This window comes from Lactuca sativa, chromosome 9 (genome assembly GCF_002870075.4).
Source record: "Lactuca sativa cultivar Salinas chromosome 9, Lsat_Salinas_v11, whole genome shotgun sequence".
NCBI lineage: Eukaryota > Viridiplantae > Streptophyta > Magnoliopsida > Asterales > Asteraceae > Lactuca > Lactuca sativa.
In genome coordinates, this window is record NC_056631.2 from 97,447,063 (window position 1) to 97,519,151 (window position 72,089).

Sequence of the window (72,089 nt, forward strand, 5' to 3'; positions counted from 1 at the left end):
AAAAAAACCCTAACATGGGCTTATTTATACCATATTAAAAAAAAGGACAGATCGCTATGCAGTCGCCATGAACCCTATAGCGACACATGGACGCCTCACCTCACCAAACGCCATAGTGAGCGCCATGGTCGCTATTGATAACGCTGCCCCTACCCCACACCACCCCACCCCCGCACTCTCTCTTATAATGCTCGTCGTTAAGAAACCACAACCACGGGTCAACGATGTTGCCATCGATTCTTCGTCACCACCAAACCTCCATCATCACCGCAACTAAGACAACCTCCACAAGGGTCCCACCCACCACAACCCACCACCGTCTCTTCCACTTACCCTCCACCACCATCTCTTCTGGTTACCTTCTACCACCATTGTCCAACACCACCACAATCCCCCATCACCAGCAATACTAAGTTGTTTAATAAATGAACACAAACAAATTATTGAACCCAATTACCCATATTTGAAGCTATACAACTCATTTTCAAATAATAGTGAAATTTAACGATTCCAAACATCAATGAAGACGATCGAATTGAAACATAACCACTCAAAAATCTTCATATATATTCATTTGTGATTCCATATATTCATTGGTGGAGAAATGATAAATTTTTACGCATAATCAACATGAATATGCCTTTTCTATTTAATTGAAATTAAAGGCATAAAAATTTATCATTCCTCCACAAATGAATACATGGAATCACAAATGAACATACTTTGTTCTCGCGTTCTCAACCTTTTTTGTGTTCTCATTTGATCCTACTCATATATATATATATATATATATATATATATATATATATTAAAGAAGGTCAACCTTATGAATAGTAAACCTGATGTTTTTTTGTCATATTTGATCCACATGTTTACATATTTTCATTTTCTACCCTGGTTATATATATATATATATATATATATATATATATATATATATATATATATATATTAAAAGTCTGTTCCTCTATTAATCCTTTTGGACCACTTTTTTTTGTCAATGTCTGATTACTTTCTTCAACAATGTTGTGTTACGTGGTGTCTTTTCAATCCACCACTTCAATTGTCCAATGGTTTTGCTCCAAGTAACACTGAGGTTACTTTAATCTACCGATCCACCGCCTCAAAACTCCGTACCACCTTCAATCAAAAACCACCACTTCTTTTTTCTTCTACATCCCTTCAACGCCATTCCTACTCTTTTCCTTCCACTGTCTCTCTATAGCTACCATCGTTCTAGTTTCTTCCGCTCGATTTCTTCGTCTGGGTGTACAGATTCATCTCGATCATTCTTCCGATCCTTTCTCATTGCCACTACGACCACCGCCCGGTGGTCTCTCCCCGCCATGATATGCTTCACTCAAGTCTGGGATTTTGCGTTAATTAAAAATCCACCACATGTGCTTCAGTCACTCGACACCTCCAGCATTTACCTGAGATGGAGCGATCGTCTGTCACACTAGCCACCACCGCCGCCCTAGGTGGAAACCATCTCAACATAAAATGGTGTATAAAGGAAGCCCCCAAGCAGCGACAGAGAGTGAAGATCGTTGCCAGTGTTTCATCTGCGGTGTCATCTTCCCATCGATCCACAACTATCGCTAGGTGAATCTCAGCTACCAACCGCATACAAAACCTTAGGGTTCTTTTTGTGATAAACATTCCTCCACATATTCTACTTCTCTTCATATTCTTTTTATCTGTATCTTTAGGTACTATCTTTCTCTCCTCCAGTTTTGGTATTACAGGTTGATGATTTTAACCTTTTTGAGTTTTCTTAGCTGTGAATATTTTTTAGAAAGGTCATTACTCCCCTTGGAGATCGGTGTGAAGGTAAGATTCTTGACACTGTTAGTGGTTATGTACTTATTTTATATTATTTATGCATATATATTAGGGCTTCAAATGGTGGTTACTTTGCGGAGACTGTTATATCTAACTTGAAATTTCAACTGTTTATGTATCTTATATGGTGGCGGAACCAGAAATTTTGACCAGGGGTAGCACAATTTTTTTCCTAATAAAATATAAGAAGTTATATAAAATTAAACACACAAAATTAACTGGTGATGAAGACGCGCATATAAAGAGATGAATTATAAAAAAATCATACCTTGTAAATTTTATCTTTAGGCCATGATGTCTAGACTTTCCTCCCAACCAGAGGATCAGAAAGTATCACCAAACCCTATTTAAAAGCTTCACCCCTGTAATTAAAACTTGTATGATGTTGAAGCAAACTGCATAAACGCCATTAAAAGACTACATAATAATATGCTATTTATAAAACTAAATGAGGTTATTTGTACATGATGAGTAAATATATATCATATCTTCCATATTAAATCATCAGAGTTATATCTAGACATAACCTTTCTGCATCATCATATGTCTGTTGGATTAGTGTCTAAGTCCATAACTATTTTGGTATGTACTTGATCCGATGGTGCATGGTCCTTTTGGGCTGCCTTCACCAAAGCAACTTGATAGGATGAATTATGGAGAGAAAAGATTAATTATGATTTATTAATATATTATGAGAATAATATATTAAAGGAAAAATCATATTGTTTAATTAATATTAGTCAAGAATTAATAAGAATTAAGTTTGTGGCTAAAAGAGATTAATTAAACTTAAGGGGCTGGAATTGTAATTATAAGATAATTGCAATTGGGCTATGGATTACCTTATAATATAAGGTTGGACGAATTCTATGGGGAAACCCATTAGAAATCGTCCAAGGCTTATTAAAAAGGGGTTAATGGGTTTCTTAGGGCCTAAGCATCCAAATTAGGGTTTCCTTGTTTGATAACCCTAATAGCCTCACTATTTAAAGGACCCTTAACCCCAAAAACGTGGGGAACTAATTGGTTAGGGTTTCCATACGTTTTGGGCAGCCTCCTTCTCTTCTCCTCTTCATCCTCTTGCTCTTGGTGTTTGTGAACCATTAGAGGAGTGACATTTGTGACTCTAAGCTTTCTAAAGTCAATACAAGAAGGATTTGAGATTGTTATTGCTACATAACAATCAAGGTATGATCTAAACCCTAATTCATATGTTATATTGATTATCATATATTAGATCTAGGGTTTATAGTCTTGGATGAATTGCATGTACAATAGAGAAACCTAGATCTTAGCATTAGGGTTGCATGAGCACATAGGATGTTCTTATGGCTAAACCCATCAGTGGTATCAGAGCCTTGATTGGTTTCTATTGTATTGATGCCTTATGTGTTTGTTCAAGCTACAAAATCGATTTTTGGCCCCCCTGCCTGATGAACTCGGCGAGTCCCATTGTGGACTCGGCGAGTAGGCTCCTACTCGGCGAGTTCGAGCGTCAGAAAGAGGGGATTTCGGGATTTCTTGCTGTATTGCTCATGGATACTTGCCTTATCTGTTTTGGGTCATTAAAATCCGATTTTAAACATATTTTGAGTATATCCTTGATTAAACAAAAGATAATTACCAATTGATTAGATAATAACTTCCTTATATGATTAAAGTTTGATTATTTGTATTAATTGGGTAACTTATCTTGCAAGAAATTGAAATTAGGTCAAATATAGATAATGACAAAATTAATTGTTTAATTTCTATTATTTGTTATTTGATCCTTGTGTTGTGAAAAGTTTCAATTATGCCCATGTAAGTTTTATAGTTTAAATTAAAACTTAAAAGTTTTGTTTTGAAATTTAAATAGTTAAAACCCTAATGTTTTGAAATGTTTCAAAACTTGCCCTCAAGTTTTGGAATTTAAAAGTTGATTAAAAGTTAATTTAGAGATGTTGAATTCTAAAACCCTAGTATAGTTTTGAAAAGTTCAAATCACACCCTTATGGTTTTATTAATTAATTAAGGTGTATAATTAAAAGATGTTTAATAAATCCATAAAAGTTTTGGTTTACAATTTAATCAAATTAAAGGTATAATTTTAAATTAGACCAATTAGTATTTTAAAAGTATAAAATACACCCTATACTATATATAACATTAAAAGTCTAACATTATATATATGTATGAGTAAAAGTCAGTCTTACCGTTAGTAGACCTCATTCACAAAGCTGGTCTATAAGGGGTGTTTAAGGAAATTGCCTATAAAATGGTGATTGAATGGGTATCCACTCTTACCCACCGCACTCTTGACTAGTGGAGGGTCGTTAGCCGAACGGGTAGGATAGGACAAAACCTTCCATTATAAGTATAATGAAGTACAAAAGTAACTAAATGTTTTACAAATTCCCAATCTTAGTTACTTTAGGCAAAAGTGAATTGATGCAATTCCATGAAATTACACTTTGTGCCCTTGCAAAGACGTTAGTGGAGTGTGTGTGGTTAACCGGCACACTAAATGGTTCTAAGCAAAGGTAGCAAAGGGTGACTCAATGTTTGTCATAGTTCGGTGGAGCGTGTGTGGTTTATCGGCACATCGAATAGGTGACTGTAACATGTGAGGGCACCATGTAGATTTGCATGGTTATTCACACCCGCTTTGTGATCCTCGGCATCCTAGTCACAAACTAAAGGGGCATATCGAGATTTAAACATGCCATTGAAAAGGTTCAATGAATCTCAAAGGATCTAGGAGTTTTCAATACATTTAAGACTTTTTCTGTTTCTCGTTTTTCATGGTGGAAAATTAGTGAATCGTCATTCACTTACCTTCAAATGTTCTGCAATTAGGGTTACGACATCCCTCTCCCGAGTTGTGGAATATTGTGTTGGGTCCTAGCCTTAATGTCTCATTTGGGTGATTTATTAAGGACTCAATCGATCAACTAACTTGAATTTGTTTTCTCCTGTTTTGTAGATGTCAAAGTACGACAACTATGGTCTTCCCAAATCCCGTGGAACAAGCTTTCCACATGAAGATGATATTCCACGATTCGATCGATGAACAAGAGATCATGCTTCACTTCCTCCACCTCCTCCAATTAGTCTCCCTAACCCACAACTTCAAAATATTGAAAAGTTCAAACTCACTCAAGCCCTTTTGACAAGTAAACATGAAGAAGGAAAGTCAGTGTGTGCACACATCCTAGAGATGAAGTCACACATTGATAGATTAAGAATGATGGGATCTGTTGTCTGTGAGGAGCTGGCTGTTGACTGGGTTCTTTAGTCACTTCCTAACTCGTATAGTGAGTTCGTAAGAGAGTACTATATGATGAACCACGACGTAACCCTCATTGATCTCACCTATATGCTTATTGCTGCTGAATCAGCAATGATTTGGCGCACTGGAAAAGCAAAGTTGATTGGTGGATCTGCCTTCCGGACCTTTATGGATATAGGCAATGGCAACGAAAGACATGCCATGATTGAAAAGTTTGATCATAAGAGAAAGGCAAAGTCTGAAGTACTTCCATGTGCTGTTCCAAAAGAGTCAATTTGCTTTTATTGCCAAGAGAAGGGGCATTGGAGACGAAGCTGCCATATTTACCTAAGAGATCTAAGAGATGGGAGAGTCAAAACGTATGGCTCTACTTTAGGTAAAATCCATTAACTAACTCTTTTAAGTTCCTATTCTAGATTCTTAATACATAATGTGATAAGATTACAATTGATGTTTTGAAGGATCGAAGAAAAGAGAGGAAGCTTAAGGGAAGAAGTGAGCGGAATCTAATCGTGAAGAAATGGATTTCGATCGCATTGCTTGAAGATTGGATTCTTGAGCTACTACTTAGAGTTAGAAAAGATTGCTAAGAAATATGTATTAACATAGTTTTTCGATGAGTTGCATTGAAAGAACAAATTTTTCCACAATAAAATAAATTTTGATTTTATATTATTTATTTATCCTTACAATGAAATGTATGAAAAATTGATGTTTGAAAGTTTCTATTATTAGCAATAATGGTTTTGATTCTTAATGTTATTTGTGGAAATGTCGAGAGTTTACCAAATAGGGAGAGTTTCTTGGAATCATGCAACTTGGTTGCACGATGAATGAGAAATTTCATATTTGGAAATTAGACTAAGTCGTCGACAAAGTGTCAAATGAAGGACTAGGAGACCGAATACATAAAGTTGTGTGTTGATCGAGTCCACCACAAGAGTAACAAAGATATTCGTCATGATTCACTAAAGGTTTAGTAAATATGATTATACTTATAAGATTAAGTGTAATTCTGAATTGATTGAAAAATATTTAAATCAATAGCAGAACGAATAAGAAGAATCAAGTAGGCAGAAAGATAAAAGTTTCTCTATTCTAAGAAGAAGGGAGACTACCTTTTATTATGTTTTATGATAAGTCTTAATGATTAAGAACCATATCTCAATTGATCCTCTAAGTGAATCTTTGTGCAATTGTATGTCTATGAAGAGGAATTGAGAATTGAAGAAATGGTTAAATCAAGAACTCAATCATACTTCATTCCAAAACCAAATCTTAGAGTTAAGATTGTGACATTGAGTGACAAGTCTTAAGAAGGTTTATAACATTCATCAAATGTGGAAAGTTGTGATGTCTTGGATAAGACAAAAATCAACCAGGACCAATTTTATGAAGTGTTTTGTCTTGATAAAAAAACTACACTAACTCTTGAATATTCGTTTGTCAAGAAATGTTCATTGACAAAAGAATCTTATATGTCAGGGAGTCAGTGGGAGTCTTAATGGTCTTGAAAAGTTTCAAGAACTAATCAAGAATAAACCTTATCGATCATCACTAGCACACAAGTTGAGGTTTTGACATTATCTTGTTTCTGTGCCGTTCCAATTGAGTTAGTTATGCATGTGAGCCCTATGAGTTCTCATTGGCATGCATAAAAGGCAAGGACCTTGATCAATGAAAAGTACATTGATAGGAAAGGGTGAGCTGCTTAACTACTTGGAAGACATGGTGGGCAGCCGTGTTACCATGAGGCAAGAAATCAAGATTGAGAAGGTTTAGTCCATATAAGTTTGAATTTGTCATAAACTTTGGTTTTAACAAATTCACATGGATAGGAACATATACACCATTAAAATTGAAGTGTCATAAGATTTCCTCCTTCATTAAAATGACTGTGAGGAAATGCTTTCACTAAGAAAGATTTTAAGAAGATAGTGATTGTGAAATTGTATTCTCGAATTCGATTATGGTTATGGTATCCCTTTCCATAATTTAAATTATGAGATCTGGCAATTAGTCTTAATTGTTTAGACACACATATGAGCTATCTAAAGGAAAGGTGTATAAGATTAGATAAAGGATTATCAAATCATTAGGTATTAGAAATATGAACTTAAAGAAATTCAATAAGTATTGTTTTCTGGAAGTTAAGCTGGTTTCTGAATACATGTCAAAGCTAGTGGGAGCATAAGTGTTATGTTTATAATAATCATCATGATAGTGGGAGCATAAATGTTATGATTGTATGTTTATTAAGGCAAGTATTGCAAGTTAGCAATATTAATTATAGAAAACAAAAGTCATACTTTGCAAAGTAGTAAGGATGTAAAGTTGTTTTGCTATAATTAAGGGAGAGAATATTATGCTTCATTTCAAATCTAAAAGCTTAGGTTGTGGAATGTTAATAAATTTAGTCAAGGATACATAGTGTGTTCTTAAATTTCGATTATGATTACGACATTCCTCTTCATATTTCGAATTGTGAGAACGTAGCACGTAAAATATTATGGCAGAAGATTGATAAAGTATCAAATCTTTATGTAAGACATTATGCATCATGTCCTATACGCTTTGGGTATAGGATCGATTGCAAATGCTATAATATTTGACCATTCTAAAATTTTTCCAAATGTCTAGCACATTTAGAAGGAAAAAGGACAAGAATCGTTTTGACTAAGATAATTAAACAACTATCAAAGGACAATCCAGGGTTCGCCGAGGATTGGTCGCTTGTGAGTAGTTGGAAGTATGATATTGGATGGACCATATCGACTTTATTATGAATAGATAAGATTCTATTAAGAATGAGTTGTCATATGGAAAATATGGAAATGTTTCCATGTTGGGAGTTAGATATTGAGAATCAATGTCTAGATTAGAAACTTTTATGCAAAAGGATGTTCAAAGGAATGTACTTTGAGTGAAAGACATCACATCTATGGAATTGTCTTGTAACAATCTCCGATAGAGGACTTTGTAATTTTGTTGGCAATAGTCATTGTGACTTTTGTGCTATGACATTACGAAAGGATCATTGCATAAAATGTTAGAATCTAGCATATTCTATAAGTGGCAAGAATTTGATATTCTTTCACTTGTGATAAGGATTGGGAGTTGTGAAATGAGTATGATTGGAAAGGTGGTCATTTGATCTATTTCACAAAGTAAGGACCGTAGGTTAGCATTGTGTGCATGCTAAGAGCATGGGACAAGTGTGGTAAGTAATTCAAGTAAGAAGTTCATTACCCGAAACGACAAATAATGAGTAATTGATATGGTGATAAATAAAAGGTGTTTTATTTATACTCAAAGATTGAGGCCATATGGGATTAGTATTATTCTTGTGTTTCACTTTGCATGTTTTGACTTCCTGAATAATTTAATTGGTTAAGAACAGTCAAATTATTCGAACGGGCCACAGTCATTCATATGTTGGAAGTAGGTATGAATATAGACTGTCGTGAATTGGTGTGTGGATTGTCTAAAGAGCATTAGACATAAGCAAATGTTTGCTGCAACGTTCATGAGTGCTTATGAATATGATTTGAGCATTGGATTAAACCCATGATCACTTGGATCACTTCATGGATTTCATCACGAGTGATTGGTGAGACGATAACATCTTATATTCTTGAAACCGAGATGTGTGAGTTGTATCTTACGAGTCGGTTGCACATTGATAATATGTAAATGCACCAGTAACTTGGTGTTATAAAACATATTGTTGTGTGTGATTTGGTGAGTGAGTGCAAGCGAGCATTGAGTCAAAGTTTATCCGTTCCTTTTATCCAAAGTAGGATAAAAGCGATATTTGTAGGCCCCTCGATGATTTAGTGATGGCACCTAAGCGCTTGGCCAAGCCGGGACTAAATTGATGTGTTCAATTGTAGTCTGTTGTCAGTCGTCATAAATCTGAATTCGGGAAACAACACATAGACAGAGAGAATGATTTAGATCCGTGTCTCAGTCTATACGATATCTAGAATGGAGGAATATATGATCCCTTATCTAAAGGACACGTGTATCTGATAAGATCAGAGTTGACAGCGGCTTTAGAAAGCTACGATTGCAGATCTGGATCTGAAGTCATACGCGGAATAGTTATTAGATTTATCCAAGTAGGAGACTATTGGATTAGTGTCTAAGTCCATAACTATTTTGGTATGTACTTGATCCTATGGTGCATGGTCCTTTTGGGTTGCCTTCACCAAAACAACTTGATAGGATGAATTATGGAGAGAAAAGATTAATTATGATTTATTAATATATTATGAGAATAATATATTAAAGGAAAAATCATATTGTTTAATTAATATTAGTCAAGAATTAATAAGAATTAAGTTTATGGCTAAAAGAGATTAATTAAACTTAAGGGGCTGGAATTGTAATTATAAGATAATTGCAATTGGGCTGTGGATTACCTTATAATATAAGGTTGGACGAATTCTATGGGGAAACCCATTAGAAATCGTCCAAGGCTTATTAAAAAGGGGTTCATGGGTTTCTTAGGGCCTAAGCATCCAAATTAGGGTTTCCTTGTTTGATAACCCTAATAGCCTCACTATTTAAAGGACCTTTAAGCCCCAAAAACGTGGGGAACTAATTGGTTAGGGTTTCCACACGTTTTGGGCAACCTCCTTCTCTTCTCCTCTTCATCCTCTTGCTCTTGGTGTTTGTGAACCATTAGAGGAGTGACATTTGTGACTCTAAGCTTTCTAAAGTCAATACAAGAAGGATTTGAGATTGTTATTGCTACATAACAATTAAGGTATGATCTAAACCCTAAGTCATATGTTATATTGATTATCATATATTAGATCTAGGGTTTATAGTCTTGGATGAAGTGCATGTACAATAGAGAAACCTAGATCCAAGCATTAGGGTTGCATGAGCACATAGGATGTTCTTATGGCTAAACCCATCAATGTCAATTTCAATTGGTAGGCTAGTGCTAAATTAGTGAACTTTACATACAAGCTCTCACAGGAATTTCATCGAACAGTTGGTGGGCCAGTGCTAAATTAGTAAAATTTACATGCAAACTCAATAGTGTTACATCAAAATGATCAATTGATAGGAAATTATGCTTCAGTGTAGTAGATTTGCTTAGAATAACATGTTTTGTCATGGCTAATTAGGCAAATTAATAGGAACTTATGTTTCTATGCAGTATATTTAACAAAAGAATAAGTATTTTGGGGCTAACTGATATGAAATTATGTTTAATTGTAGTAAATTGGATGAGAATAAATTGAATACATACATAGAAAAGACGATCAAATTGGATGTTTGATATTAGTTCTCAAGATAATCAGACCTGGTATGAAGATTTTTTGTCAGATTCATCATCTTCCTCGACAACAAGGAGTAGAACTTCGATAAACTACCAGCAACATAAAAAAATTACATATCTCAAATGACCTTGAGGGGTAGCACGGGCTACCACAGGCTCTTAATCGGCTCCGCCCCTGATCTAATGGAATCTGGAGGTGAAATTTCATCTATTTGGCAATCACCATCTCAAGCCAACCAACTATTTGATGTAAGTCCTAAACTAGAGGTATAACGTAATGTTATTTGGTTGGTTGTTTGCGATAGGTTCCATAACCTAAGTCATGTTATTATTTCACATTTAATAATATTTATTTAACTGAATTTAAGTCTAAGTCATGATATTGGTTTGGCTTTTCTATAGTTTCCACGAACCTGGGATTTTAGGCAAATCTATTGTAAAAAGGTATATTCTCTTCATTAAAGTTGAATTCATTAACAATAACATCCACATAAGTTTATATATTTTTTAAATCCCTTATGGTTCAAGAGTGGTGTTTGGAAGCAATGTTTGATCTACTTCATTTCATATAGGAAAAAGAAAGCTACTTAGCTCACATTGGATGCAAATAATTTATAATTCAGCTCTTTTCAGCTTAAGTAATTGATATATTTCGTATGGAATTTGGTTATTGGTTTAGGGCTTCAAAATCTTTTATCATCTTCAATGCTTTTTTCATTTTCTTTATCATTTATGGATGGAAATGACTTTTTTTATTATCCGCAAAGCAAGATTTGAAACATGAGATTTTTGGTGATTGCATTGCTTCCAATGTTCGAATCTTGAAAGAATTTAATTCCAATTAGTCAAATGGCGAGTGTTAAGTTCTTATGCAACTACTAAGAAGGTAATATTTAATAATGTTTAGTGCATTTGGGTTTTGTTAGTTACATAATTATTACATTTTTCTTGCAAATATGTCATAGATGAAAGAGTTCCCATTGTAACTTATTTAATAAGTTAAAATTATCTTGAATCCAAACATGAATTCAGTCAAACTCAATGCTCACTTTGAATGGATTAACTTAGTGAAGTTGGCTTTAGATCTTCTAAGGTCAGGGAAACTAAAATTAATGGATAAAGGTATTGAAAATTACCGCACTGGTAGAAGTGCACTCAGATCCGCCTTAAATGCTTTTTTTAATTCATACGTACATAATTTTTTTTGCAGACATGATCATATTATACAATAAAACATTATATATTTGTGTAGGCTAATGGAGTTCTCATGAATTAATTTTCACCAAAGAGAAGGAACTTATCATGTCGATTATGTTTTATTGCGGGTTACAGTACCATTGGGAATATATGAAAACTCCCCAGTTTGACTATCTTTTATAGAAATATATGGGGGTGATCATTTTCTACTAGATACCATTCGCACCGTGCATGCATATTTAAAGCAGAAGGCTGATGAAGCCAGAAAGTCAAAATCATATGCTGATGTTGTGACCAAGGAAGCCTTTACTGAAATTGCTTATGAAAAGGTAACTTTAACATGACTGTTGAGTATTGAGTGGTGAAGCTTTTATTTGATAAATATCACATTCTAAGTTTTTTACTGAATTTGATTAAATATTAAGGCAACAAAGCTATTGCAAGAAACATTTAAGACTTTAAGTGACTTCAAAAATCTCAAAGGGTCTAAAGCTGTGAAACTCGCAACTCTATCCTGACTAAGGTTTAAGCATGAGGGAAGCTGCAAAGGCTCTAATCTTGTTAAGTAATAGAAATGTACTTTATATTTCATTCTTTTCTTTTTAGAGTTAAATGCAAAAAAATATCAACATACTTTCATTTTTTTTGTTTTATTGCATTCTTCTTCCGTGCAGTTGGGCGATTATTTCTTCCCAAGTTTTACTATGTGTAGTTGCTTAAAATCTGTCAAAAGGGGTTCAATTAAAGATACTTGCTTGGTTCTTGACGTTTTAGGTGATTTTCTCTCTTTAATTGATTTTTTTTTCCTATATCCACTTTGGAATATTTTAAAACCTTTTTTCTTCATCAAGGTAAGTACCTATCATCATTGGTTATGGAGAAAACATTCGTTAACTGTATAAAGAAACAGCCACAGCTCTTAACATTGGTTCTCAAACACAGAAGTTAAAATTGGCAAGTCCTTGCAAGAACACATAAACCTGCCCTTTGCAGATTGAAAAAAAACCAAGAAATGGTTATGCTTTTGAAGAGGAACCAAAATTTCCATCAAAGGAAGATAGTTTTGATAAACTGACATTTACACACATATAGAAAACTACTTACAATCGATAATCACAACGTACTTGCATCTATCTACTGATTACATTACCGTATTCATGTACATTTGAAAAAATTATTACATATGCAAGTTATGAGGGACAAATTGTCATCATGACAAAACCACAGATTGGCAATATCGGGGTTGATATAGGTATGTTGGGTTTCATTCTTTTCCATTTGAGTGAATTCCAAAGCCATGCTTACATGCGTAAATGCTAGAAATAACAGTGTACTGTCCATATTTTTTCCGAAAAAGAAATTTCCATATTTTCTTATTATAGCATTGTACGTTAATCTCTTTGGTCATAATTATATTTGCTTTTGACTAATATTGTAGAAAAATGGCGATTCCAGTAGAACAATCGAGCAATTCTGGTACTATGATCCCTTTGGCTGCAGGGCTTATGTGAGATTAACCATCCATCTATAACAGTAAGTAACTCATACCAAAGATGTGTGATTTTTAGTAGTAATGATCATTTCATTTGATTGGTGTGATTGGTTTACATTTTCTGATACATAAAGTACATTTCTGTTATATCTGCTTTTTAAAAATGTTAAAATTATGCTAAAATTAATGGGTGGTTACTCTCTTATTAGGACGTTTGTTGGACCTAATATTATATTTTCATAAAAAAAAAAGCTCAAGCAAGCCTTTGTGCATTAAGATTAAGGTTAAATGGAAGAAATAACAATATATTTTGAAATATTTTTGCATTATACCATTTGTAACATTGAATTTTCAATCTATTTTTATTGTTGTTGCTTTTATAACATCTCAAGATTATAAAAATAGTTGAAGGCTTTTTTGGTAACATAATCAAATACATTGCTATTTCTTCAATCTCCAAGAATAAAGTAAGGCAAGGAAAGTCTAAAACAATACAACTGGTGTTCGATTTGTGTAGTTGCTTTCTATTTGTTGATGTTTTTTTCCATGACATGAATTGAACAAAGTATTTGTGTTGCTTTTATGTGCCTATGGGTTTCTTGATTTATTTTTGGTTTTTGATGATTGGTATTAATTTTTTTTACCAACGTGCTATTAGTAATTATAATTTGTTGCATGTGTAGTAATTAGATGTTGTAGGTAGTGTAATTATGTTTGCATATATCTTTTTGGAATTAATGAAGTTCATGTTATTAAGTTTAGGTCGTGATTAATAAGCCCGCAATGTAAACTTATAGGTAACTAAAAATAAGAATATGGGATTTTTAAATTAGAATTCTAAATATGTCCCAACCCACTTCAAACAAGACAAATCCACTTGAAACAAGACAAAAACGAAAAAAATAATAGAACATCAAATATAGACCCAAGGACAAATTCCACTCCAAATAGAAAAACCCAATATAAAATGACCAAAAGTGACCCGTGGTTCACCATGGGATCACTTACTAGTTGAAAATTCACAAGAAAAACACACTTGAATGTTATATACACAACAAAATACAAATTCGAAATTTTAGAGATCAAGGTCTGCAAGCAATGTCTTAATACAAAATTTTCCCAGTATGGATCTATCTAGATGATACAATAATCTAATATGTAACATCCCAAAAATACGAGCCAAAATTTTATTTTTAAAACATATACTTAGTAAAGCATTTAGAAATAAAAGCGTTCACCAATCATTTCATAAAAGATATCACATGTCTGGAAAGCATTTTCATAAACATAATAATGTCAGAGTACAAATCCCCAAGAAGATCTCATAGTGTGGAATACGAGGCATGTGTGTGATGGGCCGCTACCGCGCCAGCTCCTTCCCCTTCGAGGAAGAGGTACTTGAAACCAAAACTGAAAACTGTAAGCATGAAGCTTAGTGAGTTCCCCCATAATACCTCATATCATACAAACATACAATGAACAACTAGAAGATACGGGCCTCGCCCACACTCATGAAGATACGGGCCTTGCCCACACTCCGCTAGCTAGAAGATACTGGCCTCGCCCACACTCCCTTATCTGAGAGATACGGGCCTTGCCCACACTCCACTATCAGAGAGATACGGGCCTCGCCCACACTCAGCTGCTAATCCATAACATACAAGTATCACACAGACAACGAGTACAGGCAAAACTATCATACTGGCATATATCATCATCAAACCCAACCATGAGATACGGGCTCTGCCCACACTCCAATACTAGCACATCGTCTATACGGGCCGACCTTGGTGCCTTAGACCCGTTACTACTTGAAGGAAACTCACCTCGAAGAGTAGCTACTGAAAGTCGGACTGCTCGACGTCTGGCTGCTGCGCCGGAAATCCTCCGGCTACAAACCCATAAACATAGATTAGCCACTCATAAATACCCCTAGGTCAATTGACTGACCCATTTCTGGTCCAAGGTCAACTCCTTGGTCAAAGTCAACTTCCAGTTGACTGGACTCACCGAGTCGTGGCACCGACTCGCCGAGTCCTCCTCCTACTAACCTGGTCCTACTCGCCAAGCCTCTCTTTCCACTCACTGAGTCACCCTTGACTCACTACTCGGGACTATGGAACCGACTCGTGATCCGACTCACCGAGTCCGAGAGCAAGTTGCCGAGTTCCACGAGCAAATCTCCTACTTGCTTCCAATCTTCACCAGAACATCCCGCAAGAGGATTTGGGGTTTTGGGACGACGTTACGCTGCTAATCCCGCGTGCAGATACGAAGGGTTGGACCTTCGACACTTAAACCCCTCTTACTCAATGAAAGTTCATATGACTCGCCGAGTTTGAAGAACAAGATTATTCAGGGTGGGCTCAATGGATAACGGGGATGGAATAGCGGTTCGGCGAGCTCTAGGCAATCTTCATAGGACTCGCCGAGTTGTTCATCCAACTCGCTGAGTCTAAGACCATCTTCATAAATGTCGCCGAGTTCCACTTTGGGACTCGCCGAGTTCAACTTTGGGACTCGCCGAGTCCCTACGACCCACTTCCCATACAGACCAAAACTGGGACATGCAACGCCTCTAACCCATAGATCTATGTTCCTAAGGCATGCTTATCACGTAAAGTTGCAAACTTTACGTGTATGCATGGCCCTATGAGCTCAAGAAGGCAAATCCAAGCCCTTTAAGGGGTCATACACCCAATAGGGACCTCAATAACCCCAACCACAGAGACTTTATACTTCTAGGATGTCCATAAGATCCCAATCTGAAGTTCTTTCAGAACTTAAAGCATAAATACATGAAATTTGAGGTTTTAGGGCTTGAAACCACTAATTTGGGACAAAAAGGGGATCTAATGGACTAATGATCAAGGTAAGAACTTTTCTACCTGAATGGAAGCTTCTCACAGTGTAGATTCCGGATCTACCTCCCCTCCTTGCACACTTCAACCTTCTCTTCCTTCCTTTAAGCTCCAAACCTTCTCCACAAAGCCAAAATCACCCTCAAGGACAATATGGGGGCTAGGGTTTCTTTCTACAGTTCTCTGGAAGTGTTAGGGACTAAGGAGGCCAAGTTAGAGCGTTTAAATAGGGTGCAAACACCCGGATTAGGGTTTATGTCCAAACAGGGTCTACTCGCCGAGTACAAAGTTCAAACCCCGTGCCTTATCCCGCTCCTACTCGGCAAGTCGGTCCTTCAACTCGCCGAGTCCAAGGAAAAAATGCATAAAATTAAAATATTAATCACAAGGAGTATGTACCAGGAACCATGTGCTACATAATCAAGACCGAATATTGATTTTTTCGAAATTCTACATGCTTCCTTGATTTCCCATAAAAAACGAGAGAGAACGAGAGCAGTGTTTTTGTGTAGTATGATAAACCCTCAACATGTCAATTGATCATCTATATATAGCATGTCAAATAATAGTTAAAACTGCTAACCATCATACCTCTTCAAAACCAAAATTAACTGCTAATTAACTGCCATTCAGTTAATTAATCAATTAACATATTTTTATAATTAATAAATCAATTTCAAAATTTTGTTAATAAAGAATAAATTAATTAATCAACAGGAGCCCAAGAGCCCCAAGGCTCAAGGCCAATCTTTTGACCATTAATTATATTTAATGACATACCTACTCCAAGACTAAATTAATAGCCCAATACCACCATTCTAGCCTAAATGTCTATTTTTCTTACTTTATCCTTTTAAGAATATGCAGAGACAAAGACTTATTAATTTATTAAAGTTTCTTAGTTTCTTATATGTGAGACAAGACTCTTTTGCCTAAAGTAAAGTTCCAATAATACCCCATATTTTTTATTCAAACTCCAACAATACCCCACATTTGAATAGAAAATAAGAAAACTTTGATATTCAAATCAAGGAAGTAATATATGACATGCATCTAAAAGGTGTTTTAAAATTTGAACCGTTCATCTTGAATACTAGTTGCATCTGCTTTGTGGGTAGTGAACTAGATTCTTGAACTAACCACTTTGTATAGTAGAATCAAGATAAGAAGCGTCACACATATCAGATCTAAACATGTATTATTTCTTACCGTTGTGTTCATTTCGGTCGTGAACTATCCTTTCTTCATGAGACTTTTAGAGAGCTTAGCCATATCAACTCCCAAAGATGCGACCCCACATCCATCTCACATAGGTGATGCTAATATGGAACAAACCGTGCTTTTCTAGTAAAAAGGCTTGTAACATCCGAATATTCAGACATGGAAATTTGAGTATTTTATATTGGAATTTAAAGAGACTCGGCGAGTTGACGCCTCAACACGTCGAGTAGGATCGCAGCTTGGTGATCTGTTTAATGAAGAGACTCAATGAGTTGGGTATCTGAACTCGCCGAGTCAGCGCTGTTAAGGAAAACCCTAATTGCTCGGGTTTGAGACCTATTTAAAGGACCTTATATCCCTCTTGTGCGGCTACCAGTCCAGAGAGAGGTACCCTAGAGAGCTGGAGCGAAGAGTGAGAGAGATAAAGCCATTCTAAGCATTTCTTGGTGTGATTTTGCAAGGGAGAAGTCATTTCCAGCAAGGGGAGGTCAAGGGAGTTGTTGATTCAGAGTTCCTGAGCTTATATCTTCATTGTAGAGGTATCAAATCATTTTCCCCTTTCTGTTTTGGGTGAGATTGGTGATTTTAGGGTTTTTACACCTTCCTATGGCTTATAGTGATGAGTATAGGGTCCCTTTGTGTGAGAGATCCTAGATCTGGACCCATAGAGGTCCATAGGGCCTTATTTTATATGCTTAATGTTGATTCATGGAGAGAATGAGACTTTGATGCCATTCTTGGAGCCATTTCTCCAAGGAAAGCCTTGTGAGCTTTGCATGTATGTCAAGCCTCAACCTTTATGTGGTTATTGGTCGTAGGGAAGCCAGATCTATGGATTAGAGGAACACATCTGACCCTAGAAGGTCAGATGAGTGTTGGCATGGGAGCAACTCGCCGAGTCCATGGGGAGACTCGACGAGTCGACTCGGGTTGCCCGCGATTCGAATCCAGTGGAAACCGGTCGAGTGGAAGGTTCACTCGACGAGTCGAGTGAGGCCGTGGAAGAGTCAAAAGACACGCATGGACTCGCCGTGTCACCCTTGTGTACTCGACGAGTCTGGTCAGTGTTGACCGTTGACTTGAGTTGACTTTTGTTGACTTTTAGGGTTTGGTCAACAAATGGTCATGTGGACAATTTGAAGGGTAAAATGGTCTTTTATCCTTATTAGAGGACATGGAAGGGATTAGTCTAGCTTGGAGAGCCGTTATTGATTGAGATAATTGTTTATGTATTTAGGCAGAGGCTAGATCAGTGTATCCGCGTGCGAGATTACCAGAGACATCCGAGGTGAGTCTTCTCACTATACCTTACTTAGAGTGGTAACAGAGTTAAGTGACATAGTTATTGTATGTTATCTATGTGATGTGTGTCGCTGCATTATTTCTATGTGATTTATGCTGTGTGTATATCAGAGTTACGACCGGAAGGTCCACAGAGCTAGGACCAGAGGGTCCATAGAGTTAGGATTAGAGTTATGTGCCAATGTATTTGTATGCAATTTTTGTTATGAGATTTGTTGTGATATGTGATCTGCATGATTCAAAGTTACCAGAGTTAGGAGCTTTGGGTCCACAGAGTTAGGGCCAGAGGGTCCATAGAGAGTTGGTACCGGAGGGTTCCACTGAGACACACTGACCAGAAGGTCAATAGAGTTATAGCCTTGAGTGGCTAAGATGTGTTAGAGTGGTATTTTGGGGAACTCACTAAGCTTCGTGCTTACAGTGTTTTGTGTTATGTGTTTCAGGTTTCCTCAGAATAACAGGACGGCACCGGCTCGATTGTACACACCGGAGGAAGCGTTTGTTTTGTAGGATCCTGGTTTATTAATTAATTCAACAAAAGAGTCATGATTTGTAATTTAAATAAAAATGAGATTTTTATGAAATGTGTTAAAGAAATAAGCGAATTCAAATGAAAATTTTGTTTTGAAAATTTTGGTGTTACAAGTTGGTATCAGAGCCTTGGTTTGAGGGATTCGGATGCACCTTCGGGTAAATCTGGACTCAAACTGAGGAAGTAAGAAAAGTTTTCAAAGAAATGATTTTCTAAAAGTGAATAAGAGTTCAAAGAGAAAGCGAGAAAGAGCAGTGTGTACAATCAGCCAGAGCCCGAATGGTGATTTCCCAAAATACCCTTACTTTGTTATGAGATATTCATGATACATTTTATGAGATATTATGCATGCTAGAGACAGGATGGGTATTTCATATCTTAGGACTCGAGTGGCCTGATTTGTGATGCCTTAGCCTAGGAGTTGTTGTTGTATGTGATGTGCTTTTGAGTATGAGATAAGTGAGAGTATTCAGCAGGAATCCTTTAGGGGATTCGAGTAGAGGAGTAATCTAAGAGATGTATCTATATGAGCATATGAGGAGTCTGCCGAGAGGGTAGGCAGAGGCCATGTGGGGCAAAGATGTTAGAGTTTGGTGATATCCTTCGAGTGTGAGGAAAGAGAGTGGATAATAACCTTGGGAGGTTTTACGTGCTGAAGGAGATGCTTTGATCCCCGAATGCTGCTTGCTTTGTGCTTTGTGGAGCTCTCGATGATGGGAGTCAGCTACTAAGTGAATATGACGATATTCAGGAGGTAGATGGATGACATCATTAGGATTTCTTCAGCTGCTGATGACAGAGAAGTGGTAGAACCAAGAAAGAGCCTAGGTAGTAACCTTGGCCAGATGAGTGCGTTGGCAGAGTATAGCATTTCGCTGAGGAGCGAGCATGCGTGACGGAATTGGTGAACGAGAAGGTTGAGCAGCTACTTAGGAGCTATGGGATAGTCCATGTGGAAAGTATGGGTAGATGTGGCAGGTAGTATGGGCCCGTACTACCGAAAGCAGAGGACCCATACTCGATACAAGGAGTATTTTGAAGGTTCTAAGTAGCAGATTGAGGAGTGATATCATGGTTTGAGTACCATGCATCGTAGCAGATTGAGGAGTGATGTCATGGTTCGAGTACCATGCATCGTATCAAATTGAGGAGTGATGTTATGGTTCAAGTACCATACATCGTAGCAGATTGAGGAGTGATGTTATGGTTCGAGTACCATACATCGGAGCAGATTGGGAAGTGATGCCATGGTTTGAGTACCATGCATCTTAGCAGATTGAGGGGTGATGTTATAGATTCGAGTGCCATGCATTGTAGCAGATTGAGAAGAGATGTCAGAGGCTGAGTATCATGGTTCTTAGCATATGATGCTTTTGATTCTCCGGTTGTCTGATCAGGATTGATTGGTGGAGTTGGACGCGATGGGGTTTCAGGCTTAAGGGCCATGATTGAGTTCGAAAAGGCATCCCTTGAAGGCGAGGTCGAGAGCATTTCAGAGTACCTTGGTAAGATGTCATATGTAGTCGCAAGACTCAAGGATTAGTAGAGGAGGCTTTTATGAGGGATTGCGGTCTGAGTGACCAATCAGCCGATGGAAGAGATGTCACCTTCTGTGACTTGTTGGGTGCTATTTATGTTTCCTAAGGGAAGTAGGAGAGGCGTGAGATTTTAGTTTTGGGTTTAGGAGTAAACCCTACGGGTTGACATTGATGTCGATTTTTCCACCAGAGTATCAGGCAGCATGTCTGCCACAAGGAAATGATCTACCATGAGCAGTTAGTCAGTGGGGACTGAGATGGTCAAGGACTACATTACACCCTAATTGAGTATAGTAGGGCGTGTGGTAGTAGTATTAGCGGGTAATCCAGTTAAGTATATCAAAGCGGTGGCTCTTCTGTCTATGATGGACATTGAGTATAGTAGTGGAGTCCCTATTCTCGTGATGATTCACGTGTTGGAGCGGGGGTTGAGAAGTGGAGGAGGAGGAGTATGATGATTTATTGTTTCAGTCTAAGAGTCACTGATAGTACTGAATAGTGGGGATGTTCTGTATTAGGATGGTATGAGACTTCGAATGGCTAGAGACAGTCGTGATGAGAAGTCCCTGAGGATTTCTTTGGAGATTTAGGGTATTTGAGGTTTATTGATCTCTACGTGGGGAGATCATTGGGCATTGTATGGCACCTTCCAAGCGTAGGTGCGATGTTTCTGGAGGAAACCGTCTATGGGGTAGAGTGTTGTTGCGTCAATTGGTGATGGTTCGAACCCTAAGTGGGGGAGAACCGGGTATTTTATTGAGGGAACCAGAGATTTGTACAAGAGCAGTTAGGGGTTGGATACAGAAACCTGCGGCTCGAATTCATGAGACCAGGGTCATTGGTGATCAAGGAAAGGTGCAGAGCGAGTTAATGCATGTGGTATGTGTCTGAGAAAGGAGGGGTGTCTCCACGGCAGGTGGCTAATGGTCAGGAATTTGGTGGTGGTCAGGGCCATTTCAAGTGGAAGACTCGTAATGATGGTATCGACAGTTGAGAACTTCTGGGTCGAAGTATGGATTGTATATGCCCTTTTTTGGGGTGGATAGAAGATTATCGAGCAGCCAACTCCCGGGTCGGTATGTGTATTCTTGCTTGGATTTTGAGCAGTAGGGGAAAGGGTTTCGGAGGATCATTAACGTGTTCTGAAGCGTTAGCGCTTTCTTTGTATTCCAATTGAGTGTTTGGATACACTGAAGTTGCATTTTGGGTAAAATGAAGAATTATTTATGGGGTTCAGAGTAAAGGTATTGTTTTATCTGTATGGTGATGGGAGTAGGAGATCAGTGGTTGAGACAAGACATCATGATGTTCTATAATGGTGTTCCGTGGTACCCGGGTATAATGTCCCGATTTCGGAGTTATTTAGAATCTTGAGTTTGAGACGACTAGTGGTGTATCATGTATCTACGGTTCCAATGGGAGCCCTTCGGGTATTGACATCAAGAGGGATTATTTAAGAAAGTGGATCTCCGTAGAGGTAGGTATTTTGTTATAGTAGTTGCCGCCAGAGTCTGTGATGTATATGTGGGGCAAGTGTGTGTAGCTATCCATGGTAGTCCATGGAGCATGAGTTAGTGGACGTAGTGTGGCGTTGTGATGAGAATGAGAGTAAAGGGTGAAGCTACGGGGAGTCGTAGTATTCACTAGTCAGAGGGTGTTGTGATGCTACGGGGAGCCGTAGTACTCACAAGTCAGAGAGAGGGAGTCGTGGTACTACGGGGAGCCGTAGTACTCACTAGACAGTTGGTGTTATGGTGCTACGAGGAGCCGTAGTACTCACTAGTCAGAGGCTGTCGTGATGTTACAGGGAGCCTTATTACTCACTAGACGGCAAGAGAGAGTGATGTTGGAGTGTTCTCCGATCAGTGTATGATGCATAAGAGTTTTAGGCTTGAGTAGCCTTAGTATTGAGTTTTTGGAGCCTGGTGGTTGAACCAGAGGCGAGGCTGGGGTCTCTGTCTCTGTCAGGGCTAAGTCGATTTCCGGTTGGAGTGTAGTTTTCATTTGAGAATTTTGTAACTTGTGTGTCACAGGGCCGAGATAGTTGATGCGAAGGGGAAGTCAGTGGGAGCTCTTCTACGGAGAGCCGGGCAGAGTGAGCGGATGATTCAGATGCTCAAGAACATGCTTCGGGCATGTGTATTGGATTTTGGAGAGAGTTGGGACATGTACTTACCCTTGGCTGAGTTTTCCTATACAACAGCCATCATTCGAGCATTGGTATGCCACCCTTTGAGTTGTTGTATGGGAGAAGGTGTCAGACTCCCATTTGTTGGGGAGAGACAGGGCAGCATGTGATGGGTAGTACAGAGATGGTACTTCAGATGACCGAGCAGATTCAACAGGTCAGACAGAGGTTACTGATGGCCCAGAGCTGTTAGAAGAGTTATGCGGATAGACGACGGTCAGACCTCGTGTTGTGTTAAAAAGCGATATGGAATTTGGAGCTGAAATTTATGAATGTGATGTTTCAGGACACTTTTGAGCGAGCATGGTTATGCTTTTGTGTCTGAGGGCAGAGTGTTGGGATTCTTTGTTCGGTTGGTTTCTGATAGCAGTTTAATAGATGTGCCCCGGTGGAGTATGAACCCTTTTAGTTGTGGGGAGTGATTCGTATGATTTAGCATGATTGGTTTGAAGGAGCAATAGCCGGTTGTTGGATGTGGTCTTATGAGAATCAGAGAGCCAGTGAGTAGCGGGGTTGATATTCGAGGAGCGAATATCATAGTGATCGCTCGAGTAGCCGGTCAGGCGGTGGGTCAAGCCACTAGAGTTTTGGGTGTTGGGAAGGAGTATTTTAGCGATGAAAGAGTTGGTTTAAATTTTGGTTTGGAAGTTTTATGTGGTTTCGCGTGTCCATAGAGAAAGATATCGGTGTAGTATGAAGATCTTTTCAGTAGTGCCTTTCGGGTTGTTAGTTTCAATCTATGAGTGGTTACGGAGTGATTACGAGGGCGAAATCTAATTCAAGTGGGGGAGAATTGTAACATCTGGATATCCAGGCATGGAAATTTGAGTATTTTATATTGGAATATGAAGAGACTAGGCGAGTTGATGCCTCAACTCTTCGAGTAGGATCGCGACTTGGTGATCTGTTTAATGAAGGGACTCGACGAGTCGGGTATCTAAACTCGCCGAGTCAGCACTGTTAAGGAAAACCCTAATTGCCCAGGTTTGAAACCTATTTAAAGGACCTTATAGCCCTCTTGTGTCGCTACCAGTCCAGAGAGAGGTACCCTAGAGAGCTGGAGCGAAGAGTGAGAGAGATAAAGCCATTCTAAGCATTTCTTGGTGTGATTTTGCAAGGGAGAAGTCATTTCCAGCAGGGGGAGGTCAAGGGAGTTGTTGATTCAGAGTTCCTGAGCTTATATCTTCATTGTAGAGGTATCAAATTGTTTTCCCTTTTCTGTTTTGGGTGAGATTGGTGATTTTAGGGTTTTTACACCTTCCTATGGCTTGTAGTGATGAGTATAGGGTCCCTTTGTGTGAGAGATCCCAGATTTGGACCCATAGAGGTCCATAGGGCCTTATTTTATATGCTTTATGTTGATTCATGGAGAGAATGAGACTTTGATGCCATTCTTGGAGCCATTTCGCCAAGGAAAGCCTTGTGAGCTTTGCATGTATGTCAAGCCTCGACCTTTATGTGGTTATTGGTCGTAGGGAAACCAGATCTATGGGTTAGAGGAACACATCTGACCCCAGAAGGTCAGATGAGTGTTGGCATGGGAGCAACTCGCCGAGTCCATGGGGGAGACTCGACGAGTCGAGTCGGGTTGCCCGCGATTCAGATCTAGTGGAAACCCGTCGAGTGGAAGGTTCACTCGACGAGTCGAGTGAGGCTGTGGAAGAGTCAAAAGACACGCATGGACTTGCCGAGTCACCCTTGTGTACTCGACGAGTCTGGTCAGTGTTGACCATTGACTTGAGTTGACTTTTGTTGACTTTTAGGGTTTGGTCAACAATTGGTCATGTGGACCATTTGAAGGGTAAAATGGTCTTTTTTCCTTTTTAGAGGACATGGAAGGGACTAGTCTAGTCGGAGAGCCGTTATTGATTGAGATAATTGTTTATGTATTTAGGCAGAGGCTAGATCAGCGTATCCACGTGCGAGATTACCAGAGACATCCGAGGTGAGTCTTCTCACTATACTTTACTTAGAGTGGTATCAGAGTTAAGTGACAAAGTTAGGATCAGAGGGTCCACAGAGTTAGGATTAGAGTTATGTGCCAATGTATTTGTATGCTATTTATGTTATGAGATTTGTTTGTGATATGTGATATGCATGATTCAGAGTTACCAGAGTTAGGACCTTTGGGTCCATAGAGTTAGGGCCAGAGGGTCCATAGAGAGTTGGGACTGGAGGGTCCCACTGAGACACACTGACCAGAAGGTCAATAGAGTTATAGCCTTGAGTGGCTAATATGTTTTAGAGTGGTATTTTGGGGAACTCACTAAGCTTCATGCTTACAGTGTTTTGTGTTATGTGTTTCAGGTTTCCTCAGAATAACAGGACGGCACCGGCTCGATTGTACACACCGGAGGAAGTGTTTGTTTTGGAGGATCCTGGTTTATTAATTGATTGAACAAAAGAGTCATGATTTGTAATTTAAATAAAAATGATATTTTTATGAAATTTGTTAAAGAAATAAGCGAATTCAAATGAAAATTTTGTTTTGAAAATTTTGGTGTTACAAGGCTATCATCATTATTAAGAATAAAGATTCATCCCTATATCATTAAAGAAAAACACAAAATAAATATCATAAGAGTGTACATACCTTTATATTAGTGCTTTTGTGAGTCTTCCCTAACTAGTTATCCTATTGAAGCTAGGACATGGGATCTCCAATGGAACTAGGTTAGGTTTATATTGAGTGGTGACTCATTGTGTTGGCTTTAAGCCCATTCCCCTCGATCTGAAGAAAACTTGCTCTTTACTAAGGCCTTTTGTCAACATATCAACTATATTTTCCTTAACTTTATGTAACTAATGGAAATAATTCCATTTTTCAGCAAGTCTCTTATTATAATATGTCTGCACCTAATATGTCTCGACTTGTCATTATATAATTGATTTTATGCTCTAGTAAGAGAAGTCATGTTGTAAATGATGGGTTTTGAGCATTCTAACACTCCTAAGGTGTACATGCAACCCTAGAAACCTTGGATCTATGTTTTACTAATATACATGCAAATTTTCTTTTCCAAGGTTCTTAACCTAACTAGCATGGCATGGGGAACATTGAAACATAAAAAGCTAGTAGAGTTACATACCTTTTGATAGTGGTTGATTGCTTGGAATTTGAGAGCCTAGCACTAATAATGTGGATGCCTCAAATGGAAGTCACAAATCACCACAAACCTTTGAAACTTGAGAGAATAGTAGAACACTTCTTGAAATCGGCCCACCCTTGTTCTCACACAAAACTAGTCAATTTCAAGTGCCAAGGACTCCTTTATATAGTGTGGTGGATTAGGGTTACATCCATGTAAACCCTAATACCCATGACCTTTCATTTACATGAGATCCATGGTTAAAGCTCCATGGACTATCCATGAACTTATCACGCAAGCCTAGCCCATTCTAAATAAGCATTAAGCCAACACTATATAAATACAAGAGTCCATATTTAGTTAGTCACACTTTTGATCACTAAATTAATTTTAGATCAAGACTAATTAAATAATATGATTTCATATTAATATATTAGAACTTATAATATATTAATAAATCATAAATTATACTATTCTCAAAAGATTATCCATATAAATTGTTCGGGTGAAGTGCAACCCAAATGGACCATGCCGGGTCGGGTCGAGTACATCTCACATATAGTTATGGACTTAGACACCTTATCCAACAGTCTCCCACTTGGATAAGTCTAATAACTATATTTGCAATTATGACTTCAGGAACCAACTGGCAATCATAACTCTTAAAATTCTGTTGAATTATGAAGCGCCATTTTAGATAAGGGATCATATAATCCTCTGTTCATGATATCAGCCGGACAAATACATGGAACAATGTCTTACTTATTGTCCAATAGTTTGTTTCCCGATTTCCGATTTGTTTGACATAGAACTTAATTGAACACTTCAATTTAGTTCTGACCGGACCCGATACATAGGTCAACACAAAATCATCGAGGGGCCCATATATCGCTTCTAATCCAAGAAGAAACAGATAACCTTCGACTCATATGCTTGTTCTACTACTTGTTGAATCATACACAAAGGCACGTTTTATAACATCGAGTTACCAATGCATTTTTGTACAATCAATGTATAACCAACTCATAGTCAACAAGTCATATCTCTAGGTTTGAAGACTTATATGATATTACTGTCTCACGATCAGGGACGGATGCTTTAAGGGGGCAGAGGAGGCCTTGTCCCCCTCGTTTTTTGGCCTTCTAAGGATGGATTATTGTGCAGATGAGGAGCTTCGACTTGTAACAGAGTGAAAAAAGGTAGAAGTTGCTGAACTTTGAAACATAAAGCGATAATGAAAGGAAATCTATAGAGTAGCATAAAGAAAGAAACAAGAAATTTTCTGATGTATCCAATGATTTGTTATTTGTTCGTGGCCCCTACAACCTAAGTTGCACATCATTTGTAAACCATTGATTTGTGATTGTTTACAGAAGGTGAGAAGGAATATAAGAGATACTTTAATGTTTCCAAAATTCAAATGATCTATATAGAAGAGACATATATGTCTGCTTCGTTTGGTTCTTCAATGTCGAAGGAATATAAGAGATAATTTAATGTTTCCAAAATTCAAATGATCTATATAGAAGAGACATATATGTCTGCTTCGTTTGGTTCTTCAATGTCCCCTGCCTCCTACATATCCCAAAATCAATTGGGATTAGGTAGTTTTTAAAAAGGCTTTATATCATTAATGGAATTTAATGGATTGTTGGGCTTGTATTACTTTAGCCGTAACTATTAGAAATTAGAAACACGTGATATGTAATTGAGTTATTTAATCTAATTGTACAGGTAAGTTGTTTGTTTTACTTTAACAAGTTGTGGTAAGTTATTTTATTATTGATAGTTTATTTGTTTTATATTAATAAATTTGTTATTAAAGAATTTCCTTTATTTGTGCAAAATAAAGTCTGTCATTTTGATTATGTGTTTTTAAAAGTTAAAGTAAACTTACTTGTCAACCTAGAAAAAAAATCATCCCCTCCAAAAAATATTTACGTTTGTTTCTCATTGCTTAGGAAAAATCATATTATTTACATTTTTAATCTATCATAACTTGAACCAAATTAATTTGCTATTTTTTTTGAAATTTTGTTTCTGGTCCCCTTGTTTTGATATTCATGTTCCGCCCATGCTCACGATCACTCGAGATAAATTCCATGAAGTGATACAAGTGAGCATGGGTTGAATCCAATACTTAGAACTTATGAGCACTCATGAGTGTTGTAGCAACTCTTGCTATGTCCAGTACCTTGGACACCTACAAGCCAACTTCATGATAGTCTTGATTTATATCTACTTCCAACATATGACTGACTGTGCAGAATTTGAATAATATGATATACCAAAACATAATTATTCTGGAAGTCAAAACATGAAAATTGAAATGATAGTAAACGATTGACAGAAGATAGCAACACTTATACTTATAAATAAACAACATATTTTATTTACCATCAAATGTTAATTACACTTTACACATTTCAAAAGCTATCTAATTACTCAAACTAATATCATCCTTCAGCCCTATGCGCCTCACATGTTGGAGATGCTTAACCCTACCCAGTCCCTTCGTGAGGGGATCTGTTGGGTTCTCATCCGATGATACCCTGTTTGCCATGAAGAGTCCTTCTTCTATTCGATGTCTGATGAAGTGATATTTTCTGTCGATGTGTCTGGATCTTCCATGATCCCTTGGTTCCTTGGCTAAGGCAACTACACTTTCACTATCACAAAAAATCTCCATAGGCTCCTTTATAACTGGTACAACTCCAAGGTCTCCAATGAAGTTCTTTAGCCATATAGCCTCCTTTGTTGCCTCACTTGCCGCTATATACTCTGATTCGCAAGTTGAATCAGCCACTGTCTCCTGTTTGGAACTTTTCCAAGTTATTGCTCCTCCATTTAAGGTAAAGACCCAGCCTGACTGAGAGTGGAAATTATCCCTATCAATCTGGAAGCTAGCATCACTATACCCTACTACTCTCAAGTCATCACTCCCACCAAGGGTAAGTACCCAGTCCTTAGTCCTCCGCAGGTACTTGAGAATGTTCTTTACCGCTGTCCAGTGAGCCTTGCCAGGGTTCCCCTGATATCTGCTGACCATGCTTAACGCAAAAGCCATATCAGGACGAGTACAAGTCATAACATACATGATCGAGCCTACAACGGAAGCATACGGAACTCGACTCATCTCTGCTATCTCAGCCTCTGTACTCAGGCTCTAAATCTTACTCAGTCTGGCGTTACTCTGGATCGGTAACTCACCTTTCTTGGAGTTTTGCATGTTGAACCTTTTCAGCACTTTGTCCACATAGGTGCTTTAACTAAGTCCAATTAGTCTCTTACTCCCGTCTCTCATAATCCTTATCGCTAGGATATAAGCAGCTTCTCCAAGGTCCTTCATAGCAAAACACTTCCCAAGCCAGGGATTTAGTTCCTACAGGGCTGGGATGTCATTTCCTATGAGTAGTATGTCATCCACATAGAGTACAAAAAAGCTAACTATACTCCCATTAGCCTTGACCTATACACAAGATTCATCTACGCTCCTTGAAAAGCCAAACTCTTTGAATTTCTCATCGAAATAAAGATTCCATATGCGAGGTGCTTGTTTCAATCCATAGATGGATTTCTCAAGCTTACACACTCTATTAGGGTACTCTACGCTGACAAAATCCTCTGTCTGAATCATGTAAACATCCTCAGCCAACTTTCCATTAAGGAAAGCGGTTTTGACATCCATTTGCCATATTTCATAGTCATGAAATGCAGCAATGGCTAGCATAACCCTAATAGACTTAATCTTTGCGACCGGTCAAAAAGACTCATCATAATCAAATCCCGGAGTTTGAGAAAAGCCCTTTGCAACCATTCGCGCCTTATAAGTGTGTACATTACCATCCATGTCGGTCTTCTTCTTAAAGATCCATTTGCACCCGATTGTCTTACGACCTAGTACATTGTCAACCAAGTTCCAAACTTGATTGTCATACATGGATTGTATCTCGCTGTCCATAGCCTCTTTCCATTTAGCAGCCTCAGGGCCTGCCAGGGCTTCCGAGTAGTTGTTAGGTTCATCCAGACTTTCCAGTGTACTATCACTGATAAGTGTATCACCTTTCGCAGTAATATGGAAACCATAGTAATGCTTAGGTGCATTCCTAACTCTTGTGGACCGCCTCATAGGTACAGACTCATCTGTCGGATCAACAAGAGTTTCCTCCTCAGGTTGATTGCTAGGGTTGAGGTTCCTTCATCACTTAACTCTTGAATTTCTTCAAGATCAATTTGCCTCCCACTGTTTCCTTGGCTCATGAACTCTCTCTCGCGAAAGACTCCTCTCTTTGCTACAAAGACCACATTATCACTGGGTCTGTAGAAGAGGTAACCAAAGGATCTCTATGGGTAGCCAATGAAAATACACCTCTCACTTTGAGGTTCGAGCTTATCGTGCGTCTCGCGCCTCATGAAAGCCTCGCAACCCCTAATCTTGATGTGGTCCAGATTGGGAGCTTTTCCATTCTTCATCTCGTGAGGTGTTTTGGCAACCTTTTTGGTAGGGACTAGATTAAGAATATGGGCGGCAGTCTCTAAGGCATACCCCTAAAATGAGATTGGTATCGAAGCTCGACTCATCATGGAACGAACCATATCCAATAAGGTTCGATTATGCCTCTTAGCTACACGATTAAGCTGTGGAGTCCTGGGAGGTGTCAATTGTGAGACAACCCACATTTCTTAAGATAGTCAAGGAACTCTATACTAAGATATCCACCACCTCAATTGGATTGAAGCATCTTAATGTTCCTTCCCAAATGATTCTCCACTTTCTGTTTAAACTCCTTGAACTTTTCAAAGGTTTCTGACTTATGCTTGATTAAGTAGACATATCCATATTTACTAAAATCATCAGTAAAAGTCATATAGAAGCGGTTATCATCCTTTGTGGCGGTTCTGAAGGGCCCACACACATCAGTATGTATGAGATCCAACAAACCCTCACCCCTAGCACAAGAACCAGTGAATGGTGACTTTTTCATTTTCCCAAGCAAACAAGATTCACAACTATCATCCGACTTTAGGTCAAATGACTCCAAGACTCCATCCTTTTGGAGTTGGCCTATGCGTTTCTTGCTTACATGTCCAAGACGACAATGCCATAATGATGCTTTATCTAAGCTAGTGGAAGAATCGATACACAAGACATTATTTCCTAGTTCATATACAACTGACATAGTTTCATACACACCATCACAAGGTATTGCTTTAAAATAAAGAACATTATTAAAGAAAGAATTAATACCACCACATTCATTATCAAACGAAAAGGTAAACCCTTGTTTGTACAAACCATGAAAGGAAATAATATTTCTCGCCATTTTAGACGAGCACCAACATTTATTCAAATCTAATGTAAACCCACTACTTAGCAACAAAGAGTAAACTCCAATCTTGGTGACATGTGAAGATTTCCTATTCCCTATGATTAAGTTTATCTTCCCATGCTCCACATTCTCACTTCTTCTTAGTCCCTGCAAATCAGAACATATGTGAATACCACAACCTGTATCAAGGACCCAAGAATTAGAATAGGGTGAATTATTAGATAATATAGTGTAAATACCTGCATGGTTGGGTTTCACTTCCCCATCCTTAACATCTTGCAGGTACTTTGGCCAGTTTCGCTTCCAGTGCGACTTTTCATGGAAATAAAAGCATTCAGCCTCTTTAGGGTTGGCAGAAGGAGTGACGAAACCTTTCTTGGTTCCACTTGAAGTGGAGACATCAAGGGACTTTCCCTTGGTACCCTTCCAAGGTCTCTTCCTCTTCTTTCCTTTGCCTTGCCCGATTGCCAAGACAGGGGCCGCGGTAGGGGTAGGAGTAATAACAACCGATTTACCCTTAAGACCACTTTCGGCGGTCTTCAAGAGTCCTTGAAGTTTGTTGAGTGTAACTTCCTCCTTGTTCATGTGGTATTTCATTCGGAATTGATCATAACAAGAAGGTAAGGAGTGCAAAATGATGTCAATTGCAAACTCCTCGAGAAAGTTCACATTCAGTTTCAGCAACCGGTCCACATACCTTTGCATTTGCTGCATGTGGCTCGTGATGGGTTCACCATCCTTCATTCAGGTTGCTATCATGGAGGAGATGATTTCATATCGCTCTTGAAGAGCACCCTAATGGTATCTTTCCATCAAATCCTGGTGCATCCCAAAAGGATAGAAGTCCTCATAGGACTTTTAGAGCTTGGTTGTCATTGTGGCCAACATGATACATGCCACTTTGGTAGCATCTCTCTCATGTGCCATAAAGTCAGCGATCTCCTCAGGAGTAGCAAACGACTCATCAATTTCCTTAAGCTCCTTGTCGAGGACATATTCCTTGTCCTCATAAAGAGTGACCATCCTGAGGTTCCGGATCTAATCTATAAAGTTGGAACCATCGAAGATGACTCTCCTACAATAGTTCATGAGAGAGAAGGAGCCGGTAGCGTTTAAGCCAGAAGCAACATTGTTGGAAGACATCTGAAAAAGAAGAAAGACAAGTTTAGATTAAATATAAAGATAGTCCTTAATAAGACACCTGATATGGGCATATTTAGTTATAAAATTCATGCATTATCTTAATACTTTATGTTGTTTTTGTCTCATTTAATGAACAAAAGGTGCTTAATTAGCTTAAATATTTCATTTTCAGTAACAAAGACATGCTCGGATGGAAAAGGAAGCGGAACTAGCGATTGGAGGCTTGGATCTTGGATTTTGAAGAAAGAAGGATGTTGCTGGACAACTTGACCCCTCGTTAGTGTTTTGGCCATATCTCATGAACCGTAACTCCGATTGACGAGATTCAAAATGTTCTGAAAAGTAGACACAATTTCAGACGACTTTCATGTTTTGAGAGAATGTTGATTCGAAACGTACTCGGCGAGTAAGGTCGATTACTCGGCGAGTTGTATCGAACTTTCGTGATTCTGGACGCGCTGACTTGCCGTACACGGGTTTTAAGTGACGAACTCGCCGAGTAGGTCACTGGACTCGCCGAGTAGCCTCTGTTTTGTGAAAATCTATATAAAGGGACTTTCAGATCGATACCCTAGCATATAGATGAACCCTTGGAGGCCAATTGTCGACTAAAGGTGTTGCTGGAGTGTGGGAAGCAAGGGAATCAACCCTACATTCAATTTTAAGGAGAATCAAGTTTACTCTTTACCTAATCTCTTGTTTGAACTATGTTTTTACCAATTGGTTTCGTTTTTGAGCTTGTTTCTGCTGTAATCATGAGCTAAAAACTCATAACTTCTGTTTAGGTAGATGAATTTGTGAACATGGATTGATTATTTGATTAGGATTAATTTTAATTGGTGATTATGTTTTATTAAGCTTGTTAAAGAACCTTATATGTTAACAATAACTATTCTTCTGTTAATAAATTAGTAATTAAGTTGTATGAACATCTCTTAGTTATTAATTTCATATGATTTATTGTGACCACATAGTTGTATGTCTAGGAATAACGAATGTGAAACTAGAATTAATTTGAAGATAGGTAAGTTAATGTGTGAGCTTGTGTGATACACCATCAACAAGAGGTTAATTGAATCACCAATTTGATTAACTATTACAAGTCTTATTTAACCCGAATCAATAACTAGGAAATCCGTTGATTTAGACAACTGGCCACTGCTTGAGTTAATTTGTTTCCTAAAGATTAGTAATAGCGAACGTGGAACTAATCATCTTAGTCGGTAGCCAATGAAGAATTAATCCGATACATCGAAATCATCCATGGGAACAAATGAGTCGAACCTAAACAGAAGTCCTCTTTATTATTGAATTTAGTTGATTTTTATTTTCTTAGCTCTTAGTTTCTTAGTTTAAGTTTTAGTTAATTTTTTAAGTTTCTAGTCTTGCAAAACTAGAGAAAACCCCCTTTCTATTACTTGTTTTATTTAGATAATATTAGCATCTATTTTAATTGTTTACCGTTCCCTGTGTTCGATACCCTACTTACCTGAACTAAACTACTAATCGATAGGTACACTGCCTTTCGTGTGTTTGTCTTTGTGTTTAAGTTAGTAGGATTAAAACTAGTTGGTTTTACACACATCAACACCCAAATGTAATATTAAGGCTAGGACCCAACATAATATTTTATAACTTAGAAGAGGGATGCCGTAATCCAAGCTACAAAATATATGAAGGTAGGTGAATGACGATTCACCAATTTCCACCATAAAAACGAAATAAATTATTAGGTTTTAATTGGATTTTGAAATCCCAGATTCTTTTGAGATTCGTTGAACTTTTCAATGGCATGTTTCAATCTCGAATGTGCCCTTCAAGTTTTGTAACTGGGATGCCGAGGATCACAAAAGATTACTTGGTACTCTTAATGTTTATCACCTAACCGATGTGCCGATTAACCTCACACGCTCCACCGATCTATGATAAACCTTAAACCACCCTTTGCCTACCTTGTTAAGTCCAGGTTAGTGTGCCGGTTAACCACACACGCTCCACTAACGACATAATCAAAGTGCAAAGTGTAATTTCATGGGTTAGCACCTTATTCACATTTTCCTAAAGTAACTAAGATTAGGAATTTATAAAAGCATTTAGTTACTTTACATTCATCATACTTTTAATGAGGATTTAAAGTCCTTGTCCTACCCATTCGGATAACGACCCTCTACCTGTTAACAAAGCGGTGGGTGAGAGTGGACACCCATTAAGCTTCCATTTTATAGGCAACAACCTTATACCCCCTTATAGACCGGCTTCGTGAATGAGGCCTACTAACGGTAAAACGACTTGTTCTTATACATATATAAATATTATTAAACTTATAATATTATAAAGTATAAGGGTTGAATCTTAAATTTTAAAATTCTAAGGGTTGGAACTAAAGTTGTACCAAGGTGTGTGAGACTTTACATGTTCCAAAACTCGAGGGCAAGTTTTGTAACTTTCAAAACTTTTCATCTTTCATAACTTATGAGTTAATAGTTTATTAAAATGAGAGACTTTTCATTTTATGTAACCTATGTGTTTATTAATTGACTTTAAAAGAAATACTTTTGGTAATCCATAACTTGAGGACAAATTATGGATTCCATTAAAACACATCAAGATCAAGAATTAAACTACCAAGCAAGTTGCAAATAATTCCTATGATCCTCTGAACTCATAAGTGTATGAACATTCATATCAACAATTTGAAGAATCATAAAAAACACATATAAGACTTGAAATTTTGATAATAGCTATTGAAAATGGTTTAGCATAACCATTACACCATCTGAAACAAGTTTTATAAGACCAAAACAGTTTAAGGTAGTGTTTCTAGTCCATTTCCAGCAGCAACACTCGAAAAACTGCATTCAGGGGCTCCTACTCGTCAAGTTCAAGAACCTAATCGACGAGTAGGATGAATTAACCCATGGACTCGTTGAGTCCCCCCGTGGACTCGGCGAGTTCATGCTGCAGAATGCAGAAACCTGAGTTTTTTCAACAAGTTTGCATCAAGTATCATGAAAACAAGCTTAGGCTCTGATACCATTGATGGGTTTTGAGCATTCTAACACTCCTAAGGTGTACATGCGACCCTAGAAACCTTGGATCTATCTTTTTCTAAGATACATGCAAATTTGCTTTTCCAAGGTTCTTAACCTAACTAGCATGACATGGGGAACATTGAAACATAAAAAGCTAATAGAGTTACATACCTTTTGATAGTGGTTGATTGCTTGGAGTTTGAGAGCCTAGCACCAATAATGTGGATGCCTCAAATGAAAGTCACAAATCACCACAAACCTTAGAAACTTGAGAGAATAGTAGAACACTTCTTGAAATCGGCCCACCCTTGTTCTCACATAAAAGTAGTCAATTTCAAGGGCCAATGACTCCTTTATATAGTGTGGTGGATTAGGGTTACATCCATGTAAACCCTAATACCCATGACCTTTCATTTCCATGAGATCCATGGGTTAAAGCTCCATGGACTATCCATAGACTTACCATGTAAGCCTAGCCCATTCTAAATAAGCATTAAGCCCACACTATATACATAAAAGAGTCCATATTTAATTAGTCACACTTTTGATCACTAAATGAATTTTAGATCAAGACTAATTAAATAATATGATTTCATATTAATATATTAGAACTTATAATATATTAATAAATCATAACTTATACTATTCTCAAAAGATTATCCATATAAATTGTTCGGGTGAAGTGCAACCCAAATAGACCATGTCGGGTCGAGTCAAGTACATCTCAAATATAGTTATGGACGTAGACACCTTATCCAACAGTAATATCTTGATTTTCAGGTAATTCCATTTACACCCTTATTATGTAAAATGTTTGAAAAGTTAGTCCCCTTAGGTATTTAAAAGAAACAAGTGGATGCTGGCTGGTACGTTGGGCGTACTCGCTCAGACCACAAACCCTAAGTTTTAGGGCTTGGACCCTATTTAAGCAACATTATGGACATTGAGGCTTCTCCCTCATTGTCCTCCTTACCCTAAGAGCTTATCCAGGAAACCCTAGCATTTTCTTGTGTGTTCAGAGTTAGTTAATTAAAGTCCTGATTGTGGTTTAAGACCTAATTATTAATTAAGGTATTATTTGGTTGATTAGTACGGGGATTCTCCGGTTCTGCAGCCCAAGCATCTGTTTGTTTAGCAGCAGATTGATGTGAGTTTGCTCACTATATTGTAGGACACTAGGGATTATATGTGCTTGTAGTATTTGTGACTCCTGATGTATGTCTGTATGCACGTGTGCCTATTTGCTATATGTATGTGGGGTAAAATAGACTCGGGGGTGAAATAGACCCATACAGTTGAAAAATACCGATTGAGTTAAAATAGAATCGGGGGTGAAATAAACCCAAGGGTGAAATAGACCTGGTACAGCCTTGTGGTGACATATGAGTTGAAATAGATTCGGGAGTGAAATAGACCCACGTGTGAAATAGACAAGGTACAACCTTATACTGACGTATATGTATGGTATGTGGTATTTTGGGGAACTCACTAAGCTTTGTGATTATGATTTTTAGTTTGTGTTTCAGGTACTTTCGGTTCGAAGGGGAAGAGCTCGGGATTATCGCATCATACACACCATGATTTTCCGCCTTATTTGACTTTGATGTATTTTTGGATGATTGTTGACATGCTTTGATTTTCTTTATGGTTTTTATAAACATGTTGATTGATGGTTTTATTAATACAAAAAAATGGGTTATGAATTTTGGGATGTTACAAGTTGGCCTCAGAGCCTTGGTTTGAGGGATTCGGGCATACTCTTGGGTGTGTCTGAACTCAAATTGAGGGTTTGGTAGATTTTTCATAAAAAAATGTTTTATTAAAGGATTTTATTATAAATGAAAAGGGTGTGGTGCATGCAATCGACAGAGCTCAAGTAAGTTCTCCTAGAATACCCATACATCTTTTATGTGATTTGCTTTGAATTGTAAATTTGTGAATCGCATGCTAGATTAGGGTCGAGGATCTGCTCAGGATTACATGATAGAATGCTAGAAGAGATGCCTTTATATGCCTACTGTATGAGCTTATAGACTTGCATGCTAGATTAGATTAGTTATTTGATAGAATAGTTTGTTTAGGTTATGCTTTGATTCAGATTACTCAATGCTCGAATGTTGCTTGTTTTGTGCTTTTAGGATTTCTCATTAATAACAACTAACTAGTAAGAGAATGTGTTAAGTTACATATTACTAAGATTAGATAATTTTAGAAGGTTAGGTTTAACTGTATTGCATAACTCTTGTTTGAGTCTAACCGTTGTAGCGTGAGACCTTTCAATCAAAGAAGTATCTGATGTCGGTAATATGTAATTTGTGTGCATGAGGTAGTTCGATGGTGTTAAAGGGAGTTTCTTCTGCAGCTGATAGTGGAGAGTGGTATGATGGTAGCCCTAGTATAACCTAGGAGGCATTTCGGTGCAGTAAGCCTTGCTTTGCGAGAGACCGTCAGGGCGATCCTTAAGGAAAGTACGAATTGATGTGGAAGGTAGTATTGGGGCCGTACTACTAGAAGCAAAGGATCTTTACTTGAGTCAAGGAAAGTCATGATGATTCCAGGGAGCTTGTAAAATGTGGGATTCTTTAAGTATGTTCTAATGGTTTGTATGGTTTATTATCAACATGGTGATCACTCGTGGAGGTTCTGGTGGTGGTACGAGTCCCGGTGATGGTTCTGGTGCCAACAGTTGTTTAGGTTCTGGCTCTAGGGTCGGACACATGGATGATCAGATGTAAGATTTCATTTCATCAGAGATTACTCGTAGTATTCTTGAGCGGACTCTTGTGATCTTTGGTTTGATCAAGGAGGGTATCATGGAAATACTGGATGAGCACTTGGGCGCTTTTTGTTCTGAGACTCAAACGAGAGCTGCACAATAGGACCAAATCAATGTACTATGAGATTATTTAACTTTTGCAGCATGTAACTTAACATATTCGTGCAATAATTAACTCACATCAATATGAGTCCTACAAAGCACAAAGCAAGCAACATTCAGCATCTAGAACAAAAATCATTGCACAATCAGGCAGTCCTATCTCAAAGGCTCCTGAAGACCTCTAGTCACTAGCATGCATCACTACCAGTTCACACAACAGGCATAAGGCATATCTCCTAATTAGGCACCTTACCTTGCAACACTAAGCAGATCCTTGGCCCTAGTCTAGCATGCAATTCTCATATACTCATATCAAACATCGATCATAAAACACATATAGGTATTTTAGGAAATACTTACTTGAGCTCAGCTGATTGCACGCATCGCAACCCCTTTTATCTTAAAAACGTTTTTAGAAAATTGTTTTCTCTTAGAAAATTTTACCAATTACTCAGTTTGAGTTTAGGCACACCTAAGAGCATGCCCGAATCCCTCAAACCAAGGCTCTGATACAAAATTGTAACGCCCCGAATTTGAACCAAAAATTTTCATTTAAATTTTTTAGTGTTTATTTAATTCACAACTACGAAAATCTTAGATAAAGACATTTAACTCAACACATTTATCAGAGTATTGTCAAAAGTTATCATGTGCACAAATCTCCCAAGGATGTGATACAATCGAGCTGTGCCTCTCCTTCAATATATGAAAACATGAAAACATTTAAACCATAAATCATAAGCACAAAGCTTACCGAGTTCTGCAAAAAACCACATACAACACAACACAAATAAACAAATATGGGTTATCAATAACCCTGGAGACTACCTGAAGTCCCAGTGGGCAAACAACATGCCTTGTGAGTTATCAACAACCATGGAGACAACCCGAAGTCTCAATAGGCAAACAACACGTCATGTGGGTTATTAACAACCCTAAAGACTACTCGATGTCTTAGTACTCACACTAGCACATATCAAATAAACCATCAAATAAGACCTAGTTGGTCAGCACATATATACTACGATACAGGAAAGTATAGAAAGAAGACTCACCTCGCACACAAGGCTAATAAACTCACACCCGAATTTTCGAAACAAGACTCCGCCTATTAATCACACCAAATAACTTTAATTAGAAATTAAGGTAATTATTTAAACTCAACTAGTCCTAAACTACGTCTAATCCACAATTTAGGCAAAAGACCAGTTTCCCCTTCCAAGACCAAAACCCTCACCAACTGGCCAAAAATCACATTTGGTCAACAAGTCAAAACTATTGACTTTTACGTGCAGCGTACCAAGGATCTATGTTGGACGTAGAGCACAACACCAGAAAACGGGTTCCCAACTGACTACGTTGGGTGTAGCCAAATTTACGCTCATTGTACTAGGCCTAAACTCCCTATCTTTTAAGCTCTTAATCATTAAGACTTTACCCCAACCTTAGATCTGACCCTAAAAGGAATTCTAATCCATAAAATCTCCAACTTTATGCCTTTTCATGGTTATAGAGAGCTTAATCCCAAAACCCCAGCTTCTAACATCACCAAAAACTCCACAACTCATTCATGAGTGAAAGGAAAGGACCACACTTGCACTTTTATGAAACCAAACACTTATAAAAGTCTGAAAGGACAACTCAAATGGTCTAGAGTAGTCCATACTCACAAAGACCAATGTTTTGGGACAAAAAAGATCATAAAACCCAATACTAGCTAGATCTAACAAGTGAATCATCAAGTTTCAAACTTTATACCTTCTGGAGTTAAGAAAAGCAATGTAGGCTCTGAATCCATAATCTTGAGCTTCAACAATCAACAAGCTTGGACTTCTATTTCTTCTAAAAATGCACCCAAAACACATAAAAAGGCTCAAGATTTGCTCTAAGGGGCTAGGGTTTCGAGTTGGAGCCTTAAGAGGGTGGAGGTTGATGTTAGGAAGGACCCCAAGAGGTTAGAGTCCTTAAATAGGTCTCAAAACCATGAAACTAGGGTTTTGTCACTATGGCGGTACGCCTTGCGTACCTTTTGTTACGCCCAGTGTAACCTACAAAAATGCGACTTCCCTTAGCCAATACGCCCAACGTACTGTCAGACTCCTTTTTTTTAGCTTAACTTCAAACAATCATAACCTTTTCGTTTCAACTTCGTTTTCGGTGACACTTATGAATAAATACATCTCGAACTAAAATCCTTAATTTATGCAAGAAGCGTGAAACATAACGTTTCCTATTTTACCCCGTAACTTCCATTGAACAATCCAAGGTTAGATTACTTATCCAACATGATACACCTCCAATAGAGTCTAAACTTCATTCTATTAAAGCTCAAGACCTTTACATGGTCACATTACAACCCTCTAATCCCGAATTAAGAAATGTTCTCAAAGAGGATGTTACACTTTTTCTTGCATTTACACTACTATGTGAATGATTTGGAAGCCGATGAATGTTTTGATTTTCCGAAATGAGATGTGAGGTGCTTTATTGGAGGATGATATTAGTATTAGCATCTTTAATTGGATTAATTAAGAATAGACCTAATTTAAATAATTATGATTGATATGTTTGGTGTATGTCTTATCGCTTAAGTTTTTTTGTGCTAATATTTGCTCGCCATTCAAAAATATATCTGTAAATAAAGTTTACCTTTTCAACACGCAAATGGTATTATAAAACAAAATGTAACATCATTACCCGTAAATAAATACATTAGTGAAAACTCTGTTATATTTAATCTTTCATACATAATCATATTGACTACGAATACCACGAAAAGTAGAAATTAACCAAAATCAAGAAAGCCAATTGAATTCTTCCGAATGACGCAGGTGATTAGAAGTGATTTGAAATGGTGTGTGATTTGAAACGGTGTGATGCTGGCATATCAACTATTCCTCCTTCAGACGACGGTGGCGATAGCGGCGAGCAATAGACTTATACTCTTCTAAATTCGGAAAACTAAACAAATCAGTTTCATCGTTCGCATGGCCGTTTGCATTCAGACCTAACCACATCGCCAGTGCCTCATCGCCTGTGGATGATACTTCCTTACCGGTGGACTGTACATCTTTGACGATGGATGATGCCGATTGGTGGGTCTCTGAATTCTTCCCGAAAAGGTCACTATCGAGTTTCTCCGAAACGTCTTTGTAATCTTTTTTGGCTCGTCTACCTACGCTGTTGCGCTTCGGTGGTTGTTCATTGCTATCTATTTTTTCACTGCCAGAAGGTTGGGAAACGAAGGTTTGATTATTCACAGCTTCAACAGACGATGGTTGTACATTATTACTATATATTTCATCGTTGCCAGAAGCTTGAGAACCGACGGTTTGACAAACAGCTCCGACAGAAGATGCTTGCCCATAAGTACTATATGTCTGATCGCTGCCAGAGAGCTGATCAGAAACAAAAGTTTGTCTCACATCTCCAACCGGTGGTTGTACATAACTATATGGCTGATAGTTGCTGACGGTTGGCCAAATAGCTCCAGAAGATGGTGTTTGTCCATGACTACTAAATCTCTGATCGCTGCCGGAGAATTGAGACACAAAGGGTTCCATCGGAGCTCCGGTAGAAGGTGGTTGTAAATAATTATATATCTGATTGTTGCTGTAAGCTTGAGAAACTATGGTTTGCCCAACAGCTCCAACAGACACGGCTTGTGCATAAGTACTATATGTCAGATTGCTACCGGAAAGTTGAGAAACAAAGGTTTGGCTCACAACTCCAAGAGACGGTGGTTGACCACCGCTGCTGTACAAACCGGCATGATCTAACCCAGGGGTGACAGGTGCGCCTTGAAACTGATTAAGCGAGTTCCATTGGCCATAGCCGAGATACGAGTATGACAGAGGTTGCCCATGGATATTAGTAGCCATCTGATAGTAACTTGAATAATTTATCGCCGCCGGTGAGAAGGATGGATGTCCGTTGCTGGGATACATCTTGCCAGAAGGGTGTTGGGCTTAGCATTCGAGATGGTGCATTAAATACACAGTACGCTACATTGCTCCTAGAAGGAAAATGGACGAAAGAAAAAGCAGGTTTGAAGCGCTCAACGTCAACGAATAACAAATACATAAAAAAATGTCATTTGATTATTAACAGTTATAATAAAAAAAATAATAATAATGTTTTTGTTCTTTTACAAAAATCAGTAAGGAAACGGCATTTTATTCATACAGGAGAAAATAAGAGTGTAAATATAAAAAGATAAAATTAGAAAACAACATCGATCGATCATGTTATATTTTCTAGATTTCAATTTTAATATTTTTTAATATTATATAACTTCACCAATATATTTACTTGCTCTCTGTTTACATTGAAAAACATCATGTCGATTTTAATTAACGATTTCGTCTAGAGGTTCTCTCTCTTTTTTTTTTTTCTCTGCATATCATATTTACATCAATTTATTAAAGACTATATGTAAATTTGGTTCCTACGAGTAGCAAAAAAAAAATGACAAAATTGCAAAATTGGTCCCTATGGTTGTCAAAAATCTGTAACTTTGGTCCAAAAAAGTTTGATGGTGCATTAGTGGTCCAATTTTGGATACCTCGTATGTTTTTGGTCCCTATGGTTGTCATTTTTTGTGGTTTTAGTCCATATCCTACTTTAAATGACAAAAATGCCCTCAAATATATATAATTTAAAATTTCTTTTATTTAGTTTATTATTATTTAATTAAAAAGCCAAAAAAAACCCCTTACCCACCCCACCCCTCCTAATTTCTTTTTAATATTTGGAACCACGATCCGGTCACCACCACTGTCGAACCGCTAACCTCTTCACTGGAACACCGTCATTCTCTTTCAACATTTATTATTTCACCTTCACTGGAACCTTCATAAACCACCATTATACCATCACTAACAGCCACCGACATCACATCAAGATCCAAAAATCGAAAATGGTTCGATAAATCAAATTATCCGTCGAAATTGGAGGAAGGGATAAATAGGGAGGGAATAGAGGTGGGTTAATCGTGTTTGGATGAACATGATTGGTTCTAGTGGCGGGTTTATTTCGAATGGAGAACCAGATGAGCGGTGGTGGTTTCTCATAGCAATGGTGGTTGATGAGATTCGTCGCCCCTAAATCCACATCACATTAACCCTAAAATCCACGATTGCACCACCATCATCAACCTTGCTCCACCATCTGATCAGTCGAGATCCAACACCAACATGATTATCCACCATCTTCACACATCATCATCATCTCCTTCAGATAACAACACAACTGGAAATGAAGGGTAGATAGATTTCCTCATCAACTAGAACCTAAGGCTTGGGCAGAAGAGTACTCGAAAATTATGGACTGAAATTCGAGTTTGGAGGCGCTGATGATGGTCATAGGGTACTCTAACTTGACCACCAGTTCTGTGGTTTAGGGTTTGTAAATCCTAGCTCCATCGACAACAAAATCTATGGCAAATGTGATCGGGGCGAAGCACATGAGAGATAGAATAGGGTGAAAGATCAGATAGCGATGACAACAGTTGTTTCCTGATGAGTTATGCGGCTGTCGGTTGCTGTTCCAGACAGAGGGTTCGCCAAAGGGTGGAGATTGATGAATGGCTTCTCTGTTCCCGATAAAAATGAAAACGGGAGGGGGAAAGTGGTTTATTGGTTATTTATTTATTTTCTTTTTTTGTTTCAAGTTAATAAAAAAGGAAAAAGTTAATTATAAGGGCAAAAATGTCTTTTTAAGTGTACAGGGACCAAAATTACTAAAAAGATCCGGAATTGGACCACTCACGCACCACCAAACCTTTTTGGACAAAAAACATATTTTTTTTGTCAACCATAGGAACCATTTTTGCAATTTTGTCAAAAGAAATTTATGGATGAAATACAAAATCCTTTTTACTTGTATTGTTGGTTTAATATTGAATCTTTTTTGGATATAGACCCTCTCAAACATAAAATCTATCTTATCCTTTTAAATTATATTCCATCTGTCTCAAAATTATTGTCAATAGACAAAAAACACACATATTAAGGAAACATTAATTACTATTAATTTTATACAAAATGATAGCTTTGTCGTTACTTTGCATTTAATGTTTCATTAAATACTTAGTTGGTTAAGTAATAATTATAGGTATTTTGGTAAAATGTTAGGCTATGGGGAGTGGTCACACCCACCCCACTGGAAAAGTGTTGCCACATATGCATCATGTCAGTTTCACACCCAACCCACTAAAGACTGGAAATGGTTACCAATCCATAAATTCTTTTTTTTTTTTTTTAATTTTTTACTCCCTCCGTCCCAATATTATTGTCAACAGACAAAAAACACACAAATTAAGAAAAACATTAATTACCACTAACTTTATATAATAAAATGACAGTTTTGTCCTTATTTTGCATTTAATGTTCAATTAAATGTTTAGTTGGTTAATTAATAATGAGGGGGTATTTTGGTAAAAATATTATTTATTTTTAGAAGTGGACTATTATTTTGGGACAAACCAAAAAGGAAAGATGGACTATAATATTGGGACGGATGAAGTAATTTTTTGACCATTATATTAATTAAAAAGCATAATTTATAACATACATTAATTTTTTAAAACATAAAAAAATAAGAGCACATTTCATTAATTAAAACATAGAAATTTAAAACTTAAATTAGTAAAATTAAACATTACATTGTCTAAATAAAATAAAAATTAAAAAACATAAAAAAAATAGAAAAATAACATTACATTGTCTAAATAAAATAAAATTTAAAAAAGATTAAAAACATAGGAAAATTCTAATCGTCGTCGTTGTCGTCACCGGTATCATCCGCCTCGTCTCCACTACCGTCATCCTCCTCATCGTCACCATCGTCATCATCGTCGCACTCACCGTCATTTTGCCCTTGAAATTGTCGTTCCCATATGTATTCGGTCAAATCATGTCGTAGATTGTGATGTGTTTCACGGTTTTGTATTTCCAAAACCCTTGAGAAGTATGTCGGACTGCCAACTTGTATTACTGCGGGTGGGTTAAGTATATCGTTTGTGGTATATGAGCAAATAGCCCTACCCTCTTCTTCTATTATCATGTTATGTAAAATAACACAAGCAGTCAACACGGTCCTCAATTTTTCTCTGTCCTATGTTCGTGCCAGATGTTTGATTATTTGTCACCTTTGTTTGAGGACTCCAAACGCCCGTTCTACATCCTTCCTTGCAGATTCTTGTGCTAACTTGAACATTTTTCGTTTATCGTCGGCCGGAAATGTGTATGACTTGACAAATGTAGCGTATTATGGATATATCCCATCACTAGGTAATACCCATATTTGTATTCATTTCCATTGACAACATATGGCATTTCTAGTGCTTTGCCTGTAAAATATCGTTAAATATCGGAGACGCTTGAAGCACATTCAAGTCATTGTTTGACCTGGCCATACCAAAGAATGCATGCCAAAACCATAGGTCATTTGAAACCACCGCCTCCAAAACAACAGTCGGCACCCCATGATCACCTCGCGTGAACTGGCCATGCCACGCGTTGGGACAATTTTCCCACTCCCAATGTTTACAATCAATGCTACCAAGCATCACTGGAAAACCATGTTTCGCTTGATGTGCGGCATACAACTGTTCGACATCGCTTTTAGTCGGATGTCACAAGTATATGTCACGGTAAAGCTCTATGACATACTCACAAAATAAATATATACACTCTCGACCCGTCCTCTCAGACATTTTCAGATACTCATCTGATGCGTCTGCGGTTATACCATATCCCAACTGTCTTAGAACGGCCGTACATTTTTGTATTGTGGTAAAACCGTGTTTACTTCTAACATCCCATCGTAATTGCAAAAATTCATAATTACGTGCCAAATCTCTAGCTATACGTAAAAATAAAGTTCTACTAATACAAAAACGTTCTTCGAATTTAGATAGATCATATAAACTATCATCGACAAAATAATCACGTACCAAAAGTTCATGTGCCGCCTCTCAATCCCGGTTGATCCATTTTCTATGCTTCTTGTCGACGTTTGAACTTTCGCCTCTCTCACGTACCACGTCTCGTGCCGCGGATAACAACATATACAAAATAAAATCGTCATCAAAATCGTTATCATCGGAAGACGAAATAATTGGAGGTGCAAAATTATCCATTTTTTGGTTTGATGTGTGCGTTTTGAAAAAATGTGGGTGTGGTTTAGTGGAAATTATGAATAAAGTGGATGTATATATAGAGAATTTGAAAAATTAAAATTTTTTTTTTATTTAAACGGTCATATTATAACGTTCGAAAATCAATTGGCCAATCAAACACGTCGTCTTTGTCCGTCTTCCGCCTCACGCCACACGCAGCCCACCGGACTTGGGAGCGGTGTTCACGCGTGGGAGAGGTTGCCACCTCAGCCCAAGACGCGTGAAATTACCCCCATACCGGGTAGCCTTATTTTTTTTTTAAAATGAGACTATTATTTTGGAACAAACCAAAACCAAAAAATGAAAGATAGATTATAATTTTTGGACGGATGGAGTGTATATATATATATATATATATATATATATATATATATATATATATATATATATATATATATATATATATATATATATATATATATATATATAGGGCCGGCTCAAGTGTTTACAAAACAAAGCAAAGCATAGGGCCCCAAATTCTAAAGGGCCTCCAATTTTAAATCTTATTCATTAATTCTAGTCAAGAAAGTACTATATCATTCGATTGTTAGGCACATTGGGGGGAAGCGACGATTCAATTTCCAAAGAAATGTAGAAAAAAAAAACGCAGCCTTCTGTTGATTGATATGTTCAAGTGTTCTTCTAAGTTCTAATCTTCTTCCTTCTCGGCTCGACGACTTCTCCTGTCCTCTACTCCTCCAGCCTCTATTATAAAATATAGTCTGAAAGTGAAACAAAGAAACGCAACGGCCTTCTCTGTTCTTCCTTCCGTTCTCTAATGCAAAGATTGTGATTCTCCATTGTTCAGAGGCTTCAAAAGGACAAGACTAATGGTTAACTGAAATTCGGAAACGATATGTATTTCAATGATTCCAGTTTCCATTATCTGATAATCTGATTAATGATTATCTTAGACTTCTGGTTCTAGTTTTGAGTTTTCCTTTTTTTCCAATTTCCATTATCTATTCTGCCAGGTGCTATATAATTTTATTAAAGGTTCATATCTTTTTAACCAACCATATTAATGATTTTTATGAGTTTGAATTATAGCATTAGTCTATCTATATGCTTTTATGGTATAAAGTTTAACGAGGAAATCAAAAGCTTCTAAAAGTCTATAAGTCATATTGATTATAAGCTAGAATCGTAACTCAGTCACATCCAAATTTAATTGGGTGCCTTTTGAACTCGTGTACCAAATAGAAGATAGATAACAATTAGTAAGTGAAGTTATATACGAGCTTTACTAGTTGTACAATCAATAGGGGCAAGGACACATCATCTTGACCATTATAATAGAATGCCAAGCAACTGTCAGTTAAAAAAATTAACTATGTTTATAAACTTTTTAGTTTATTATTGTCGTTTCCAAAATTGGATAAAGGATGAAGGTTTATAACATGAAGTATAGTAAATGTCAAAGGGCCCCAATTTTTTTGTTCGCTTAAACCCCCAAAATGGTCGAGTCGCCCCTATATATATATATATATATATATATATATATATATATATATATATATATATATATATATATATATATATATATATATATATATATATATATAAAATCATGTCAAATTTAAACTTTTTCATAACACTTAAAACCATTTATCACTACAAAATTTGTTTTCAAAATGTAACATATCAGAGTTTTCCCAGAAACATAAACAAAATAGGAGGAGTTGTACGATCACGTCTTTGCCTTGTTATGATCCCCTGATGTTAGGGATGTCAAAAAGTCCCGTGGGGGCCCCGTCCCGTGTGGGGGAATTTCTTAAAAAAATTGGGGACGGGGGCGGGGGCGGGGGTTGGTAGTCCCGTCCCGAAACTCCCGTGGGGGCCCCGTTAATAAATTATATAAATTGACATATATTCATTATATAAATATAATAAACAATATAATGATTTTTACATACAAAAATTCAACAAAAACATGTTTTAAAGTTGTTTGTAACATGTAAAATTATGTTATAAATATCTATTTGTTACCCAAAAAAATAGTTTCTTTTAGGCCAAACAAGAACTTATTTTAGCCCAAATAAGTTAGCCCAAAATAAAACGGGGGCGGGGGTCAGAAAGGGAATTCGGGGGCGGGGGCGGGGGTGGAAAGGATGGAGATTTCGGGGGCGGGGGCGGGGGATGCAATCCCCGTCCCGTTTGCCCCCGTTGACATCCCTACCTGATGTACCTGAAACAATAAACTGAAAACTGTAAGCCCGAAAGCTTAGTGAGACCCCCCCCCCCCCCCCCCCAAAAAAAAAAAAAAAAAAGAAGATACCAACGCCATACACTCATAACCATATCATATAAACATATAGGCAAACAACATGTATAATGAGCCTTCAGCCTGACTGGACCGCCTTGCAGGCCTTCAGCCTATCTGGATCGCTTTACCAGCCTTCGGCACGTTTGGACCACCTCGCAGGGCCTACAACTCGCTGGGCCTTCGGCCTAACTGAACCCCTTTGTAGGGCCTTCAATTTATCTGGACCGCCCTGGGTATGTTGACCTTCAGCACAAAGCTGGACTGCCTCAACCCAACCCCCAATCAACAAACATGTACACATACATATCATACGCTAGCATATATAACAGTCAAGACGATTTAACAGATCACTAATCATAGCAACATCCTATTACCAGGGTACAGACCTAACCAGGTCATTAAGCATATCACCATCCTAACTACCAGGATGTAAACCAATAAGCATATCATACAATAAACTCGGATACAAATCTGACAAGGGCCGACATTGGTGCCTTAGATCCATTAGATATAGTGAGGATAACTCACCTCACAACTAACGCGCTGAAGTGATAAGCTCAACTCTCGAATCACCATCACAAACTCCACCACCTATATTCATCATAGAACCATATCCATAAATTTCCAATCTCCCAAAATGCCCCCATAAGTCAACTAGTCAACCCTTGGTCAAAGTCAAAGTCAACGGTCATGGTCAACAGTCCATGTTGACCTTAACTCGTCGAGTACAACCAACCACTCGCCGATTTCCTTGCCTAACTCATCAACTCGCCGAGTTACTTGAGTGACTTGTCGAGTTCCTAACGTTTGCGGTCGTAAACTCCTTAGCCAACTCGTCGAGTTTCCCTACAACTCGTCGAGTTCATGCGTGTCCAAAGGTTGGGAAAACCCTAGCTAACTCGTCGAGTCACTTTACTGACTTGCCTAGCCCACGACAATCTTCATTGGACTCGCCGAGTTGATCATGAAACTCACCGAGTCCTTTCAGTCCTTCATCCATTCAGATGCTTTTTAATCCATGATAAGGTTCCATATTGCAGATCCAAATCCCCAAGGCATGTTTATCATGTAAAGTTGCAAACTTTACGTGCATGCAAGGCTCTAAAGACTCTAAATGACAATCCAAGCTTGCAATGGAGTTTTATACCTAAGGACAGCCTCATACTTGCAAAAAGCTGGAAGCTTTATGGACTTAGAGACCCAAGAGAGCTTAGATCTGAAGTTGCAACTTCAGATCTTATCTCATACACAAGAAAAGCTTCCTAATATGCTAGAAAATCCCGAAACTTCACCCAAATGAGATTCAGAAGGAAAATAGGCCAATATAACGACTTGATACCTTCAATAGATGCTAACTGAAGTAGATTTATGATCCCCACTCGTTCCTTGCTTCTAGTCACTTATTCTCCAAGATCTTCTCACCAAGAATCCTCTTCCAAAGCTTAAAACACACAAATGGAGCACACAACTCGAATTAGGGTTTGCTGAGCTCTCAAGGGACTGCAAGGAGGCCAAAGGAGGCAAATGATCCCTTAAATAGGGTGCAAAACCCCGAAAATTAGGATTTCATCCTCCATCTCCTACTCGTCGAGTCCCTTCTTGGACTTGGCGAGTAGGTCACTTAAACACGTGGACCAACCCGTTGCTACTCGACGAGTTAGGGCAACCAACTCGTCGAGTAGACCTTGGAATCATGAAAATCTATAACCAAAAATAAATACCTGAGAATCGGGGCATCACAATTCTCCCTCACTTGAACTAAACTTTGTCCTCGAAGTCTGCCACGGTGAACAAATCCGGATAGTGCTCCTGCATCTCTGCCTCTGGCTCCCACGTTCACTTGGACCCCCTCTGGTGCTCCCACTGTACCTTTACCAAAGGTATCTCTTTGTTTCGCAAAATCTTCATCTTTCTCTCTAGAATGGCCACGGGCCTCTTAACATAATTTAGGCAGTCATCGACCTGAATGTCATCTAACGATACTTCCGACTCCTCATCCAAAATGCACTTCTGCAATTACGAAACGTGAAAGGTGTTTGTGGATCTGGCTGAGATCATCCGGTAACTCTAACTTGTATGCCACCTTGCCAACCCTGGCAACGATCCTGAACGACCCAATGTATCGGGGACCCAATTTCCCCCTCTTCCTGAATCGGATCACACCCTTCCAAGGAGAGACCTTCAGGAGTACCATGTCACCGACCTGAAACTCTAACTCAGATCAGCGCCTGTCGGCGTAAATCTTCTGCCGACTCTGAGCGGTCTGCAGCCGCTGCCTGATCTGATGAATCTTTTCGGTAGTCTGCAAGACTACCTCCTTCCGCCCCAACACCCTATGTCCGACCTTTCCCCAAAAAACCAGGGTGCGACATCTTTGACCATACAACAACTCGAAAGGTGGGGCACGAATGCTTGAATGATAGCTGTTGTTGCAGGCGAACTCTGCGAGGGGTAGGTGGGAATCCCAGCTCCCACCAAAGTCGATGACACATGCCCTCAACATATCCTCGAGGGTCTGAATGGTCCACTCGCTCTGACCGTCGGTTTGCGGATGAAATGTTGTGCTAAAATGCAACCGCGTGTCCAGTTCCTCGTGGAACTTCCCCCAAAAATGGGAGGTAAATCTAACATCTCGGTCGGAAACAATGGAGACCGGAACCCCATGGCGAGCGACGATCTCGCGAACATACACGTCATCCAACTTGTCGGCCGATGAACTCTCCCGTATAGCCTAGAAATGGGCACTCTTGGTCATTCGATCGATGATGACCCATATAGTATCAAACCCCTTCGCCGTCATCGGCAGCTTGGTAATGAAATACATTGTGATCTGTTCCCATTTCCACATGGGAATCTCCAGGGGCTGCAACATACCATGCGGCCTCTGATGCTCGGCCTTGACCATCCTACAGGTCAAGCACCTCTTGACGTACCAAGCGATCTCTCACTTCATATATGGCCACCAGTAACTCAAACTCAGGTCTCTGTACATCTTGGTGGCCCCCAGGTGAATAGAGAAGTGAGACTTATGAGCCTCCTCCATGACTGTCTGTCTGACCCCACCAAACATCAGAACCCATACCCGACCGCATCGGGTCAATAATCCTCAGCTATCCTGCACAAACCAGGTGTTCTCACCCCTAATCCTCTCCAGCTTCCAGTTCTTTGGTCGCATGCCCTCGACCTGAGCATCTCTAATCAAACTCACAAGTGGAAAATCCACCGCTCTGCTCATACATAAAGTTGGGGTGGAAGACCCAACTGACTTGCGGCTCAAGGCGTCTGCCACTACATTCGCTTTACCGGGGTGGTAAAGGATCTCACAATTGTAGTCCTTGACTACATCCAACCACATGTACTGCCTCATTTTAAGGTTCGGCTGATCCATGATATGTCTCAATCTCTTTTGATCCGTGTATATGGTACAATGGAACCCATATAGGTAATGCCTCCAAATATTGAGAGCAAAAACCACCGCCCCCAACTCCAGATCATGCGTAGGGTATCTCGTCTCATGCGGCTTTAGCTGCCACGATATGTAGGCTATCACTCGTCCCCTCTACATGAGGACCGCCCCCAAACCTGTGGTGGATGCATCACAGAACACCACAAAATCCTTAACTCCCTCTAGGAGAGTCAAAAATGAAGCCTCGCACAAACGTTGTCGAAGGGTCTCAAACGTCTTCTGCTGCTCAGGGCCCTACCAGAAATCCGCCCCCTTCCTCATCAAACGAGTGTGGGGTACTAAAACCTTGGAGAAATCGCGAATGAATCTTTGGTAGAACCCTGCTAATCCCAAAAAACTCCTAATATCTGAAGGAGATCTCGGCACCCCCCACTGCATGACTGCCTCGATTTAGGCTGGGTCGACCAAAATCCTGTCCTGGTTAACGAGATGTCCGAGGAATTGGAACACTCGTAACCAAAACTCACGCTTTGAGAACTTGGCATATAGTCGTTCTCATCTCAGAACTCCCAATAACTCCCTGAGGTGCTCCTCATGCTGCTCTTGGGTGATGGAATAAACCAAGATATCATCTATGAACACGATGACCAAGCGATCAAGCATCGATCTGCAAACCCGATTCATCAGGTCCATAAATATTGCATCCGCGTTGGTGAGCCCAAACGACATCACCACGAACTCGTAATGCGCATAACGAGTCCGAAACACGGTCTTCTCCACGTCCTCCTCTCTGACCCGAACCTGATGATACCTAGACCTCAAATCAATCTATTCTCGGGAGCGGATAACAGTTCTTCACCGTCAACTTGTTCAACTCCATATAGTCTATGCACATCTGGTGCAAACTGTCCTTCTTCCTGACGAAGAGTATCGGCGCTCCCCACGGGGAACTGCCTGGTCGAATGAACTATTTGCCCAATAGTTCCTGCAGCTGTGACGACAGCTCCTGCATCTCTGGTGGCGCCAGCCGGTATGGCGCCTTGGCGATAAGGGCCGCACCTGGCACAAGATCGATCAGAAACTCGACCTGTCTCTCCAGAGGTACTCCGGGATACTCATCCGGGAATACATCAGCAAACTCCCTGACCACTGGAACCTCTGATACCGAAATTTGATCTCTGCCCCGCGTATCCACCACATACGCTAGTTAACCCGCACACCCATGCTGAATATATTGTCGAGCCTTGGCAACTGAACAAAAACCTTGATCCCTGCCTGGTCTCTCGCCATAGACTACCAGTTCTCCCCCACTTGGGGTTCGAACCACCACTCGCTGACCCTCACAGTCGATCATAGCAACGAATCGACTAAGCCAGTCCATACCCACAATTACACACATATCCCCCCATGAGGATCAGAATCAAATCGATTGGGAAAGACATCCCAAAGATCTCCTACTCACGTATTCGGTAGACTGAAGAAGAAAAAACCCCGTATTCGTTGGTGATAGAGACTCGCAACGGACACTCTAGCTCTCCTACTGGCACATTAAACTCCCTACTAAATGTTTGAGATACAAACGACTGACTTGCCCTCTAGTCAAATAAAACCAAAGCATGCAAGGAGTTCACTAAAAACATACCTAATCACAGGTACAACAGATAAGTATAAAACATATATAAACAATAAGATTAGGGATAGAAACATACCAACAACCACATCCGGTGCTGCTCTGGCCTAATCGACGGTAAGCTGGAAGGCGAGTTCCTGAGCCCTCGTGGGTTCTGCTCTACCCTGCCTCCCATTGGTAATCCTCAATGTAGTTGTCGCTGGAGCCTGCACCGGACTAGAAGCAAGCTGCGGACAGTTGGTCTTCACATGACCAACCTGATGACAAAGATAACATATCTTCATATTTAGAGCAGGAGCGGTCTAGAGGCAGTCCCTTTCATAATGCCCCTCCTTGCCACATTTGTGGCACCCGCTACCCGATTGGCACACCCTCGAATGAACCTTCCTGCACTTCCCACAATCACGACCCTGCTACCCTCCAGACCTAGTATCAGCGGTTTTGGCCCGCTTCGACGCCGGTTGGGACTGCGTCGGGGTCTGCCTCTGTTCTTTAAGCTGCAACTCAATCTCAAGCTCCCGCCGCCTGGCGGCCTCCTGTAACTCTAGAAAAGTATCACATCGCTAGTGGCAACAAACTGACAGATATCAGTCTTGAGCATGCTCAGATAACGCTTCATCTAAGCCTGCTTAGAAGCAAACTCCGGGCAAAACATCTCCCTCTCAATAAACATCCAGGTGATCTTCATCACCGACTCGGTACCCTATCTCGGATCCAAGAACTCTTGAGCTAACCGTTCCCGTTCAACTCGTGGAATATAGCGTGCGCGGAACATATCCCTGAACTGCTCCCAAGTAACCGCAACTCTATGATCATCAGTATAAGACTCAGTCATTGATGATTCTTAATACAAAATGTGACTCGGTTACATTTTGATGTTTGGCAGGATCAAAAAAGGGAAGGAAACTTAAAGGAAGAGTATGCTAAATCTGATCACGAAGATGGATTTCAATCTCATGGTTCGAAGATCGGATTCTTGAGCTACTACTTATGAGTTATGATAGATTGCTAAAAAATATGTAATAGCATAGTTTTAATTTAAAGTTGCATTGTAAGGAAAAAGTTTTTTTTTTCCACATTTTATAAATAAATAATTTTTTATTTTATTATATGTCTTTGCAATGACATTTATGCAAAATTGATGTTTGTATGTTTCTAGCAATAATAGAAATATGAATTTGATTCTTTCATTTGTGGTAGTGTCTAAATTTACCAAATAAGGAAAGATTCTCATCACCCAAGTTTTCAATTGGACCAAAACGTGGAATCATGCAAGTTGTATGGTGAATGAGAATTTTCATCTTTTGAAAAATTAAGACTAATTCCATGTTCACATGTATATATTAGTCAAGTGAAGGACAAAGGGATTGGGTGCACTTGGTTGTGCACTGGTTAGGTCCACCACAAAGATCGATAGGACTCTTTTTCGTGATTTACTAAAGTTTAGTAAATATGGTTATACTTACAAAGTTTAAGTATAATTCTAAAACATTGGAAAAGTTTCGATGTATGGCATAATGAATGAGAAGAATCAAATTTGGCAGAAAGATAAAAGTTTCTCAAATCTGAAAAGATGGGAGAGTACTTTAGTATCATGTTTTATGATCATCTTAATGATTGTAAGACCATATCACAATTCACCCTCTAAGGATATCTTAGTGCATTCTTATGGGTAAGAAGAGGAGTCATGAATTGTTGAAGTGGTTAAATCAAGAAGATGAGTCATACTTCGTTCTGAAACAAGTCTTAGAGTCATACTCCAAGATTGTAACTTGAGTGACACATCTTAAAGAAGGTTTATTAACACTTGTTAAATGTAAAAGTAAAATGTGATCTACTCTTGTACATTTGAAATTGGTAAGTTGTGATGTTTTGGATAAAACAAAAACCAACTAAGGCCAATTGTGTGAAGTGTTTGTCTTGATAAGAATGCACACTATCTCTTGAATATTTGTTTGTCAAGGAATGGGTCTTGGCAAGAGAGTCTTATATGTCAAGAGTACAGTGGGAGCCTAAAAGATCCTGAAAGAGTTTCAAGATGTAATCAAGAATAAAACCTGTAGTTTATCACTAGCACACGACTTGAGGTTTATAACCTATCGTGTTGACATATTACTATTTCTATGCCCATTCCAGTTAAAGTTAGCTTTCCATATGAGTTCTAAGAGTTCTCAATTGGTTGCATAACAACATGGAAGCAATGGCAAGCCCTTGTGCTGCCAGGTGACAAGAAGTTAAGACTGCACAAGTTCAGTCCATATGAGTTTGGATATATCACTAACCGTGTCTTATGATTATGGTTTTGACAAATTCACATGGATAGGAACACATACACCATAAAATCTAAGTGTCATAAGGTTTCTCTCCGATTCATGAAAATGATGGTGAGGAAACGGTTTCACTAAGTGATTTTAAGTAGATAGCAATTGTGATATTTGCATTCTCAAAGTCGTTAGTGGAGTGTATGTGTTTAACCGACACACTAACATGGACTTATGAGGAATGAAAAAGGTCTAAACAATTGAGACTATGATTACGGCATCCCTTTTCATAGTTCTGAAATTTTTTAGAAACACATGTGTTCCATCTTAGGAAAGGTGTATGATTTTGATAAAGTTTTATCAAAGCATATCAGAAATTTGAACTTTGGTAAGAAAGTCAATAAAGTATTGATTTCTAGAATTCCAACTGATTTCTGAGTACATGTCAAAGCTAGTGGGAGCATAAGTGTTATGCTAATAATCATCATGTTAGTCAGAGCATGATAATTATCATAAGTGTTGCAAGATAGCAATGTTAATTATAGAAAAAAAAAGTTTCAATTGGGAAAAGTTGTGTTGCTATAATTCTAAAAGCTTAGATTGAGATTTTTATCATCTTTAGTTAAGGATATATATATATATATATATATATATATATATATATATATATATATATATATATATATATATATATATGAATTTTATGTTGGAATGGTTTAACTTAAAGAAACTATATATATATATATATATATATATATATATATATATATATATATATATATATATTGCGTTCTCAAATTCGATTATGATTATGAAATCCCTCTTCATAGTCGAATTATGAAAACATGACAAATAAAAATATTGTAGCAAAAGACTAATCTAGGATCATGTCTTTATGTGAGACATCATGAACGTGTCCTATATTCTTCGGGTATAGGATCGATTACATGTGCTATAATATTTATCCTTTCTAAACTTTCCAAATGCCTAGGGAATTAAGAGGGGAAAAGGTCTAGAATTTGATATGACTAAGATGATTAAGCAATTGTCGAGGACAATCTGAGGTTCCCCAAAGATTGGTTGCACATGGACAGTTGGAAGTATGGTGTAAATTTTTGGAAAGGACCATATTGACATATTCTGAAAAGAGGCTACTCTTGTTCAGAAGTGATAGTTAAAATGGGATATGGAAATGTTCCCATAGGTGGAAGTTATTCATTAAATCTATGTAAGATTAGGAAACATAATGCAAGAAGGATGTTCAAATCAATGTACTTTCAGTTTGAGACTTTGTTTCTATGGAATGATCTCCATTGGAATACTTTGTAATGTCTGTTGCCAAGTCTTTGTGACTTTGTGCATAATCATTACAAGAGGATCAATGAATATAAGTTTAGAATCTAATAGATTTTGGTAAATGGCAGGAATATGGAATTCTTACATTTACGTTAAGATTTGGGTTTGTGAAATGAGCATCATTGGAATCATGTTCAATTGGTCTATTTCACAAAGTAAGGATCATAAACAAGCATAGTGTGCATACTTGGTGTATGGCATAACTATAGTTTGGATAAACATAGTGTGCATGCTTAGAGCATGACATGACTACTATTTTAATTCAAGTATTAAGTTGATTATTTGAAACATTATGCAGTGAATAATGTGTAATAAATATAATGATAAATAAAAGGTGTTCTATTTATATTCATAAGTTCTGAGACGGTATTGGATTTGATTATTCTTGTGTTTCACTTTGCATGTTTTGACTTGCAGAATAACTAGGTTATTCTTCCTAAATGACTAAGGTGCTGTTTGATTTTCTGAAGCAAAATTTCATGAAGTCTGCGGACCACCTCTGCAACACTCTGCAGTAGAAGAGATGGACCAAACGGCTGCAGACTGTAATAAGAAGCGTGTTTTTTTTAACATCTGCATACTGCTGTAGATATTAAAAAATTAGAATAAACTAATTTTATAAACCAAAAATAGTTTTTTAATACGGAAAATTTAATAATGTATAACATTTCGGCAAGAATTAATGATAATTCAGTAAAAAACAATGATATTTCAACAAAAAAAAAAATAAAGATAGTTAGTAAGAAAAATAATGATATTTCATAAAAAATTATCATTATTCAATATAAAAAAATAATAAAAAATCAACAAAAAAAAACAAGTGAAATAAAATTTCAACAACATATAATAAAAAATTCATCAAGAAAAAAAGAAGAAGAGGCTGGAAGAGGTTAGAAGAGGCGGTACAAGTGTTGCGCCAAACAGAGCACACGTAGAGGTTTTTGACTCTGAAGACTTCCAAAAAACAAACAGCTGTGAGAAGAAAAGTTTTGCGCGTGTGCTACGCCGCATAGCAATAAGAGGTCTGAAGAGGTTTTTTTCCAAAAAAAACAAACAACACCTAAGTTATTCAAACCATCCACAATCGGTCATATGTTGGAAGTAGGTATGAATCAAGATTGTCATGAAGTTGGCTTGTAGATGTCTAAGGTGTTGGACATAACAAGAGTTGCTACAACATTCATGAGTGCTCATAAGTTCTGAGTATTGGATTAAACCCACGCTTATTTGAATCAATTCATGGATTTTATCATGAGTGATCATGATACGATAATATCTTATATTCTTCAAACCTAGATATATGACTTGTTGACTATGAGTTGATTATACATTGATTGTGCGAAAACGCATTGGTAACTCGATGTTATAAAACGTGCCTTTGTGGATGATTCAAAAAGTAGTAGAACAAGCATATGAGTCGAAGTTTATCCATTCCTTTTACCCTTGAAGGGATAAAAGCGATATCTGTGGGCCCCTCGATGATTTAGTGATGACACCCCTAAGTGCTTGGCCAAGCTGGGACTGATTTGATTTGTTCAATTAGTTAGTCGTCATAAATCGAAAATCGGGAAACAACAAATGGACAGAGAGAATGATTATAATCCATGTCTCAGTCCATATGATATCTAGAATGGAGGAATATATGATCCCTTATCTTATGGACAAGTCATTGACTAGGCTAGAGTTCGACAGCGGCTTTAAGAGCTACGATTGCTAGTCGGGTTTTGGAGTCATACTCAATAATAGTTTTAGACTTATCCAAGTGGGAGACTGTTAGATTAGTGTCTACGTCCATAACTATAATTGGTATGTACTTGACCCAATTTGGCATGGTCCATTTGGGTTGCATGGCATCGGAACAATTGGATAGAAAAAATGAGAAAAAGGATACTAGTGATTTATATTAATATATTATATGTTATAATATATTAATATGAATCGTATTATTTAATTAGTATTGATAAAGAATTAATTTAGTGATCAGAAGGAACTAATTAAATATGGACTCTTATATATGGCGGGCCAAGTTCATTTAGGTTGGGCTAGGCTTACATGGATAGTCCATGGAGTGTTTAACCCATGGATCATATGGAAATGAAAGTTTATGGGTATTAGGGAATGTAACCCTAATCCTCCACACTATATACAGAGTTCTCTAGTTCATGAAATGAGAACTAGTGTGTGTACACAAGAGGGAAAAACTGATTTGGTGCAAGTATCCTTATTCTCAAGTTATTCCAAGAGTTCTTGGTGTTGTGTGAACCATTTGAGGTGCAACACTTGGGGCACTAGGCTCTTAAAGGTTAAAGACTTCAAGCTCCATCAAAAGGTATGTCATTCTACTAGATTCTTGTAGTGTGTATACTTCTTATTATGCTAGTTAGGATGAAACCTTCGAATATTGAATATTTGCATGTATAATAGAGAAAACATAGATCCAAGGTTTATAGGGTTGCATGTACACCATAGGTGTGTTAGAATGCTCATAACCCATTAGTATCTTGCTTCATGAGGCTTCATTTTCCTCGAAGCGTATGCTATCACATGCCCCCTCTGCATCAACACAACACCGAATCCCACAATGGATGCATTATAGTAGACCATATAATCCTCCACTCCCTTAGGGAGGGAAAATATTGGCGTCTCACACAATCACCGACGAAGGGTCTCAAACGATGCCTGCTGCTCATCCCCCCCAATTGAAAGCAACATCCTTCCTTGTCAACTTGGTGAGAGGAACATCAATCTTGGAGAAGTCTCTAATGAATCTCCGATAATAACCTACCAATCCAAGGAAGCGTTGAATCTTAGATGGAGATCTCGGCACCTCCCACTGCATCACCGCCTGTATCTTGGCTGGGTCGACCAAGATACCGTTCTAATTGATGAGGTGCCCCAAAAATTGACCCTCGCACATCTAGAAGTCACACTTGGAGATATTGGCATAAAGCCTCTCCATCCTCAAAACCCCAAGTATCTCATGTAGATGCTCCTCATGATGTTCATTAGTATTTGAATATACCAGAACGTCATCAATAAAAATGATCATTGATCGATCCAACATGGGCCTACATACCCGGTTCATGAGGTTTATAAACACCGCCGGTACGTTGGTGAGCCCAAAAGGAATCACCACAAACTCATAATACCTATAGCGAGTTCGAAAGGCCCTCCTAAATATCCTCCTCCCAAACCCTCATCTGATGATAGCCAGACCTCAAATTGATCTTGGAAAACCAAGATGACCCTAAAGCTAGTAAAAGAGATCATCAATGCTCAACAAAGGGTAACAGTTTTTCACGGCCAGCTTGTTCAGCTCCTGATAATCAATGAACATCCGGTGCGAACCATCATTCTTTCTGATAAAAATGATCAGGTCTCCCCAAGGAGAACTGCTCGGCCTAATGAACCCCTTTCCTAATAGCTCATGTATCTGAGAGGATAACCATTGCATCTCAAGTGGTGCAAGATGGTACGGTGCCTTGGCGATCGACGCCGCACCCAGAATCAGATCGATCCGGAACTCCACTTGCCTCTCATGAGGAACACACGGTAACTCCTTGGGAAAAACATTAGGAAAATCACATACCACTGAAACATCAGAAATAAAATTTAATTCCTTCTTCTCAACCCGAGTATCCACTACATATGCCAAATAACCCGTACATCCATGTTGCAAGCTCTACCTTTCCCTGGCGGCAGAACAGAAAGCTGATCCCGACCTAGTACCCTCACTATAGATAGTCAAAACTCCCCTACCAGGGTTTCGAACTATCACCGGCTGACGCTCACAGTCAATTAGAACCCCAAACTGGCTCAACCAATCCATACCCACGATCACACAAACATCTCCCATTGTGATAGGGATGAGGTCTATCAGATATCCAACACCGAAGCTCTCTAATACACAACCCCGGTAGACATCAGTAGCAGAGACAGGACGCTCATCAGGTATCGAGACTCTCAAGGTCCTACTTAAAGTCTCTTGTGGAATACTTAAAACGCGACGAAATGATGATGAAACAAACGATCAAATCACACCCGAGTTAAACAGAAAAAGCACAAGAACAACAAACTCTATCTTGCAGTTTCCCGCACGTATTTCACAGACCCTGTCCTTGACGGCCCCTCAATCGTTGATCCGAAGTTGTGGGTCTCTTCCCAGGACCCTCCCCTGCCTGCACCTGATCCGACCCCCACTCTTCCCCAGGTGCTCCAAATCGATCTCCAGCTCACAGAAAGATAATGTGTAAGCTTTGATAATAGCCATAACCATGGTGCAGATCGCGCCCAAGTGCTCATCCACGATCTCTATAATTCCTTCCTTAACTAACCCAAGGATCACAGAAGTCTGATCTAAATACCACGAGTAATCTTCGACGAGATGAATTCCCACATCTACTCCCCAATCGACTCAGTACCTTCACCTGAGATGGAACCAAAACCTAAACCTCCTCTCCGGGGCTCATCACCAAACTGATATTCAACATGCAAAAGGTCATAACATACTCAAGAATCCTCTTCCTACAAGCTTATTAGATTCTACAAGACTCTCCCCGAATCGAGTATGGATCATGTGCTTTCAATAGTACGGGCCCAATACTACCTTCCACACCTATCCATACTTTCCTCAATAATTATCCTGAATCCTCTAAGTCACCCTCTCAATATTATACCCTCAAAAACTCACTAAACAACGCAAGAAAACCTACTGAAGCAATCCCTAGGCTCTCTTAGGTTCCCGACCTCACGCTGCCATCAACTGCTGAGGAACTCCACATAATGTCAGTCATCCACCTCATGAATACAACATATTCACATACTTGTTGACCCCCATCATTTAAGAGTTCCGCAAAGCACAAAGCAAGCAACATTCATCCAGTAACACTCCAATCCATAGAACTAACATATAACATTCAACCCACACACCACCACTTATGCTAGAAATTCCACCCTTACTTTCGGTTGACTTATGCATGCAAATTATACACAAAACAGGATCAAATAGACTATCGAGTAACATACTCTACCCTAGAACCACAACCACATAAGGAACAGGAATAAGGCTAAATCTATTATTCTAGGGCTATAAGATCTTCACCATATACAATTTTTAAAGCATACACTTAGCAATTACTGATTCCAATAGATATTCCTATCTCAACATAACATCCAATTCACCCAATGCAACAAGGTATCACATATCAGGCCAAACTACCACTAACTAATCAGTGGTAGCATGCAAGCCTCCCAGCTAATACAATATACATACAAAGGCATCGCTCCTAGCATTCTATCATGCAAGAATTGGGCAGATCCTTAGTTCTCTCTAGCATGCAATTCACATATTTATAAATCAAATCATAACATATAACATGTATGAGTATTTGGGAAAACTTACTTGAACTCGGCTGATTGCATGCACCACACCCTTCTCTTATCTTAGAAAATTCTTTTCTTTTGAAAACTTTGCCAATCCTCAGTTTGAGTTCATACACACTGGAGAGTATGTCTGAATCCCTCAAACCAAGGCTCTAATACAAACTTGTAATGACTCGAAAATCACGCCATACAAAATTTTATTTTTAGATTTATAAATCATTAATACATATTCTTCCCAAAAACCAAGGTAACAAAACTTTGACATAACATTATCAAATCAGAGTAGTTCACAGAATACAACAACATGTGGTGTGTGGTCTGCAATCATCCAGAGCTCTTCCAACTGAAAACCGAAGTACCTGAAACATAAACTGAAAATTGTAAGCTCAAAGCTTAGTGAGTTATGATGGGTTTTAGCCATAAGAACTTTCCTATGTGCGCATGCAAATTCCTAATGCTTGGATCTAGGCTTTCTAATAAACATGATTTGAATCCAAGACTTCTAATGACTAATTAGGTTAAATAACAACATTGAAACAGATCTAGAACCATACCTTTGAGTTCCTTGTTGATCTTGAGGTCTTGGAGCTTCTAGAGTCACAAATGTCACTCCTCTAATGGCTTACAAACACCAATAGAAAGAAAGATGATTTAGGAGAGAGGAGAGGGGAGGAATTCGGCCAGGGTTCTCTTGCTTTAGGAGAGGTGTCGAATTCCCTATGCCATGGGGTCTATTTATACTTGTAGACTCCTTAAGGGTTACAACCTAAACCCTAATTGGATAATCATCTCTTAAGGCTATCCAAATCCATTCCTTAGATATCTATATGGACGATTTTAGCTATCCTAAAACTCTTAGAATTCGTCCATACCATATCCTAATGGATTTACAGTCTAAATCTTAACTATCAAACAATTGACAGTTTATACCCCTTTATTTAATTAATCTCTTTAAGTCACCAAATTAATTCTAATTAATTCTATGCCTTATATTAATCAAATAACAAATATATTATTCATTATATTATTCTCATAATATATTAATAATATTTACTCTCTCTTAATAAATCATCCTATCAAGTTGCTATGGTGAAGGCAACCCAAAAGGACCATGCACAACCGGGTCAAATACTTGCCTAATATAGATGCAGCCTTAGACACTATTCCAACAGTCTCCCACTTTGATAAGTCTAGTAACTATATTCACAAGTACAATTTGGTTTGCAATCGTAGCTCTCAAAGACACTGTCAACTCTGATCTAATCAATCTTGTCCTTTAGATAAGGGAACGTACAGTCCTCTGTTAGATATCATGCTGACAATCCTATGGAATGGTTAGTCAAGCATTTAGGTTTCTCGATCTCTGATTTACTTGACATAGAACTTAATCGAACACATCAATTCAGTTCTGACCGGGCCCGGCACATAAGTAAAATCAAATCATCGAGCAGCCGAGATATCGCTTTTACCTTCTTAGATAAAAGTTACAGATAAACTTCGACTTATATGCATTTACTTATTCACTAACCAACTATACACAACAATACGTTTTATAACACCGAGTTACTGATGCGTTTTCGTATTATCAATGTACAATCAATTAACAAATAACAAACCATATATCTAGGTTTTAAGACCATATGATATTATCGTCTTGCGATCACCTTTTATATCGTATTCCATAAGGTGATTCCAGTAAACGCGGGTTTATTCCAATGCTCAAAACTAGTTCATCAGCACTCATGAACGTTGTAGCAATCCTTTGCTATGTCTAACACCATTTAGACATTCTACACACCAATTCATGACAATCTTCATTCATATCTACTCCCAACATATGAACGATTGTGGACCATTTGAACAATTCGATTATTCCTAATAAACTCAATTATTCTGGAAGTCAAAACATGCAAAGTGAAACAATAGTTAAACAATTAACATAAGATAGTAACATTACTCATAAATAAAACTCCTTTATTTAATCATCAAATGTCAATTACATTTATCTATTACACGTTTCTAATACTATTTAATCTATGCTAATATCATCGTTCAGCCCAATACTCCTAGCATGCTGCAAGTGCTTAACCCTACTCAGTCCCTTCGTAAGCGGATCTGCTGGATTATCTTCTGATGATATCCTCTTCACTACGAGTTGTCCTTCTTCTACACGATGTCTAATGAAGTGATACTTTCTGTCGATATGTATTGATCTACCATGATCCCTCGGTTCCTTGGTCAAGGCAACCGCACCTTCATTATCACAGAAAATCTCCATTGGCTCCTTTATGGCAGGTACAACTCCAAGATCACCGATGAAGTTCTTTAGCCATATTGCCTCCTTCGACGCTTCGCTCGCTGCAATGTACTCTGATTCGCACGTTGAATCAGCTACGGTTTCCTGCTTGGAACTCTTCCATGTCACTGCTCCTCCATTTAGGGTAAAGACCCAGCCCGACTGTGAACGGTAGTTGTCCCTGTCGGTCTGAAAACTGGCATCACTATACCCTCGCACCTTCAAGTCATCACTCCCTCCGAGGACTAAGAACCATTCCTTCGTCCTCCGAAGGTACTTAAGGATGTTTTTCACTGCAATCCAATGTGCTTTGCCAGGATTCCCTTGATATCTGCTAACCATGCTCAAAGCGAAGGCTACATCAGGGCGAGTACAAGTCATAGCGTACATGATTGAGCCAACTGCGGAAGCGTATGGTACTCGGCTCATTTCTTCTATCTCAGCTTCGGTACTCGGACTTTGAGTCTTACTCAATTTGGCATTACTTTGTATCGGTAGTTCTCCCTTCTTTGAGTTTTCCATACTAAAACGTTTTAGTACCTTCTCTAAGTAAGTATTCTCACTAAGTCCAATTAGTCTCTTACTTCTTTCTCTTACTATCCTTATTCCCAAAATGTAAGAAGCCTCTCCGAGGTCCTTCATAGCGAAGCACTTCCCGAGCCAGGACTTAACCTCCTGCAGAGTCGGGATGTCGTTTCCTATGAGTAATATGTCATCGACATATAGAACGAGGAAGCTTACTATACTCCCACTGGCTTTGACATATACACAAGATTCGTCTTCGCTTCGTACAAATCCAAACTCTTTGACTTTCTCATCGAAGCAAAGATTCCATCTGCGAGACGCTTGCTTAAGTCCATAAATGGACTTCTCAAGCTTACACACTCTATTCGGATGCTTCGGATCCACAAACCCCTCTGGCTGAGCCATGTAAACATCCTCAGCCAACTTTCCGTTAAGGAAAGCGGTCTTGACATCCATTTGCCAAATCTCATAATCATGAAATGCGGCAATTGCTAGCATCACTCTAATAGATTTAATCTTCGCAACTGGCGAGAAGGTCTCATCATAGTTAACTCCGGGAGTTTGAGTAAAGCCCTTCGCGACCAATCGCGCTTTATATGTGTGTATGTTTCCATCCACGTCGGTCTTCTTCTTGAAGATCCATTTGCACCCAACGGTCTTACGTCCGGGCACGTAATCAACCAAATTCCAAACTTGGTTATCATACATGGATTGGATCTCGCTACCAATTGCCTCTTTCCACTTTACAGACTCCGGGCCTGCCATGGCTTCCTTGTAGCTATTAGGTTCATCAAGGTTTACTAGTGTACCATCACTAATATACGTGTCCCCTTCGGTAGTAATATGAAAGCCATAAAACTGGGGATGAACTCTAACTCTATCAGAACGTCTAAGAGGTAAGGATTCGTCAATCGGTTCAACCGGAGTTTCCTCCTCGGGTTGAATGCCAGCGGTAGAGGTTCCTTCATCTATCGATTCTTGAATCTCTTCAAGTTCGATTTGCCTCCCACTGTCTCCTTGGCTCATGAGTTCTCGCTCTCGGAAAACTCCTCTCCTCGCAACGAAGACAACATTGTCCTTCGGTCTATAGAAGAAATATCCAAAGGATGTCTGCGGGTAGCCGATGAAAATACATCGCTCACTTCGAGGTTCAAGCTTGTCGTGAGTATCTCGTCTTACGAAAGCCTCGCAACCCCAAACCTTGATATGTGCCAACGAGGGAGCTTTCCCTGTCCACATCTCGTGAGGTGTTTTGGTAACCTTCTTAGTAGGGACTCGGTTAAGGATATGGGCGGCAGTCTCTAAGGCATACCCCCAAAAAGAGATAGGTAGTGAAGCACGACTCATCATAGAGCGAACCATATCCAATAAGGTTCGATTACGCCTTTCTGCCACACCATTCAACTGCGGTGTCCTAGGAGGCGTCAATTGTGAAACTATTCCACACTCCTTGAGATAATCGTGGAATTCAAGACTTAGGTAATCTCCTCCTCGATCGGATCGAAGCATCTTGATTTTCCTGCCCAATTGATTCTCCACTTCATTCTTGAACTCTTTGAACTTTTCAAAGGTGTCCGACTTTTGCTTGATTAAGTAGATATACCCATATCTACTATAGTCATCGGTAAAAGTCACATAGAAGCGGTTCCCATCCTTCGTGGTTGATCTAAACGGTCCGCATACATCGATATGTATTAAGTCCAATAGACCCTCGCCCCTTTCACACGTACTCGTGAAGGGTGACTTAGTCATCTTTCCAAGCAAACAAGACTTGCATGTGTCATCTTCCCTAAGGTCGAATGACTCTAACACTCCATCCTTTTGGAGTTGGGTTATGTGTTTCTTGTTGACATGTCCAAGACGACAATGCAACAAGGATGCTTTATCCATACTAGTGGAAGAATCAATATTCAAAACATCATTTCCTAAGTTATCAACAATCATAACGGTTTCATATATTCCATTACATGGTATAGCTTCAAAGTAAAAGACACCATTTAGATAAGCCAAAATAGAACCATTCTCATTATTAAAAGAAAATCAAAATCCTTGTCTATATAAACCATGAAATGAAATGATGTTTCTAGCCATTTCTGGCGAATAGCAACAATTGTTCAAATCTAAAACCAAACTATTCCTAAGCACTAAAGAATACACTCCAATCTTGGTCACAGGCGACGATCTTCTGTTCCCCATGATTAGATTGATCCTTCCTTGCTCCACATCCCTACTTCTTCTTAGTCCCTGCACATTAGAACAAATGTGATAACCACAACCGGTATCAAGAACCCAAGAAATAGCATGATTAGAATCGTTAGATTTGATTGTGTATATACCTGTGAAAGATGGCTTGATCTTTCCCTCTTTGATTGCTTGCAGGTAATCCGGGCAGCTTCTCTTCCAATGTCCTATCTTGTGGCAGTGGTGGCACTCTGCCTCCTTTGGGTTAGAGCAGGGCTTAGCGGGATCAACATTGGTCCCACTAGAAGAGGCACCATCTCGGGCTTTCACCTTGCGATAGTTCTTCGATGAAGCTTTCCTCTTCTTTCCCTTTCCTTGACCAATAGCCAAGACAGGAGCAGCGGGCGGATTGGGAGTAGGTGCAACAGACTTGTCCTTGAAGTTTCTCTCAGCGACCCTCAAGAGACCTTGGAGCTTGCTTAGGGTGACCTCTTCTTTTTTCATGTGGTAGGTCATCCTAAATTGGTTGTACATCGGAGGAAAAGAGTGAAGCACCATATCGATCGCCAAGTCTTCACCAAAGTCAACATTTAACTTGCGAAGGCGGTCGACATACCTTTGCATCTTTTGCAGGTGCACGGTAAGAGATTCTCCATGACCCATCTTAGCGGAAATCATGTTGGTGAAAATCTCATAACGCTCTTGTCTCGCATTTTGATGGTATCTCTCCAATAAGTCTTGGTGCATCTCGTACGGGTACATGTCCTCGTAGGACTTTTGGAATTCGGAGTTCATGGTAGCGATCATGATGCAATGTACCTTCGTTGCATCTCGCTCATGAGTCTCAAAAGCGGTGATTTCGGCGGGAGTAGCAATTTCGGGGTTGATTTTCTCGAGCTTCTCATCGAGGACATACTCCTTATCCTCATAGCGAGCAATGGTGCGAATGTATCTTATCCATTCGCTATAGTTCGTTCCATCGAAGGTGACCTTTTGGCAAAGGCTCATCAACGTGAAAGAACTAGCAGCAGCGTTTTTTGCGTTCGACATCTACAATTAGAAAGGACAAAGATAGATTAGAATAAGAATCCCTAATTATCACCCAATAAGAAAAATTAGGGCTAGGATCCAACAATAACATTTACATACTAGAAAAGGGATGCCGTAATCTAACATGCAAATAAATTGAAGGTAAGTGAATAACGATTCACTAATTCTCCATTACAAAACTTAAACTATTAGTCCTAAGTGTTTTTGAGAATTCCTAGGTTCGGATGAGATTCATTGAAACTATTCAATGGCATGTTTAAATCTCGATATGCCCCTCTTGTTTGTGACTGGGATGCCGAGGATCACAAAGCGGGTGTGAATTACCATGCAAATTCACATGGTGCCTTCATTGTAACGATCACCTATTCGATGTGCCGGTAAACCACACACGCTCCATCGAACTATGATAAACAATGAATCACCCTTTGCCACCTTTGCTTAGAACCAATTAGTGTGCCGGTAAACCACACACGCTCCACTAACTTCTTAGCAAGGTGCAAAGTGTAATTTCATGGGATTGCATCAATTCACTTTTCCTAAAGTAACTAGGATTGGGAAATTTTAAAAATATGTGTAGTTACTTTATATTTCTTATTATACTTTTAATGAGAGGATGAGGTTGCCCTATCCTACCCGTTCGGCTAACGACCCTCCACCAATCAAGCAAGCGGTGGGTGTGAGTGTACACCCATTAAGCGCCATTTTATAGGCCGCAACCTTATACCCACCTTATAGATCGGCTTCGTGAATGAGGCCTACTAACGGTAAGACTAGCATTTAGTTATACATATATATATTATTCTAGTAATATCATATTAGTATAGGGTTGTATTTTAAAAACTTTTAAAATCTAGGGTTTGAAATTTAAGTTGTCTAAATTAAAACTTTTAATCACAAAAATAAATTTCAAAACTTGAGGGTAAGTTTTAAACATTTAAAACATGGAGGATCAAATAACAAATAATTCCAATTAACAATTAATATCCTAATTATCTATATTTGATTTTATTCAAGATTTTTTTGAAAGATAATTACCAAAATAATTAAAATAATTAATTAATTATCATATAAGGAAATTAAATATTTTATTAGTTGATAAATACCTTTAACTAGATCAAGATAATAGTCATATATATCAAAAAAATCGGATTTAGATTGATCTATTATGATTAAGGTAAGTTTCCATAAGATAATTATGAAAAAATCCCGAATTTGGCCATTCCTGACGCCTGGACTCGCCGAGTGCACAAGGGGACTCGCCGAGTCAGGCCTACTCGCCGAGTCCACCTTGGGACTCGCCGAGTCAGTGACTCAAAAACCTAAAAATTGAATTTTGCAGGTTTGTTTCAGTTAATCAAGCAACAATTTAAAGAAAACCAAGCTAGTCTCTGATACCACTGATGGGTTTTAGCCATAAGAACTTTCCTATGTGCGCATGCAAATTCCTAATGCTTGGATCTAGGCTTTCTAATAAACATGCTTTGAATCCAAGACTTCTAATGACTAATTAGGTTAAATAACAACATTGAAACAGATCTAGAACCATACCTTTGAGTTCCTTGTTGATCTTGAGGTCTTGGAGCTTCTAGAGTCACAAATGTCACTCCTCTAATGGCTTACAAACACCAATAGCAAGAAAGATGATTTAGGAGAGAGGAGAGGGGAGGAATTCGGCCAGGGTTCTCTTGCTTTAGGAGAGGTGTCGAATTCCCTATGCCATGGGGTCTATTTATACTTGTAGACTCCTTAAGGGTTACAACCTAAACCCTAATTGGATAATCATCTCTTAAGGCTATCCAAATCCATTCCTTAGATATCTATATGGACGATTTTAGCTATCCTAAAACTCTTAGAATTCGTCCATACCATATCCTAATGGATTTACAGTCTAAAGCTTAACTATCAAACAATTGACAGTTTATACCCCTTTATTTAATTAATCTCTTTAAGTCACCAAATTAATTCTAATTAATTCTATGACTTATATTAATCAAATAACAAATATATTATTCATTATATTATTCTCATAATATATTAATAATATTTACTCTCTCTTAATAAATCATCCTATCAAGTTGCTATGGTGAAGGCAACCCAAAAGGACCATGCACAACCGGGTCAAATACTTGCCTAATATAGTTGCAGCCTTAGACACTATTCCAACAAGTTCCCCAAAATACCATACAACATACAACCACAAGTTATCATGAAACATACATATAATTGCCATGGGCTCCCCCGTGGTATTTATCTGGAATGTCATGGGCTCCCCCATGGTCTTTACTTGGAATGCCATGGGCTTCCCCCTCCCCCCTCATGGTCTAACATCCAATTGCCACGGGCTCCCCCCGGGGTCTTTCATGCAAGTATCACAGAGACAAATAGCCAACCACATAACACGTAATGGGTCGGCATTGGTGCCTTCGACCCATGGATATAGTGAGAAGACTCACCTCGCATTGCTGAATCATATAGAAAACCCTTGGTTGTTGGCTGACAGATCCTCAAACTACCGATAACAAAACAATACCCAATTATCAATTAGGTTCCAATCCATAACCACAATTCCATACTTGGGGTAAAAAGACCATTTTATCCCTAACCTATCCTTGTTCAAAACTATGGCTTAACTACAATCTGAAAGGCCCAAAGGCCAATTAATCAACCATTGGCTCAATTTTCTGAATTGGGCCCAAACCCCTTACATGGGCCTTACGTTAAGGACCAACCATTCTTTCTAGTCCAAAACACTTTGCTTTCTGATGGCCCATTAATACTTAAACACTCACGCCCAAAACACCAAAAACTACTTGAGGCCCAAACCATGGCCCTATTTTCCAAATTGGGCCCAAACCCCTTCGTGGGACTTCCCAAAATCACTATTAGACCAAAACTTGATGGCCCAATAGGTCGCAAGACAATTAAGCCCAACAGATGGCCCACACTGAAGCCTAATAAGCCAAACTTCTCCTGACTGAGTACGCGGGGTGCACCCAGTTGTACGCTACACGTACATGCTTGATGGCTTGTACGTTGTGTGTACAAGCTTGTACGCCCAGCGTACTACTCTATTATACCAACTTTATCCATTAAGCACTTAATTCTTAGCCTAAGGGTCCAAACCACAAATCTGAGTCCTAATCAATGCCTAGACCCATAAAGTCACTGACTTGGTGACGTTGCATACCCCAAATGATTCCAAACTCAAAATATAACCTTCTACTTTAATGAAAATGGTCCTAACTCATGCATGGATGGATCTAAGCCTAAAAATGGCGACTTTATGACTCAAGGGCCAAAATAACACCAAGAGTGGCAACTCATAGCTCCTAGAGTGGT

General features: G+C 38.6%; 1 protein-coding gene across 1 annotated transcript; it reads right to left on the reverse strand.

The window, feature by feature from the left end:
* Window positions 1-44,986: 44,986 nt before the first annotated feature.
* LOC111895287 (PH domain-containing protein YHR131C-like) lies at window positions 44,987-45,280 on the reverse strand. Its single transcript, XM_023891378.1, has one exon. The coding sequence runs from the start codon at window positions 45,278-45,280 to the stop codon at window positions 44,987-44,989; it is 294 nt and encodes a 97-aa protein (XP_023747146.1).
* Between the last annotated feature and the right edge of the window lie 26,809 nt (window positions 45,281-72,089).

Bases quoted from the DNA above. Each gene is read 5' to 3' on its own strand.
- LOC111895287 (XM_023891378.1), bottom strand. From the start codon at position 45,280: ATGATAATAGAAGAAGAGGGTAGGGCTATTTGCTCATATACCACAAAC.